Source organism: Micropterus salmoides, unplaced genomic scaffold, assembly GCF_014851395.1.
Source record: "Micropterus salmoides isolate LMB-PRFRI ecotype aquatic unplaced genomic scaffold, ASM1485139v1 Ms_hic_scaffold_10, whole genome shotgun sequence".
Classification (NCBI taxonomy): Eukaryota; Metazoa; Chordata; class Actinopteri; order Centrarchiformes; family Centrarchidae; genus Micropterus; species Micropterus salmoides.
Genome location: NW_024040041.1, coordinates 1895433 through 1956380, shown reverse-complemented (window position 1 = coordinate 1956380; position 60948 = coordinate 1895433). Strand labels below are relative to the sequence as shown.

Sequence of the window (60948 nt, the reverse complement as noted above, 5' to 3'; positions counted from 1 at the left end):
ATGTTGAGGCTTTACCTTTGCACAACAGATTATGTGCATTCTGTCTCGGATTCCTCAGATGACAGCGAGATCTACGAAAAGGTAATATGTAGAGCAGAAAAAATTTACATTTACTGATGCCAGCTTTTCGAATGTGTAGCTGATTTTCATAAATTACAATGACTATTTGACAAAACAAGTATTTTTTTAATTCAGCTTAAGCTCTTAAAATTCTCAAGGACATTTCTTACTTTTTATAGATAATATGATAATGCACACATTTTAGGGGACTTCAACTTTGAAATTTAAAAAACATGACTACAGTATAAAGTCGCTTCAGTTTTCCACACTTTATTGTGTTATACAGTAGATTAATTAAAAAGTTATAAATATTATTTGATTTTGAATTGATTCACACACATGTCATTATGGGTTATTGAGTGTAGATTGATGGGGGGGAAATGCTTGTCAAGCAACTGTGTAACAGCAGAGCATGGAGGCACAGTGCATCACTCCATGCCAGATGATGACACTGAATACTTCAACGTGATGCAGGAACTCCCAGTTACTATGACAAACTTCAACAGAGATTTGGCTGAACCCGAGGACTCAGATGTGGTCCATATTGGACCACAGTCTGAAGATGGTGTTGATGACCTTCCTACAACTCTTCCATGGACAGAAGACCATTCTGATGAGACTGGTGCACAACCCTCAGAAGTAAGTGTGGTAATACATATTTAAAGTCTAACCTTATTGGTAGCATCATATAGGTTCATGTTTTTGTATTGTTTTCATACCCCTTTTATATTCATGTAATATTTCCGCAAAGCCACCAAATAAGCTCTCATGTTATGTCCGTATTCATATTTCTTTGCTGGACTTTGACATGACATATCTTGATATACATAGATCCAAACATTGACACAATGAATGTTTGTACATTTGACATTGGTATAATCCTGCAGTATTCAAAAACAAACACATTAAAACTGTCCCTGACAAGTATTGGTCAAGATATCATGGTCTTGTTGTTCAGCACCATAAACATTTGCCTGCCATTAATCCACAGTATTTCACAATGAAATCATGCCAGCAGTGATAGAATGGTGGTTGAGCTTAAACTTAGGGGGTGCCTAGATAGGTGCATGTAACTGACGTGTGTTGTAACACACCCTACCACATGTGTAGTGAAATGAACTGTCCAAACTACTCGCCACACTGCCTCTTTAATATGGTCAATACGGGAGTCCATCACGACAGTCTTTACATTTCACCATAAAGCCACCAATACTTAAAAGTAATGTCTTTCCTTGCGTGGTGGTCAAAAGCTGTTTACCCCTTCTGCCTGGAAACACCTGAAACCTGACATATATGCTCTAAGGCAACAACACAAAGCTGAAACCATGTGTAAGTACTGGTGAAGTACATTACATTGACCTGAAAAGGCCACATTCAGATAGTTATGTCTACTTTTAAATGATTTTTTAATATACTGCGGTCCCAATTATATTTAAGCCTTAATATGTAAAGTGTTTCGATTAAATTTGTTTTGCATGTTTTAATGTTGAAGATACCAGAAATGATATTGCCGTTTCTCAGCGAGCCTTCAACTGCTGGAGCCATTTCTCTCCCACCCTCTTCACTTGAGAGACCACAACATCCCAAAGAGACAAGATATGCACACGTTCGCTGAGTTATGATTGTGGAAGATCTTATGAATGTTTTCATGGACACAAAAGTGATGAATATGGATTTAAAGATGGAGTTCAAAAATGAGATGGCTGTTGACAGCAGTGGGGTTTCAAGAGAGGTATACACTACTTTCTGGGAGCAATTCCTAGAACAATGTGAAGGGGAAGCGGAGCGAGTGCCAAGACTCAGACCTGACTTTTCAGAAGCCCAGTGGCAAGCACTCGGAAGGATTTGGGCAAAGGGACTTATGGACCATGGTGTGATTCCTGTGAGACTGTCAAAGGCTTTTATTTTGGCCTGTATCCTTGGTGTTGATTCAGTAGATAATGCAGTGCTGATGTCATCTTTCTCTAATTACTTATCTGATGGTGAGCGACTTACTGTTGAAAAGGCATTTCAGGGCACACTTGAGGAGAGTGAAAAAGAGGATTTGCTTGATTTGTTCTCACGAATGGGTTCACATTGCCTCCCATCTGAGCAAAACACAAAGGTAGCCATTGAAACTATGGCCCATAAAGCTATGGTGCAAGAACCCAAATACAAAATGGACTTCTTTTCAAGCAGCCTGGCAGATGTGCAGTTGAACCTACCTCATAAAGCTAATGTGCTTTATTTGTATGAGTCAAAAAAACCAACCAACAAAAAGGTGACTGAGATGCTGCAAACAGAATCTGCGGTTCTGTCTCAGAAAGAACAGGCTACATTTAATCACTTGCAGAGATACATCAGGAATGCAGACCAACGCAAGTTGGAAAGGTTTTTGTACAGGGTCTTCTGTTCTTTGCACAGAACAAATTAAAGTAACATTCAATGCTGAAACAGGTTTTGGCAGAAGGCCTGTTGCACATACCTGTGGAGCAATAATTGATGTTCCTTACACATACAGCTCCTACCCAGAATTTAGAACAGAGTTTGATAATGTTTGTTCTTCTAACTTCCTCACAATGGACATAATATAAGGTGAGGTGTCTAACAATGCTAAATGCATAAAGAATGCTAAAGAAGCTTTAGAATCTCCACACTACCTCCTATTGTCATTACGCTATGTTGTTATACAGGTGTCATATTCATATGCATCTGATTAACTTGTGTAATCTATATTTTTGTAAAAATGTATGAAAAGATAATGTGCAAAATCAGAGTTTGTCACATACAGCTGTGAACCAACAGAGTAAAAATCAGATAATCCCCTCTTCTTTACAGACAGAGATTTATAGAGTTTCAGCTGTCTGCTTATTCATATGTGTTTGCTGGACCATGACAGATATGTCTTCATATACAGAGACCCAAAGATTGACACAATGAATGTTTTAGAATTTCTCATTGTGGAATGGTTAAAATGCAGCAGTATTTAAATGCAAACACATTGTACACTGTTGCAACCACTTTTTGATATGTTCATGTCTCTGCTATTTGTGTTCAGGAAGAAGAGACAAATTTCTGGTCACCTGAAAAATTATTGTTACACTTGCAGCAGTGTTACAGTTTATACTGGCTGCCACTGTACATTTTCTTCCCGGATTTGATGTCAGATGTGTGCCACAATATAAAGGCTCAGTTCATGACTGGTTTATTGAGTCAAACTGATGTCACAAGAGTAAATCCAATATATGCAGAATATACACACAATAAATTGAAGTTAAACTTATGAAATGCTTGTTTTTGTATTCATTCATATATATTTACAATTCACCAAAAATTAGCTGTTCATTATTCTTTGATATTGATATAACAGTAGGGGCCTCATCGGGGACAGTGGTTTGGTCAGACAACAGTTTAAATCCTTCACTTAAAAAAACTAATGCATTTACACTATGAAAGTGAAAACATATTGAAACCCTGAGAAGAACCATGACTTGGTTGTTTGGTTAGGATGGCCTAAAAGGTAACCATTTCTTTACATTTAGCTGCACTAACAGTAATCTGAAGTTTGTGAAGACAACAGTCACACATGAAGCTTAGACATGCAGACAAGACATGCATTGTAAGGACATGCAGAGGAGTATACAATAGCATTACTTGCAACACCATTTTTTTATGCTTAATAAATAAATAATGTATTCTAGATTAGTAAATATGGGTGTCTTAAATCTGATGAACCCAACATTGTTTGGTACAGCTTGCACAAAGACAATAATCCTATTGATTTCTGCATAAGTAGGCCAACAGACATCACAACATAATTTTGTAGAATAAGGTAAGCCTCAAAATAAACATCCAATGTCCACCTCTAAACCAGGACATTCCAGCAAATAACCAAAAAAAGACCCCTACACATTAATGCAACACTGTGTATGAGAAAAACAATGAAATAAAAAAGATGGACAGATGGTAATATTATAACAAAATGATATTTTCGCTATGTTTTATTTAAATGGGCAGTACTTATTTAATGACAATTCACAAGACTTTTATGTTAACTATAACATAATATCAAATTACATAGATCATAAAACTGAGGGCAGGGTGTAAATATTACATCCTGGTATACAGGTCTCTGTTGTAGTGTGTTCCATCATCTAATGATAGCAGGTTTGGGCTTTATAATGAAAGGCAAGTTGATCACAGAGAAGCGAGAATAACATCTCTCAAATGTAAGTCTATGGCCTCATATGGGTCTCTTGGATAAACCAGGTGTGATTCTGCCATGATGATGTTGCATATGTCATACACGTCTTGATCGCATGGAACACTTTGACGAAAAGTGCATGCAGCTCTGCACATTTGCAGATCTCCATCATCCACAATAGAGAGGTAGTCCCTGGTTCCACAGAGCTCTGGCAGTGCGTACATGATGCCGGGCTTCCAACTTGGCTCATTGGTGTTTTTTGATGGCCTGATCATGTGTAAAGACCACACCTCTGCTGTCTCATCCAAGTCATCCTAGAATAGAAAAAGATTTTTAGCCTTCTTACAGTTAGCAAGTTATGCCTCAAAATTACTAATTATTATTAATTACTAATTAGTCATTCTGCAATACAGGTTTTGTAGTTCTTGTACTTTAAATAGTCTTTGTCTTACTTATAGGTAAATGATCTACTTCATTCACACTGGCAATTAATGTATAACCAATCCATTTATAAAAACGTACATTTAAATTGCACGTTTAGCCATCTCCTATGCTTTTATGGCAATTGAGGGGCAATGGAAATAAAGAATAGTGTAAACAGGAAGACAACATTTTGTAAATATATATTTTTGGATAAGGGGTGTCAGGTTTGTAAAAAAAGTAGTTACATACAGTAGCTTAAAAAGATAAGACATGTATCAGCCTATCACATCATCTCACCTGAATTAGCCCCATGCAGGAAAACTGCACAAGGCTTTTGTCCAGAAAGCCTCCATCAAATATTCCGTTATCTTTGAGGTCTGTCAGTAGGGCTATCCAGAACTCAGCACACTGCTTTCATAGAGATCCCCACCAGGATTCTATTCTTTGGTTAGCTGTGCTTGCTCCCTCCAAATAACTGTCAATTATTTGAGGGTGGTTGGAACGCAGAAGACGCTGAAATTCCCACACATGTCCATTTTCCGTGCCAAGGTCTCCTCTCACAACTTGTGGACATCCTTTAAGGCGCTCGACTGCTTCAACATAATACCCTCCAATTACCTTTGGATCACTGTTTGTGGTGTAGGCGTTGAGCCAGATGATTTTTCTAGAAAAGCAAACATATTGCGAGGGAACGCAAAAGTATTGCGAGGGAATGCAAAAGTATTGCGAGGGAACGCAAAAGTATTGCGAGGGAATGCAAAATATATTGCGAGGGAACGCAAAAGTATTGCGAGGGAATGCAAAATATATTGCGAGGGAACGCAAAAGTATTGCGAGGGAATGCAAAAGTATTGCGAGGGAACGCAAAAGTATTGCGAGGGAATGCAAAATATATTGCGAGGGAACGCAAAAGTATTGCGAGGGAATGCAAAATGTATTGCGAGGGAACGCAAAAGTATTGCGAGGGAATGCAAAATATATTGCGAGGTAACGCAAAAGTATTGCGAGGGAATGCAAAAGTATTGCAAAGGAATGCAAAACATATTGCGAGGCAAAGTAGTCCTCAAAAAAAAATTCATAGTCCTCAAAAAAATATTCCTCACTGAGCCCTGGGAGCCACCGTAGACAATAAATAAATAAGGTAATTATTACAAAGGTGAATAAATAAAGAAGCTAATTAAAATAGATATATACATTTATGTCTCCTTGTATAATTTAATTGCTGCCTACATTTATTTATTTCTGAATTTGTCAGGATCAGTCCTCCATACAGTAGAGCAGCAACTGTTAGAATATTAATAGGGTGGTGGAATCTTATTTTTCACTTTTAAAAAATGCCACAGCCTCCTGTTAATATGATTTTCTTGAGACCCTCCTTAGTTACAAGTCTAACACCCTCCCCTCAACAGACCAAAATAAGTAATTATACTGATGCATTTTCATTGATAGATCTTGTTTTGCCACTAACTAAATGAGGTAAAAGCAAAAAAAACTTCAGATGGTTTACCCTGATTTATTGATAGTCCCAATGCTCGCTGTATAAGTAGAATTAGCACTTGCCAAATGTCAGGCAAGCACAATGAGACTATTTATAACCCACACTGCTTTTACAATACATGTCACAAGTCAAGGCTGAAATGAAATATAAATCTGAGTAAAAAAAACAAAACAATAGACTCCAAAAGACAAACATGCCTCCAACTGATCCATGCTGCTCCATGTGTAATAATAATAATAATAATAATAATAATAATAGACAACTACAGTATTTGTGAGCCCATTCATCACAACAATTTTATTAAATGATAATATGTCAATGTTGTGTTTACAGCTTGTTCCACTGGCAACAAGTGGCCCAAAAATTTAAAGACGACCATGTGCAAATGAATGTTAAATGAGTCTGTACAGCTGTGCGAGGTTATCACGTAATTTACTATTGAACAATCAGAGCCCTCTTCTTTGTACAATGTCACAGATTTAATTCAATCAGGGCATGTAAAGTGCACATACACATTCGACTGACATAGACAATTTATCAAAACTAGAAAGCTCTTTTTGTGGTGTTTGTTATCAAACTCATTCTACAACAGCTCTTTATTTTGGGTTGAAAATAGCTCGTAGAAGAAAGGCAATACAGTCCCCAAACACTGAAGCCATGGCTACACATTCACAAAAGGTTTGGAAACATGCACTCATGCTTTACAAATATTGTATGTCATGCTTGCAAGGACCCAGTGGCAACAAGCAATCATCATTTCAAGTATGCTTGAAAGGGAGCAAAACAAAAAATCTGCAGGGAATTAGGCATTCATAATATAAGTCTTTGCCTACTATGCAAATAATGACATTCAAAGTCTGTGGGAGTGTATCACCACTCCCTTTACGTGCTGCCGCTGCTTCTGAACTGCACCAACAAACTACTATAGAAAGGTTGTGTGCGGTTCAGTTGTACCTAAATATAATTTTTAAAAATCATGCACAGATACACAATCATTTGTTTTCCTCTTTTCTTTAAAACTTGCTTTTGTCCATATTCCATTTCTTCATGCAGCTAAGGTTTATGTTTTTGGCTGAAGCTCCAGTGCAGGGAATAAGGTATATAAAAATAGTTCAATATGCAACACTGGGAGATATTAGTTACTTTCTTTCAGCAGCTGGAGGTAAATATGAGTTGGAGGCTCATGGATATCAGTGGTAAACTGAAATTGGACAGATAAAATATTGTTAAACTGTGATGATGTTCATGATATCAGTAGCTGAGGAGGCTGCCAGACAGACAACCCACACAGCTCATTATTTTTAATTTGCAAGAATAACATTGAAACTCAACCTCACACCTGTCATTTCAAATGACTAGAACACAGAAACAAAACACCAGTGTAGCTGTTCAAATCCCAAACTGCCCTCAGACTACTGGTACCATTTCACAGTCCTTGTTTTCTTACTGTTTGAACTGAGATGCTGAGGGTTCAAAAGAGCCATGAGCAGCACCGGCAGACCAAACAAACACGGTACATACCACACTGCATGTCTTCAGCACATTCGAAGTTAGTCAAGAAAAGTAGTAGAAGCACTTGTATTTAGGGATACCACCATGCAGCTACTGTCAGATTCTTTGTTGAAGCACCTCTGTTGATATAAATGTTCTGTCCATTCTGGTTTGGTAATACTGTGTTTCTACAACAGTGTGCACAGCAGAAAACTAAATTAAAAAAGAAAAAGGAGGATGCTTTTTGCAATATACAGAGGTTATATTCAGCCTAAAAAGGCAATACAAATTGACTAAGATTTCCTGTGGAGAACCTTTTACTGATTTTGGAACTGATTTTAGTGATAAAATACTTTTTAAATTCTTTGAGTGTTCTACACATTCAAAGTGTAGACTTTGAAAGACTACCAACAAGGCAAAACCACAGCTACTGCCAACAATGTCCATGTTACCACAATCCACTACTTCTGTAGTCTCATCACATGAAATAATATATTAACAGTATTTGAACCTACAGGTCCAAATACAGGAAAGAGTTAGCAATATGACATCATTAATAGGTTTAGCTAATATTATAAATCATTGTTTTCTGGCCCAGACTGGACAAATGCTCACTGCTTAGTAAAATGCAGTAAAATGCTTGGGTTACCATGGTTACATGGCGAGAAGTGGAGGCAATTTGAAAAAAATAATCAATTGAAACCGTTCATGCAGCAGTCCCAAATAGCTATTTTCACAAAAGTGGCAGCTCTCCACATTACATTACATATATTCAGCTTTTATCCAAAGGGACTTACAATAGGTGAGTTTTAATCATGTGGATACCATCCGAACATAGTGAGAATCATTAAAGTACATCAACGTCATCAAATATGCTGAACTGCCTAAAGTGCTACATTTGGAAAAGGCTGTGTTTAGACCGACATCAGCACTGCCTGAAAAAACACAACCCCCTCATTCATTTCAACGACACCACCGCACTGATACAGTGGAGCTCCTCATGCAGAGGGCTCCAGCAAAAACAAGCTAGCTAGTTAGATCTGTAACGCCATCCAGCAACTCACTGAGTCGGCCAATTCTTGGTAGATTTCTTTGTAACGTGAACAGTGTAATTGTACTGTTTGGTATTTCAGAAGTCCTACTGATAAAGCCTGACATCATACATAGTATTTCAGATTGTTATGTGACCCCAACTTACATTACAGTTTTTTTGGATTGCTTACACACTAAAATTAAAAGTAGTACACTATTAGCAAAACCTTACACTCAAGAAGCAAAACATCAGCCCATATTTGCACAACTATAAGTACACTGTCAACCTCACACTTGTTGCAAAACTCTACACACAGTGATTTGCAAAACACTAAACACACTTATCATACATTACACACACAAATCTATCATGAAGTCACTTCCTTGCAATACCAAAGCACTGACTGTCAAATTACCGCACCGTCCAACCAATTGGTTCAACACAGTCATCAGGTGTGCAAACACTTGTTTGCTTAATTGTAGACACACCAATCAGGTGTATAAGCACTATAAAAAGCAGCAGGTGAGTTCATTGGTCTTCAAGCACAATGGAAAGAGTCAGAGACAAGAAGACAGAAGAAGTCAAGAGACAAGACAAGGAGGTGCTCAAAGAGGACCGAATCTGACAAATGAGATCCGCACAACACTGGTCGACCACGTTGTCAACAACGGCCTGACGCTGAGGGAGGCTGGACTGCAAGTACAGCCAAATCTAAGCCAATACACAGTGGCAAGTGTGATAAGAACATTTCGACATGAAAATAGCTTTTGTAAAAATATCATCATATCAAAAACATCTGCACGGTTTCAGTAACTGCTTACAGTACAGTATTCTATGCACTATCAGCACTTCTGTTACCTTTTCCTGTGAAATTACTGTACTATTGTATACTGTTTTTATTTTTCTACATAGGATTGAGGGTCAGGAACGACAAGGGGGAAGGCCTCCTATGTTCACAGAACAGCAAGAGAGGGAGATAGTAAACATGGTTTTGGCCAACAATGCTATAACACTCAATCAGCTCCAAGCTAACATTGTCAATAAGTTTCAACGATATCCATCAGGTCTCAACATCAACACTGGCACGCATCCTAAAAAAAAACCATATTCAAATGAAGCAAATTTATCGAGTGCCTTTCGAGTGCAATTCCGAAAGGGTGAAACGAATGCGGAATGAATATGCAGAGGTATGTATTCACTTTAGCAGTGTGATCTTGCATACAGTCTCGTAATCTTTTACTGTACTGTAATATGTATACTAGATCTACACTGAACTACACAATTTTGCCTGACACTGTTCTTCAGAGAGTTTTACAAATGGATGGAGAGGAGATCCAGCATGAGTTCATTTACGTAGATGAGGCTGGGTTCAACCTGACGAGAACACGAAGGAGGGGAAGAAACATCATTGGCCACAGGGCAACGTGGGGTTAATATAACACTCTGTGCAGCCATTACACAGAATGGGGACCTCCACCGCCATGCCCATATGGGCCCTTACAACACAGCACTCATACTTACATTCTTGGACCGATTGCACAACATAACAGCAGCAAATCAAATCGATCATATGCAATACATTGTTGTCTGGGACAAAGTGTCTTTCCACCGCTCTGCTCTGGTTCAGAACTGGTTTCAGCAACATCCACATTTCACCGTCCTATATCTTCCACCATACTCTCCATTCCTCAACCCTATAGAAGAGTTTTTCTCGGCATGGCAGTGGAAGGTAAAGGATCTCCGTCTCCAGGCTGAGGTACCCCTCATCCAAGCCGTGGAGGAGGCCTGTGACCAGATGGAGATAGCGGCAATGCAAGGATGGATTCGTCATTCAAGACGTTTCTTGAAACATTGCCTGCGATGTTGATTTTTTTACAGTAAACTTACAGTACACTACGTAAAGTGACATTTTGTTACAGTATTATGAATCTCCATGTCAACATTTTGGGCGTTGAGAAATAAATGAGTTTCTTCAGTCTGCAACATTGGTCTTGTGTAGTGTTTGGTGAGTTTACATTATATTTGTACTTTGTTGATGGTAGCCTACTCTAATCATAGGGCAGTAGAAGTGCTAAAAGTGTTTTAGGTTTATCACAGCAGAGTGTAACTCGTGCAAACAGAGTATAGTAATGTGAAACGTGTGGTGAAAAGTGTGGTTTTTAAACAGAAGTGTATAGTTTTTACAAGAGTGTTTAATTATGCAAAGCATCTGTAGTGTTTTGCTATTTGGGTGTGTGGTTGTGCTAATTGTGTCTAGTGTTTTGAAAACACGGGCCCTGTTTTGAAAATCGTGCTTAAGCAATCCAAAAAAACTGTAAAATGTATTTATGACTGTGTGCTGAGGACCAAGTTGAGACATTAGTTAAAATCCAAATACACTGGGACTAACTGCATTTCTTGTGTGTATGTGGCATAATGGTGTCAAAGTGGACAAACATTAACATCATTCTCCAAATTCCACAACAAGTCAACAGGAAGTGCAGCATACTGTACAGCAGTATCATCCCCATCTGTTAAATGGCGTCTTTTCTCTTCTGTCCTCATTCTAGACTTCTTTCTTTCCCTGCTGATGTCTTAGGAGCTGTATCATCACTTCACCTCTGCTTCTTCAGACATGCATAATAAAGTCTTTGCTTTCTCTGTCCTTTTTGTTGTTAATCTCTCTTCTTGGTCTCAGTCTAGTAACCCACCCCGAGGACTTTTTTCATGTGCTCATACACCACGTAGGACATACTGACAGCTGGAATGACTTTTAGGAAGTTGGGGGTGATGCCGCGATAAAGGCCCGGTACACCTTCATGAGATATGATGTATTTGAATTGGCCCACCATGGTCAGCTTGGGTTTACCCTCAGTGATGGCTGAAAGAAGAGGAACAATGTAGGTTACAGAGGCTCTTTTAAGAAGATCTATTGCTGGATCATTGTTCATGCTCACAATGTTTAGAATATGTCTGAAGCTACAGTTTTTCTCACCTTGTGCCTGCATACGTGTCCGAATGAGAGCGAGGGGGTAGGACGCCAGCTGGCCGCAGGTGCTGGAGATTGTGCCACAGCCGAGCAGGACCAAAACTCCTGGATCTGCTGAATGTGCACAGTTCCTCTGGAGCCAGGCGTTCTTCAGAGTCTTAAACATGCACAGTTAGAAAGAGTTTAGAAAATAAATGAGAAGAGTGGAGGAAAGTAGGGTTACAAGAGGTAAGAAGAAAAAAAAAAGGAAAGTGGACAGATCGTCGTTTATTTAAAAGTGTCAGAACTGGAAAGATTTACAGCTAATCTGTGAGCTTCCAACGAATCTGTCATTGCTGGAATGTTACTCATCAGTCACAGTACACATTATATCTGGCAGAGTGATTAGCACAGTCAGCTTCAAGGTGACAGCAGTGCCAGCCAACTGCCACATAAACTTCCATTTAAACTGAGACCACAATTTTCATGAGAGAGGCGGCTCTAACCTGCTGTAATTCACATATTTTTGACACCACGCACACAAATCTCACACAGCTTCTTCAGCAGGGTCTCCTCTCTCTTACAGTAACTTAGGCGATAGGAGTTGCAGTCTTTGAACTATTCATATTCCTTCCTACACTTTTTTATATTCATTCATACTTTCAGCTAGAAATACCATTCAAACTTTTAAACATTGTGGTATTATTCAACTTTCAAATCTCATTCAAACTTTTAATAAAATCTACTTTCTTTGAAGCTTAGTTAAAATGGAAGTCAATTAGTAAACCCCACTCTCACTCATCCTCAACCTCAACACAAACAATCATTCATTTACAGTTTTCACAATAAATGCCCCAATGTATGTTAACAGGAAACCGGTGGACCTAGTTTTCAAAATAAAAGCCAATGATCACTGTATGTTAACAGGAAACTAGTGATTGACCTAGTTTTTCAAAATTCAAAAAGTCCCAGACAGTAACTGCATCTTAACTGGAAAATTAGGTTGAGGTGGTTGTAATGGGATGGCCAAGGATAAAGGCTGGATTTTCAAAATAAGTAATTCATTTCCAATTTCTGCATTTTAAGCAATGCTCTGCAATTTATTCTTCTGAATGTTTTTCAGTTGATTACTACTTCTGCATATTTCAAGCTACAGAAACATTCAAACGTTAAAACTTGTTTTTTGAGGACATTTATGCTTCCAATCAACTTTTTAAATACTTTTTATGCTAAAATATTATTATAATATTTTTTGTATTACAACAGAAGTTAAAACCTTTGACAATATTATAGTTTAACTTCCAGCTTTTCTAGAAATGTGTTTCAGCGCTTAGCTTCCAATTTTCTAGCTGTTAGATTTCTAGCTAAACTAAAACTAAACTAAATTGCTAAACTGCAAGTTTAGGTGCATTACCACTACCCTCTAGATTGAAGTAGAGCCGACCCTGATAGCCAGGACAACCAGGACAGATTTGGCCAACAGAGATGCATATCTTTGGATAAGTGTAAATTAACTGTCTGAAATTCTGTCTGGGTTTTATTCAGATATGAGAAACATGAACTGGCAAACTTTTCCATAGAGCTCATTGTTGTTCAAAAAGCGATTCAAAAGACATCAGTGTTCCTTCATGACAAACACACACACTGTAGTTTAACTAAATTACCTACTACCCAATTACCTAAAAATGTTATTTTTCCTGGTTCAATTCACAGACCGTCAATAGTTATCTTGTATGATTTCCACTACAGCTCACTTACATAATTGTGGAAGAGTGGCTGAACATGTAAAAACACATGTACACACCTCATACACAGCCAAGTCAATACCAGCATAGGGGATGATGCCCAGTGTATTTGGCAGGTAGCCCCTGTAGAAGGCCCGAATTCCCTCCGTCTTCAGGATCTTTCTGGCACAATCAGCCATACCGGAGTATTGTCCTGTCTTCCTCAATGTAAGACGAGTCTTCAGCACCTACCCAACAGAGGGGGACAGGCAAAAGTTGAAGAAGGTAGAAGAATTCAGTGAATAGTTAAGAGTGAGGGCAGATAGGAAAAATCTATTATTCTTCAGTTGGACAAAGGAGATAGAAGTAGCTTTTGTATTATTTTAAATACAAAGAACTAGCATCAAGAGGCCATTTTCCATCCATCCATTTTCTGCTGCTTATCTGGGGCTGGGTCATGGTAATCATTGCTCTAGTTAGCTATGTCTTCCAGCTTCTTCCACATCTTTCTGGGATGTTGTGTAACCCCTACATTGTGTTACGGGTACCCCAGGGTCTTCTTCCAGTTGGACATCCTCAGAAAAACTGCAGATGCCTCAACTCTAAACATCAAGTTCTACTCTGAGCTCCTGTCAGATGTCCAGGCTCCTCACCCTCTCCCTGAAGGTGAGCCCAGCCACACAGCAAAAGAGACTCATTTTGGCCCCTTGTATCTGCAATCTCATTCTTTTGGTCACTAACGGGAGCCGATGAGCATTGGTGATGGAATGTAAATCTACTGGTAAATTAAGAAGTTCACCTTCTGCTATCAATGCCCTTTTATGTTTACCTTAGACATTTTGTTTTCTTTTGTTGATTCTTATGATGGGTTCTGTTTCATCTAGAGCTGAGCTCAGGGCACTGCTACCAAAGCTCCACCATGTAAGACATCAATGTCCCGATCATTCACACATTCCTGATAGGGTTAACTAAGGTTTGTGCAGGGACTATGCTTGTTTTAGTCTTCCGACCACTCAAAGCGCTTTACACTACATGTCACATTCACCCATTCACACACATTCATACACTGATAACAGTGGCTGCCATGCAAGTGCCAACTGCACATCGGAAAGGAGCTAATCATTCGCACACATTCATACACTGATGGCCTTCAGGAGCACATTGGGTTCAGGATCTTGCCCAAGGACACTAGAGGAGCCAGGGATCGGAAGTGGACTGCCTGCTCTACCTCATGAACCACTGGGAAGAGATAACCATGTAAATAAAATGACCAAATCAGAAAGCTATCCTATTCACAAGCCCTGCACAGTAAGTGGACACCTGATTGGCCCCAATGCTAAACTTAAAGCAGCTCAGGACATCTTTAATGAGAAGTGGTGCATGGGTGCCAGCCTTGGTTAATGAGTCTTAGAGCTGAAGAATGAAACGATGCTTGGATTTTCTCAGAAACAGGTACTTGTTTTTTATAGTGCTCTTTTAGAGGAACTTGTCTGCACCAGAACTTGGTTTGCATTCATTTCAAACTGAATAAAATAAAAACTGTGTTTAGCACCAGGAACAGTGAAAAGAAATTTAATGTGAACCTTGCAATCACACAAATTTCCAACTGACCTCCATGGGATAGATGATGGTCTGGGCAATAGCTCCTGCCAGAGAGCCAGCAATGAACCTCTCTTGTACCCTTAAACTGCCCCCCTCTTTACTGCCTCGGATCAGCCACTTGATCTGGCGTAAGAGAAGGAACAGGAAGAAGCGAAGGCATAAAGCATTGATGAAGATGTTGAGAAGGCACAGAAGAGTGGAAGTAATATGATGCAGCTTGAGAGAAAAGAAGTGCAAATGTATACACAGAATTGAGAATGATGCAGAATTTATTCACTTTATTTGACGCTCCAACATGACTCTTTATGGCATGGTGTTGCCCTCAGGCAACAAACCAGTACTTTGGCCCGCTTTTGTAAGTAAAATATCATATTACAAGTCTGATGATAAGTCTGTGACCAACGAAATTTGAGATTGGCGTGGGTTTGACCTTTCACCGTGGGGTGGAACAGTCCTTTTTGGAACCATTGCCGACTTGGACACACTGTTAGCACAAGGTAAGATAAATTTCACTTTTTATTATGTTTAAATTTAAATAACTTTGTATAAATAATATATGTGATGTGCATGAATATGTGAAGAAGCATATTTGATTGAGTATCCAAATAAGTTTAAGTCAAGGGCAAGATCTGATTGAGTAAAGACACTTTTAGTCTTTATTTATATAGTAAAACGGTATTTTTTCATTCGTTGCCTCAGGGCAACATTGTGCAGTTAGACCACTTTTGTTTGAACAATAACATTATCACCATAATATTTTATTTTGCTTTACTATCTACTATTACAGGAAATGTATGCACAAACATTTTACTGGTGTAAGAAACATCGGGCAGTTAAGCTTCTTCCTTCCGACAGTGAGGGCAGTGAGCTTGAGGAGAGTGACAGTGAGGAAGAGTGGACCCCAGAATCAGGTTTGAGGGAGACTTAGGCGATCAGGGTTCAGTTAGTAGAGTAACATACTGTATGTAATGAACGTGTGTGTGTGTGTGTGTGTGTGTGGACATCAGTGGGTGAAGAGAGGAATGTGACCTGCGCTTCCTGGTTGTTTTTTTACTATCTGGTGACAATGAGTCCGTGGATGTAGAGGGAAATGAAGATGATGATGATGTTTCTGAGGAAGATGTTCCACGTGTACCCCGGTGGAGAGCACACACTGCAGCTAATTCCTAACCCACTGATTGACAAACCATTTGCTGATGATTGTTAAAATAAAACGTGATGAAATTGTTGTTGTTGAAATAAAACTTCTTCTAATGTATTGCTTGTTTGTTCCTCATTACACTTATTATATAATATAGAAAACCTTAGCGTTTTACTACCTTCATAGCATCTTGTTCCCCTGAGGCAACAAACCAAAATCTGGTAGTTGGGGTGGGGGGGCACATTTTCTGACTGATATATTATCAGGGACCCCCAAGCTCCCAAAAACTAAGGTGAAATATTTTTTTCCTCCTAAAATAAAAATTCATGCCATAGAGGGTTAAGCAAACACTTAGCAAGCTTGCAGAGAGATCGTCTCTTTGCCACTGACTGATCGGAGTGCACTGACCTGTTCATAGGCCATAAACTTAATGGCAGATTCAGGTGCAATCTTGAGGACATTAATGCCATTTCCCCTCCAGAGTGAGATGACGCCTCCCTCCTGGACCATCCCTCTCAGTCCAGACCACAGATTAATCCCCCGAGACGTAGAGCCGTGTACCTGGACACACAAACTCTGCCAGGTCAGTCATCTTATTACAACCTGTATGAAGTTTGAAATGGTACTGTAGGCTAGTGTGCACATAGAGACACACTGGATATTCATCTGGGTGTAAACCTTTAATCAGTGATCAGTAATGTTTAACTGGCAGAAAATGACCATAATAAATCAGTAGGAAGTTTCCAAGTGCTGCTGATCAATGCCAGTCAGTCCTTTGTTACATAAGTAGCTGCTGACATTTCAAGCTTTCAACACAGGCTGAGCCAACCTTGCTTTGAGTTTTTTGCTAAAAAAGGCAACCCACCTGTTTTGTTTCATTTTTGTAAGTCAGTGAATATCATTGCGTGTGTGAGCTCCAGACTCTGAAAGATAGCCATATGTGGATGTTTCTCCAACATTATATTCACTAACAGCTGATATCTGACAGCTTACAGTGAAACGACCAACCTGCAGGAAGACTTTCAGGCGGTCCAGAGGAGCAGTTCCTGTCCGGGACACAGCTCCTGCCATAGCTCCAGCAACCAGCTGCCTCCACACCAGACCTGTCCGCCGCTCCTGCTCTGAAAACTCATCTGGTACCGTCAGATGTTCCCCAATGTCAAACATCTATAACAACATAGGAAAATATAGTTATATATAGCACGCTGCAGTTTGCAGGTTCATACCCTTTTGCAGGTTCATACCCTTTTGCGCTAAGCAAAATAGGTTTACATTGTTATAAGACATATCCTGCAAGACACGCAATTTTTGTAAGTGGGCGATTTGAAAGAAACTTTCAGGGTATGTTTAAGGTAATTATGTGGACATATCCTTGATGTTTTGTGATGATTGCACAAACAATTTCTGATTTGTAGTCAGATTTTTGCATTTGTAGCGCATCTGTGCATACAGTTCACATCCAACACTAAAGTGTGTTCCAAGCACTGTAGCAGTGAGTGTTTTGTGTAGCATGAAGAGGTTGAGGTCGGGTGAAGAAACAGTAACATGGTTAACAATACATTTCAACCATGATTACATCCAGTGTGTTAAATTTCCAGGGTTAAATAAATGTGTCCAAAATGTGCATTGATATTTCAAAGTTCATTTATGCCTAGCGTATCGTGTTAGCTAGGAAATGGTTGAATGCTAATGTTAGCTGTTGTCTAAAGGTAGTTACTGGGTCATAAAATATGTTGTTTTAACTTGAAATATTTTTTGGAAAACAACGGTGCTGAAGGCAAGAAGTAGCAGACAGCAAGCCCCCACGTGAGCACCAAGAAGAAGACCTCATAAGTCCCCAAAGAACTGAGCCAAGCACAGCATAGAGCAAGGAACCAGCCTTAAGGGGACACATGGCGCAAATTGGACGTGGACTTGACCAAGATACTGGATGGGTCATTGTGAGGAGGAGCAGAGTCCAAGCTTAACCTGTTTGATGACATCCTATACCAGAAGTGCAGAGACAGGTTTGGCGAAGTCACCATCAACCTGCTCTGAGACTGAAGGGAAAGAAAGAAAAGGAGATCAGCCAGCTGGTGCAAAGGCAACGGCAACTCCGCAAAAAGTGGAGGAAGGCAACTCGGGCAGAGAAAGAGGACGTGAAAGCCCCGTAGGAGGAGGTCAGCTTGCCAGCCTTCCCATAGCTGAACGCACCCTTTCAACATGCCAGCCAGCTGCTGGAGGAAAAAAGAGTGGGAGGCTGGAAATCACCAGGGACTAGCTGGAACAACACATCAGGAGGCAGTACAGCGATCCAACAGGGAACGTCCCATTAGGAACACCAGGGCATGTGCCTCGGACATCCAAGTTCAACGCCATGCCCCCCAAGCGCAGTGAAGTCAGCGGTCTTCATCCCCAAGGAAGAGATCTTCTTCTCGGTACTGGCATGAAGGATGACCGGACCGAGAAAACACCAAATTCTGTCTGAGCAACCCGTCAAACGCCTAAGGCGACAGTACACAGCAGAGCTCTCTGACTAACAGATGGGGAAAACTGTGGTGAAGCAGCTCTCAGAAGGCCTGGCAAGGATCGACTAAAGCCAGCTCCCGGGGAAGTACATGGTGTGGTGCTACCAGTTCACACTCTACAGGAGGCTGAAAATGAGAAAAATTCTCTCATCCATGGCAAGTAAGATGGACAGAGTATATGTGTAATGTATTGTGTTTTCTTATTGGGTTGTATTTTGATGTTTTTCCATTTGTGTTGTGTTGCGATCTATTTGCATGTGGTCTCTTGAGTTGCAGTACGTTGGCTACAGATGGCGCCGCGATCAGGTCCGGAGCAAGTTGGCTGACGTGCTCGAGGGACAGACGCAGAAAAGCAGAGGATGCTAACCGCCGGTGGAACACCACATCCAGTTTGTCAGGCAGGTAGGAGGAAGTAGTAGAAGCACCAGGCTAAGAGAAACACTAAAGCTCTTTTCCCCCGATCAGGAGTGTGAATATGAGAGTTGATCTCTGCAGGCAGCTCCAGTTCCCTGGCGAGATCACATCACTCCGGCCTGACATTGTAGTGTGGTCCACTAAGGCAAGAGCTGTACTCCTCATTAAGCTTACAGTACCATGGGAGGAGGGGCTACCTTCAAACAAAAAAAATCCAAGTACTCAGAACTGGCTGCTGAGTGCAGGGAGGCCGGCTGGTGGACCAACATCTACCCAATGGAGGTCAGATGCTGAGGCTTTGTGGGGCTGTCAACCACATGCCTGCTGAGGGACGCAGGAGTGACAGGAGGAAAGCTGTGGAAGGCAACAAAAGAACTGGCAGAGGAGGTGGAGAAGGGAAGCTTTTGGCTGTGGCAGAGGAGGAAGGACAAGTGGTGGGGAAAGAACATCTGAGCCAGACTCCAGCTGCAGAAGGTGGCAGGGAGACGTTCAAACTATTACAAGTCAGTGTTACATCAAAATGATTTGTTTATTTTATGATACAAAGTTGTTATTTGAAGATAAAATTTCTACATAATGTGGCTTTAATACACACTTACTTTCACATGAGGATTTTGTAAATTAATATTAGTTTTTTTTACAGCAAATAGATATTTTTTCATGAATTTAAAGAAAAGATTGGATGTATTCCACACCACTAACACAATCTATCTTGATAGTAAAATTCTGGATGATCACACTGACTACGTGTGTTCTCTCTTATCTGTCCCTTCCTGTTTTGTTTTGTTACGCTACATATGTCCTGCTCCTGTTCTCAGAGGTGTAAAGAATGTAAATACTGTTAGAATGTTTTCACTGTGGAACCTGGTGACTCACATGGGAGTGTTTCCAGTAGTGGATGATCTCCTCCATGTTGTGAAAAGGGTTGAACAGGAAGTGATCACGCCATTCAATCCAGTCAATGGTCATAGTGCCATCCTTGTCCATACTGACAGAGACAGACCCACCAGAAAATTAGAACACATACTGTATAGATTATGGCATCTGCTAACAGTGCTGTAAACAGGTGCTGCAAATTCTCACTAAATAAATCTCCAATGTTCACGAACAAAACAAACCTTTGATGTCATGGTAGATGTAGTGTGGTAAATTTCAGAATTGAATCTCGAAAACTCAATTATTATTATTTTTTACAGTATGTTGAATAATATACTCATGTCTATCTTGTTCTATTTCATTCTTTTCTAATGCAATATATTTTTGTATTTCATTGTACTTTTTGTATGCACTTTGGCACTTTGAACATTAATCCCTGATATACTCCAACTACTCCACAGGATGTTCACACTACCTTTGTCAAACCAGAGGCCCTTTTCTTTTGTTGTTTGTCATCAGTGTAAACCTGCATCAGGGTACTGGGCCTGCAGTGCAGACAGGGGTCCATCCTTGTTACCCTAATGTTCAAGGTCTATTTATCTGACTTCCGTTGTGTGTCCAACTCCAACTTCATGATAAAACAATAGGCTTACAAATGTATGTGTTTTTCTCTTATTAAAGACACTTTTCACTTATTCTGACTAATTACATGACTTCTCAGGTTGTAGTTGGCTCATACTGAAATCATGTGAGGTCACCAAAAGATTTAATCTTTTATATGTTATATGGATGCATGAAGAAATATGTTTTCTTTAATTTGCCAAAAAGTCATTCAAAGACATTATTTATGTTTAGGAACTCCAGAGAGGTCAAACTCCCTGTTGAATGCATTATTTAATCATGTTTTACAGCTGGAGTCTGGACTTCCGAAACATGTCATCATTCAAAACCATATTTATAATGAATTATCATCAAATTTGGAAAAGTATGAAACTGATAATAAATATAAAAAACTAACACACACAGACAGACACACACACTGTACCTCTGCAGTATTCTGGAGGCCTGCTCCATGGTAACCTTCACTCCAAGCTTGTACAGTGAGTGCTGGATCTCTCCCACATCAATTTGACCTACAAAACAGAACAGAAAGCGCTCACACCTCCTTAAACAGCAGTCTGTTTGTTTAGCCAACAGAAAGATAATATCAAATGTATTTTATGTGTGTGTCTGTGTGTTGGGGGGGGGGGTTGTTTAGCGTGCCCACACCATCGTTGTTGCGGTCAAGACTGTGGAACATGAGCCGCAGCCTTTTCTCATGCGCCCGCAGGTACTGAGAGAACTCCTGGAAGTCCAGCAAACCGTCATGGTTGATGTCGCTCTCGAGGACTATCTGCGGACAGAGGGAGCCTGTCAGTCATTCAGCAGGGAGTACAGGCGTGTGAAAATGGGATGGAGCAGGTAGAGATGCTGGAGTATCTGAAGTATGAGCCAGTCCTCATCTCACGGTGTTTGACACATAAGGTACCCTTCAGTGTCTGTATGAGACCCTGGACTTTCAAGTAACTCCAATCCTTATTTCAACGAAGAACACAAACTTTTCCTAAACCCAACCAAGTAGTTTTGTGCCTAAACCTAAACAAAACCGTCTTCTTCTAAACCTAAAGGCGTTTCATACAGACGCTGAAGACCACACATTTATTAAAAATAGGGTTTTATTTTAGAAGTATGGCCTGTTTTTTTTTTTTTTTTACTGTTTTTCTTGTTGCTGCAACCTTTCTCAGTGCACTTGATTGTGGTGTACACCGGATGAAAGACTTGGAACTACACGCTAAAAATTGATGTCACTGCTTTTAATGCTTTTTTAAATTCCTTTGGTTGTTGCGGGTGTGTCTGGTGTTCTAATCTGTAACTCTGTAACTCTGCTATGTCAACATGCTGCTATTTTGTCCAGGAAAAAAGGTTTTCAAATCTCCCTGCGATGGACTGGCGACCTGTCCAGGGTGTAACCCACCTTTCGCCCAATGTCAGTTGGGATTGGCTCCACCCCCCTGCGACACTGTACGCAGTATAAGCGGTTGACGGTGTAATATGGGTGCTGAAGGGTACTTTGTGCGTCAAAGAGTCTGTATTTGACGCCCTGAGATGAGAATGTGTTTGCGTAGGTGCTTTAAGTCTTCATCACCCACAAAATGTAACAGATCAGTGTAATCTTTGCATGGTTATTTTATACATTTTAGATTGATTGATCTTTTATCTGTGTAATTGCCTTTTTTTTTTAAGTGTACAGAGTGTTTTTACACTCAAAATAAACTTAGTTAGTGAATCAGTAATTTCTAAATTTACAGTATCATGCATTCTTACACTTAATTTGCACTTAATTTGAATGCGTTGACTGAAAATCAAGCAGCTGGATACTTTCTCAAGTTTTTCTAGCACTAGTTCACTTAGTTCTTTGAGAAAATGTAAAATGTATCGGAAATGATGAGGAATTTATTTGGAGACTTAGACCCTGTAAAATAAAGCATTACCAAAACCCAAAGATGTATGGGATTCGACCCCTTTCAGGACCCATGGTATGAACCAGGGAACAACTTTACAGGTGAGACTCAATAATCTAACCAACCTCAGGCTCTGCATTAATCACATCAAAAGCTATTGTTTGATGGACATTTCAATACGCAGTAAAAGAAACCTGTAGAGCAATGTAAGTCAAAGGTCTGCGTGCAGGTGCCTCTGCAACAAACATTCTCTTGCAATAACACATGGTGAACTGACACCTGATGATAGGGCCTTCAGAGCTGAAATTACAAGTACTAGAGTTCTGGTGGCCTCGTGTTTAAGATGCATGCCAAATTACTGCAGCATTCCTGGTTCAGTTCTGGTTTGTGCACGGCATCCCCTCTCTCTTCCTCCATAATTTCTGTCTGCACCTCTACTGTAGCCTATACAATGAAGACAATATACCGACAAAAGGGGAACAATGTGTGCAATTTAACAAACTATAATAATACCAACATTCTTCTTAGAGACTGACAACTGATGAAACATAGTTCTGTAATGGGTTGAGTTATCGGTCACATTTATTTCTCTATTTGTTACCATGATACCTAAAAACCTGTCAGCAGACTTCAGTGATCTCTGGCAGATGGATGGCCTACACAGCAAGGAACAACTGATTAGGTTTTGGTGCAGATCCAGAATTTCTTTGTAATTTGTAGCAATCTGTCACAAGTGCCTCCATTTATTAGATCTATTTTAAATGGAGTCTTAAGCCTCTTAATCCTAAGATGTATACTGTAAATGTCCTGAAGCTGGAGTGCACCTTTACTTTGAAGTGAGAGGACTGTGTTCAGCTGATTACCCTGTGCCACTGTGCATGTTTTTGTATTTCTTAACTTGTGAGCAGCAGGTAGACTGTTACGCTTTGGGAATGAGGACACTACTGTGAAATTAATTAAGTTTGGCTGGCCCTCATTTTTCCAGGGGGTTCATGCATAATTATCCCCTCACTATATTCACCAACACAGTTTAAGGTTTTCTGCAGACCCAGCACCTCTGATGAGAAGCAAAGTGGTGGCAGATCAGAAAATACTTTCTCATTACAATATTTTACTGTTTAGGTTGGAGAATTTGTTGAATATAGCCTGGTTAGATCTCTGAATTGGTGCCAAACTTCTAATAATTTTAAGAATGTTCTACAGTGCCGACCTAGGAGTAAAAAGGTTAGTAACTCAGTGTGAAGAATAACACAACATATCATCATATAGCAACTTACTCCCAGTGACAGTGAAGGAGGAGCTCTCAAGTCATTGTGATTGATCATGTATGCTCAGAGCAACAGCCAATCAGAGTCAAGGATATTGTTGATTTTTTTTTTATTCTTACATTTTACTTGTGTGGAATCCTTCACTAGCAATTAACACGTGAACTGAGCAACAATATAGAAATATATTTAATATAATAAGAATGAAAACAAAGTGAGCAGGAAAGAAATCCTGCAGCTAGTAGATGAGGTTCATCGGATGAATCGTATAATGAAAATGTAGTACCACAGCAACAAGTACTGACTGTTGAAGGTGTATGGAAAGTGACATCAAACAAAATAAGTGTTAACTCTATGCTAGTTGTTTGCACCATTGGGAAATGCAAAAAGGTGGAGACACATCAGTCAACTGTTTAAATCAAATGGAAATAACAGGCTAAACTGACCTGGTTCTGTATTATTTATATTGCCTGATACAATGTACACTCACAATTAGGGCTGGGCAATAAAACAATAATGATAATTATCACAATATAATTTTCCTCAATAACATTATAAATAAATGTTCAATTAATGCATGATTTAATTCGTTTGAATGACTTAATTTTTCTATTAAGATATTTATTTTGTTAGGAAAAAGGACTGAAATATTTGACTTAATTTTACTCATGCATAATTGTTGACAAAATATTTTATCACAATTGTTTTCAATGTTCAGTTCTCCTCCTCCTATCTCTAAACAAACCTTTCTGTCAAAAACCCTTGAAAAGATAGTTTGCAGACAATTAATGGTCTTCTTGGATGAGCACAATATTCTTGAAGTATTCCAATCTGGTTTTGAAACCCTACATAGCACAGAATCAGCCCTTCTAAAAGTTTTTAATGATATCCTTTTAGCTACTGACTTAGGGAATTGTGTTATTCTTGTGCTTCTTGATCTGACTGCTGCCTTTGACACAGCGGACCATGAAATCCTGATCTCTCGTTTGGAGTGGTGGGTTGGCATCAAGGACATTGCACTGAAATTGTTCAGGTCCTACTTGGAAGGTAGAACTTTCTGTGTCAGCTGTGGAGAGTCTGTGTCCTCTTCTGCGCCTCTCTCTTGTGGGGTCCCACAGGGCTCAATATTAGGCCCTCTACTCTCTTTATTTGCTCCCGCTTGGTTCCATACTTAGCAAGCATGGTATGTCATTCCACTGTTATGCAGACGATAGTCAGATCTATGTGCCTCTTAAAAAGAATGAAACTGTTGGACCGTTACTTAAGTGTCTTGACGACATAAAGGCTTGGATGGCTCTTAACTTTTTAAGTCTTAATGAAAGTAAAACAGAAGTGATGTATTTTGGTGGCACTACTGGGACCCCCGGTGTCGGTCTGGGTTCCTTGAGTCAGTACATCAAGCCAACAATCACTAACCTAGGGGTTAAAATTGCTTAAGCTCGACAGACAGATAAGGACAGTCGTAAAAACTTTTTCAATTGAAGCAACTGGCCAAAATAAAGCCATTTCTTTCTAGGCAGCACTTTGAGACAGTAATCCACGCTCGGTTGGATTACTGTAATGCACTGTACTTGGTAGTCAGTGGGTCCTCTATTGCTCATCTCCAGATGGTACAAAACGCTGCAGCGCGTCTTTTAACTGGAACGCATAAATATGAGCACATTTCCTCCATTTTAGCTTCACTCCACTGGCTGCCTGTACATGATAGGATCCATTTTAAGATTATTTTATTTACTTTTAAGTGTCTTAATGGTCTTGTCCCACCCTGCATCTCTGAGCTGCTACACCCCTACAGACCCACCCGTTCTCTCAGGTCAGCCGATCAGCTGCTCCTAAGTGTGACCAAAACTAAGCGCAAGCTCAAAGGGGACCGAGCTTTTGCTGTAGCAGCTCCTAAACTGTGGAACGATCTATCTCTGCACATTAGACAGGCATCTTCACTGTTGGTTTTTAAGTCTCTTCTTAAAACTCATCTCTTTTCCCTGGCCTTTGAAAACTGAAGATGACATTTTTTGTTTTAGTTGTATTGATTTTTGTTTGTTTTATTGTATGGTTGTTATTGTTTTTATTTGTATTTTATAAGTCGTGTGAGCTTTGTTTTTAGTGTCTTTTATGTATTCATTTATTGTTTTACTGTACAGCACTTTGTGCCCACTTGGATTGTAAAGTGCTCTATAAATAAATTTTGATTGAATCATTGATTGAATGTTCTACCTCAGATTTGTGAAGTGATCCACTGTTTGGCCTCAAGTGTTTGTTCTGACCATAAAGAAAAGTTTAAACCCACAATTAACCATCTGGTTTCTTCAACTTTCACTCAGGAGCAAAAATCTGCCTTTAGACTTGAAATAAATAATGATTTGACATTTATTGTGATAATCATCGATAGCAAATGATATAAATTTTAACATTTTTGGCCATATCGCCCAGCCTTACTCACTCATGTCTGCTTTTGTACTGCAGTCACTTAGAAACTACTCCTAACCAATGTGCAGCTTTTACTCTTCAGTGTGTGAGTAGGAGTAAAAGTGAAGGGTTTATATATTTGTTTTAATTCAATCTAAAGTTAACTTTTAGTGAGTTAAAGTGCGTTAACAATCAGAGAACTGTACAGCAGCATAGGTGGGACGTCATCTTCCTGTGTCAGAACCAGAAAAACAGTGACACTGCCACATAAAGGAAAGAAAAACAGTAATATCATAATAATAATATAATAATATCCTACAACGCTGTCTGTCTCACAGCTTCTTACTTCACGTTTGTTGTTGTTGTTTCACTAACAACAACAACAACACCAGTTGTGCTGCATAAAAGAATATTTACTCAGATTGGTGAGAGGTTTCAGGAAGGACAGGAGGAGGGTTAATGAGAGGGATGAGCGGGAGTTCAAGGTATTTTCTTGCTATCTATTATGATTTCCTCTCTGTCTCTGTTCCCGCTTCCAGCTCAATCAGCTTACTCCCAGCGTTCACTCTGAGCCAATCAGATTTTATGAGCCAGTCATCTCGTTGCTGTTCCTTTCTCTGCTCTTCAGTGTTGTATGGCAAGTTCCACACCACTTTCTTTGTGTTCCATTTACAGACCCAGGGCTGAAAACCGGATATAACCGCAGAGCTAGAAATTCATGGGGACATACTCGCTGAATTTAACAAAAAGTGTATTGTACAACAATCACTTACTGTCCCTTTAAGTCTCTCCTGGTTGAAACAGAAGCGGCTCAACATCTAGGCTATTCATTCAATGCATACACATAGTTGGTGGCCTGGATTCAAGAGTTACTGCTACATTAAAAACAGGATATTTACAGAAGAGATATCCGCACAACCAGGGTTCCTACAATAAAGAAAATTCAAATGTACAAATTACCTCTAAATGTCCTTACTGTATTACATAACAGCTGAGCTCAAAATGTAATGTAACAAAAAATGTTTGTACCTTTATGATTCCAAGATGAACGGAAGATGATAACATTTTTTCATTTCTTGTGTTTTCTGTGATCCCATGAGAAATTAAAATTGAGTTGTGAGACATGGCAGATTCCACAAAGTCGTGATTTGACGCTAGCATTCATGGAATCTGCTGCATTTAACTTGTGTTGGGGCATGGAGTTCACAGCAAGCTTTGGCATTCAGGAGGTTGAATTTGTGAAACTATTGTTGCTAGGCTCCTGACAACAAAGTGGATCACTCTATTTCTAATACCTGTTCATGAATTGTACCTCAGGTACCTTGCTTCATTTTAAAACAGTAATTGTTGGATTCTCAGTAGGTCTACATGGCGGAAAAGCAGTGGCTTTATATATTTTTTCCATGTGACTTTTTGAAATCCCAGACACTTGATACACACTGCTGCAATAGTTTTGATCTAAGGTTCAGACTGCAACCTCAAGCTTCTAAACATCAGCTGTGGCTCTTCTAAATTTAACTTGAGGCATAGTGCTGACAGTAAAAGAGATATACTGTACATAACCCCAAGACAAATACCAGGTATTGATTTCCACAGTAGTACTAGACACTTTTGCCACTAGAGAGATGATGATGAATATGAGTAATGAACATCAGGCTGCTCTCCTCTTCATCATCCTCCATACATTAGCCTATTAACAGAGAGGTTGGAGCTGGTTGGAGCTGTATATTATGTTATGTTGTATATTATGTTGAAGCTACATTCTCTGCCACCTCTCTTTAGGCTACATATATATATATTTATATGTAGTTTACATGTTATATTGTAGGCTAGTCCAGTATTAGTTTAGTCAGTAAAGCAGATGGCTGGACAGAGCAGAGGTCCAGCCTGTGTGTGCACCTGTCCCAGCATCAGCCTGGCCCCCTCACCTCCTCTGCCTCTCCCTGGTGTAACCCTCGAGCTGCCAGTCCGGTCCTCAGTTCGTTGATGTCAACCCTCCCATCTTTATTCAAGTCCAGCTGCTTGAACAGCTCCGCGTATCTCCTCTCTCTGTCCGCGTCCAGAGACGCTCCGCTTTCCCCGTCTCCTACGTCTCCTCCGCGGTGAGTCTGGGCGCAGGACCGCTCCACGTCTTCGCCCATGTGAAAGAGAGAAAGCCGGTGTTCTGTACTGGTCGACTGCTAATTTGGCAGCCGAGAATAACACTGTCACAACAGAAATGAGTGTCCTCGTTTACCCAGAGACCGGGTCGCTTCCTCGCACCGTAAGGAGCGCAGGGACGGCAGAAAGGAGAAGAGCGAGCGAGGCTGCGCTGTGGATGTGGCTTAGACGAGCTCTCGTCAGATTAATCCCCGCGTCGGTTACACAGCTTGTTCACAGGCGCCAATCCGTGGACTCACTCAGACGAATTAAAGTTTGTGTCAGAGACGGTCACACCGTCCGTCCACCGGAGAGGCACGGTCTCTAGCTCACCTCAAAATCGACTGCAGCATCTCTTTTTACGTTAAAGCGTGTGGGCGCCGACAGGGACTTAATGGTGCATTCAAGTGCACCCCGTAAACTGAGAAATCTAATCTCGAATGGCCTCGAAGATCGTTTGAAACGGGAAAGCTTCTATTTTTATTCCTCTTATTTTACTTTGTTAAAATACATATAGCCTACCTGTCAGTACCTACTTTCTTGTTCTTTCACTACAGCGTTTTAAAATAATCACATTGCAAAGCAAAACCAACCGCCCATTCATTTTCAAGCTGTTTTACTGCAGCATTTTAAAATAATTAAGTCCTATCCAATGGCATGTAGGTCTATTTCATAAAAAAAATCTAATTAAATTGTTATTAGCAAATTGTTACTGCGTGCCTTTGCTTAATGACGCGATACCACACGCACGCCACCTTCGGCGCGCACGCGCACAACAGTAAGGTGTGAGGGCAGGGACGTGCACAGGAATTTTGAAGGGCAGTTGCTCTGACCTGAAAAAAGGCACTAAACACAGTATCCAAAATGTATTAACAATATAAATGTCACCAAAATACATATGAGAAAAAGAGTTCCTTATATTATTGTTTATTGTTTTTTTTAATCATTATTATTTTTTATTTGAAAATAAATAATCTAGATTGAATTGACAGATGGGGAAAACTCGCTTCTAATAAAATATTAAATAAAAAAAACCGCTTAGATTTCGGAAAAAAATACAATCCTTTTTTAACCTTTTGGCTTCCCGTACATTCAGTTGCGCTTCTAGCTTGTATTCACTTCTGTTGGTACGTATCACGTATGGTAACTGGGCAAAACTACGCATGATTTGTTGTAGTATGATTGCATAAAGGAAGGAAACAGGAATTCCGGTAGGGAACAGAATCGACTGACGTGCAGGCAGCGCTGCAGCAGTGCAGCCACTTAAACAGAGTTTGCCCTTCCCCTACTGACTTTCACTTTCGGTGCCCGAATGGAAGTGAATGAGGCTTTGCGATCGCGATTATTTTTTTATTTTTTTATTTTTTCTCGGAAGGGCGAGTCGGAAGGGCAACTTGAGTCAGGAAAGGCAAACGGGCAGTTGCCCGGGCAACCAGAGCAACCCCCCTGTGCACGTCCCTGTGTGAGGGGCTACTTATCACTTTACTTGGGGCTGCACAAAAGAGTAACTAACAAGTACAGAGTATTTAGTAACTGGGCTACTCACAATTTTGTGTAGGCCTTATTGTAAAGTGTTACAGATTGTTAACCATATTCTTTAATAAGTAGGCCTAGTCATAGAAAATGATATATGTTAATGATGTATGTTAATAAAAAACATATAGGCCTACTGTATTTTACATTATAAATATTTTTACATTACATCAATAATAATGATTTAATAATTTTATAATGATTATAATAATGATGATATTCTTTAGATTGGCGACCTGTCCAAGGTGTACCCCGCCTTTCGCCCTGTACACAGGATAAGGGTTGATGATGGATGGATGGATGGATGGATAATAAGCACTTTTCAATAAATATGTTACAAAGTGCTTTCACAAGAGCAAAGACAAGAAAAAAACTATAAAACAGACACATGGAAAAAGCAGGAAAACACTTAAAATACTGTTAAAAGAAAAATAAATAAATAAAATCAACTAAAAAGATATCTCCTGGTTAAATAAAGGTCAAATAAATAAATAAAATAAAATCAGGAAAGTCTGTCCTATAAAACTAGGTTTTAAGAAGGGACTTAAAAGAGTTCAGTGTCTCAGCCACCCTGATTTCCTCATGCAGGCTGTCCCAGAGCCTCGGGGCCCTTAACCATAAACACTCCTTTAGTTTTCAGTCAAGACCCTGGAACAGACAATTGACCTCTGCCTGAGGATCTCAGGGTGTATGGTGGAGCATATGGGACTAAAAGGTCAGAGATATAAAAGGGTGAGAGGCCATGAAGAGCTTTAAAAGTAATCAATAAAATTTTGAAGTCTATTCTTAAACATAGTGAGAGCCAGTGTAAGGAGGCTGAAACAGGGGTCATGTGATCATATTTCTTTGTCAAAGTTAACATTGATCGTATTTTGATATATTTAATAGTAATAGAACACTGAATGGTCCCATTCTGCATTATGAGTACTTTTGATACTTAAAGATAAATGTTGTTATTTGTTGAAAGCCTATTTAGGTGCTTTTATTTTAAACACAGCTCTTTTACTTGTAGTATTTTTATCATGTGGTATTGCTACTTCAGTAACATTTTACAGAGTTTTATTTTCTTTGTAGTAGTAAAAATAGCACATACATATAATAATAATACAAATAATTTAACTTAAGTGAAAGATCTGAATACTTCATCCACCACTGACGTTGATGTTGTGTTCATATCACTGTGTGAGTGAAATGAACCATTGATAGCTTATTGGCTATTAATAGCAGTAATAATGGGGATTGTGAGCTGTGACGTGCAGCAAAGGATAGTGAAGTGCCTGGTCAGCATTCACAGGATAGGACTGAGAGAGAGCGAGAGAGATGGAGAGATTAAACAGGTCAGTATCATCAGTGTTTTACCCTCAGTAGTCATTGCATTTTTTTTTTTTTTTTTTACAACACTCCAGCTGTTTTTAGATATTTAGGTTCATCAGTAGGAGATGGGGAGGTGTGGACAGACACCAACTAGAGATTTTTTAGAGGAATTCATTTATGGTGGTAAATATACTTACTTGTACAAAATACAGGAATTAAGAAGAAAAAAGTGTGTAATTTACACCAGGCTGAAATGCACTGTTTCACTGACCTCTGGTGGCTGAAAGCTTCTGTCTGAGAAGTGTGCTCTGTTGAGAACTTCAACCACTGGAGGTCAGCAGTGCTGAAGGTTTTCAGTTGGTGCTGCTGTAAGACACTTCATACTGTATGGATGTCAGTCGGATGTCTTTCTGAGTGACTACGGTGCAGCTCATGTTTTGTAGTGAGTGTGTTAATCTCGTATATGAATTGAAAACATCTACACTTGGTTTTTCATATGGTCTTCTCTATTTTTGTGGCCGCATCTTTAATGACTCCTGGGCGGACTGTGATAACTGTGATCTTAGAATTCACAACCCTCTAATCACTGCCACCAGGAAAATAAATGAATGAATAATAAAAACAGGTGACAGGTTATGGGAATGGTAAAAAAAAAAATACTCATGACTAAAATACTAAGTGAAATTGTGATTTATTAAGTCAAAATTATGAGATACCAAGTGAGAACTGACAGGGAAGGATGCAAGGAATATATGCAAGCAGTGATGAATTAGGAAACCCCTCTGGTGAAATGAGACATAATCTGAATGAAATTATTGATGATTCAGGATGACCTGTCAGTGGGCTTTAAATGCTGTGTTGTTTTTGCACATATTGTATAATGTGATGTACTGTCCACACAATAAAATGAGATCCTGGGGTCCCTTACTTCTAGTTTTTGTCATGAAGAGGGGGCTTGTGTCAAAATCTTTCAAGAGTTTTATTTTATCCATTTTGTGCTCTGCCTATATGTTACATATTCCTGAATGAATGTGTATGTGATTAAATAACAGCACTGTAAATCTGGAAAATTAGTCTTGACTTATCATAGAAAAACAGCACATAAGAATGAAGAGGAAGGTTCATGGTTTTATGGGGGCCCAGCAATTCATGTCACAGTGGACATATACCTCTGTGCTGAGATACAAAACTGCACCAGGTAGAGACACAGACGTGGAGGGAAGTGATTATTAAGGGTGGAATTATGGAGGTATGGAAAAGAAAGAAAAGGGGAAATAGTCATCTTAGAAGTTTGAATAAGAGTCAGATAAAACTGTCAAAAGAGCAAAGGCATATGCAAGCCTGACGGCTGCACAGCAGGGCAATGATTGGAAAGTAATTGTCACAGCCAGAGCTGTGGCGCTGAACAGTTTTCTGTTTCTCCTTTTGTTTGTTTGTAGGTGGTGGCTCGTCAGCAGCAGAGTACCTTGCCCCACTTTTGAGCTTTGCCTATCTAGTTTGACTTGTGAGTTTCATGTTGATTTGCTCCCTGTGATTTTCTTTTGTGCGTCATGATCTCTGCCGTCTGCAGCCAAGTTACCACAATACTGCGGTTCCAAGCCTTTGTCATAGCCTGCCTGTCTCTTGCTCACATACAAGTTACTAGCCCTGGACTTTACTTTACTGGTTGTTAATAAAATACTTAACTTCACATGGGTGGGACCAGGGTTTGATTCCCACTGCGATACGTGTGACCAATGTGTCCCCGGGCAAGACACTTAACCCCTAGTTGCTCCAGAGGCGTATGTCCTATGACATATATAGCAATTGTAAGTGCAATTATGATGTGAAAACCAGTGGAGTCCCTGGTATCTGGACACTTGGCATGGGCCCATAATATACAATGTTTTGATAAAATATTGTCAAACCTTTTTAAAATATTGAAGTGCTGATGATCACACCTGCTGCCTACTGTCAGTCAGGAAGTTTGTGATCCACTTACAGGTGAAGGCTGTGAGAGCTGAGATGTGTTGACTGCATCATCCACTGGCCTGTCAGCCTGGTAGGCTAACGGCAGGGGGTCCAGCAAGGGGCCTGTAATATCCTCAGGTGGTCCAACACCAGTCTTTCAAATGACTTTGTGACTACAGATGTCAGGCAACTGGCCTGTAGTCAATTAATTCTGCAATGGAGGGTTTTTAGGAGACCCGGATAATTATGGAGCAATTGAAGCATGAGGGATCTTCTCACAGCACCACTGATCTGTCCTTTGCACTCTGATCACTGCATTTGTCAATATGTCTATATTGTTTTGTTCATAGTGTGTATATTAGTGTTGTCTACTCTGTAGTTTGTGTCTGATTTTATTTTATTATTATTATATTATTATTTTATTATTGTATAAGTAAGCACATGTGAGCAATGTACAATCCTGAGTCAAATTCCTCGTATGTGTACACATACCTGGCAATAAAGCTGATTATGATTCTGATTGCAGATCTTTGCTAAGCTGGTCTCCGCAAGTTTTCCGGCAGGAAGACACTGTCACATTCAGGTATCTTGGTAAACGAGAGAGCAGATACATTGGCAAAAGAAGAAGTAGGCTAAAAAGGAGTTGTTGAAATCAACATTAAATGATCAAAATCAGAGGAAAAGTAGGTGAAGAAAACAGTAACACTATTTATCATCGAGAAACAATCTGTGCCTTGAGGCTGAAACGTTTAAACATTCTTATAGGAAATTTAGGCTACACATTAAAGACAAGAAATTACGAGACAGTTAAGGAAAACAGAGCGGGTAGGGAAAGATGTAATATGTATGTAAAGTATAGTAGAATGCGGAGACAGTGTTCGGATTATTTCGTTTTGAAGGCCGACTGGAATGGCTGTAAAATGAATGGACACTAAGGGAGAAACCTGAAGGTGGCAGTAATGCAACATCGTGGATGCTAACTGCCGGAAGAAGAAGAAGAAGAAGACTGACACGGTCTGCTGCAGACCCCAAGGCTCGGTGTGGGGTTGTACGTCAACATATTTCGGATACATTTGCCCCTAATAGTAAAGACACCGAAGTCAAAATTAATAACATGCCTTTACCTGTGCAAGTGTTTAACTTTCAGGTAAGTCTTAACCATTGCCGCTTTGTCATTTCCAACCAGTCAGGATTGTTGGAAACTGAACATGATGTATCTTTAGTAAGTTAACAGTCAGCTAGCATTTAGCCAACGTTAGCTATAGCATCTATGAACATTTACGAATCATGTTGGATTAAAACTTTTACATTTTAAGGATTAAGTTTTAAATTCGGTTGGTATTTTTTTGTTAAAGGCACTAACGTCAGTGCATCACATTGAAGAAAACGATGGAATAACGTTAACGTTAGCTAACATTGAATTACCATAACGTTACATATTTATCGAAATAATTACCGTTAAATTACTGCTTGGTGCGTTGGATTATGCCGAACTGAGGAATGCCCTTCAAACAATTCATATAACTTTTTGACTTCGTGAATGTTTGCCAGTAAGCCAAACCGTTTGGAATTGAGGGTTTGTTATAATGGAGTTTGGAACTGAATGCTAACGTTACCAACTGACTGAAGGCCTCCGTTGGCCAACAACCTTAACAGTGACGATACCAGTATTGTCGTACCGGTACACTGGCAGAACAACTAATTACGCCATTCCAGTAGATCGCTGTTATTGGGGTAACGTTACATACATCTTAAATCTGATTTTTTACCAAAGCAAAACACAAGAGACTGAAAAACAGTGTGTGTTTATCATTGTAGCCTGTAGCTAACAAAGCTAGCATTGCCATGAAAAACTTCCTGTTATCCGCAGTTTCTCACTTTGACAAGCAGCTAACGGTAGCATCGCATGCTGACACACACTAACATATACTATACAAGTTCTGTAAGAATTTTCCTTTCTCAAAGCGTTAATTTAACGTCAACTAACAATGTCTGAACGTCATCACCCGGTATGGTAACGAAACGTTTGTTTTGTCTGTGGCGACGCCAAACTACCTTTAACATTTAGTGACAGTTATGGTAATTTTGCTTTGCTTTTTGTCTACCATAACAGTTACATCCCGTTTAGATTAAGACCTAAGATCTGTTAGTAATTGCTGTCCTCATTTGAAATCAGCTTGTAATGTTATCCATTGTGAATGACAATAAATTGTAACATCGCCAATAAACAATACACTGGCAACTACTATTAGCATTGCAAACCAAACCTTGAAGCTGTTTTTGAATTGCATTTAGGGCTGAACAGTTATTCAGTAACAGTAGAACACTGTAACTTGCATTCTGATTCATTTAGTTTTTTGTTTAAACCCCAGTAAACATACTGTGCCTTGTTCAGTGTCATGCTATTTAAAGGTACAGTGTGTCATCCTGGTCACATAGTCCACTGTGTTCCACCTGCTTCTTTAACATGTTTAACGTGACGATAACCGGTCTCCACACACCCAACCTAGCAGAACATTAAGGTTATTGCACACATTGCAACCTCAATATCACAGGACATCACACACGCATTCAGTCACCACCTCACCCTGCTGCCCTCTGGGTGCAGGCGCAGAGCACCGAGGTGCAGGACGGCTTGCTTTGGGAAAAGCCTGATCCCCCGCAGCCATAGTCACCTTAAATAACAGGCCTAGCTGAACTGGCCTAAGAGAGTACTGTTTGTCATTGTGTTAGGGTTGGGCCGATTGACATCACAATGGTGAGCTGGCATGGTGATTGCCATCTTTGTGATTATGTGACTCTAACGGGGGGGCTGTAGATCCACGACTGTACCTTCAGTTTGATTGACAGGCGCACTTCTTCCTGCTCCTGCTCTCATGTTTACTTCAGGATGAATGTTTTAAACAACATTACTGGCCCATATCTTACAAACTGTACATTTTAACAGTTCATTCTGAGGACAGCTCATGAGTCTGAGACGAAGTAGCTTTTTGAGGTAACAAGCACCAGAAGGTCAGCCTGATGGACAGCACACAGATTGTTGCGGTTGTCAGAGTTCACTGGTTGACAGTCTTAAATCTTTTAAAGTAATCCAGCATCACAGCAGAAAGTACAGTACAGACCCTGGAAACTCACAAACAGCGAGGATCAGTCTCTCTTCCAGTGGTTTGAGCTGCGCATACGTCCAGAAAGTTAAAGTCAATTCAACAGCTTCACAGGAATATCGCCCGCTTGTCGCTATGCCTGTCGCAATGCCCCCGCCTTCCTTCCTACACGCTCGCCTCTCATTGAAAATGAATTCTGAGGTGCGTAAATCGCTTCCTGTGTGAAAAGGCCTTTATTTTGATGTTATTCAGCTTTAATATGGATCATGTGTTGTTTTGTGATTTCTCCTGTGCCTGGTGTGTTTTCTTTCAGGGATCTGTGGAGCCAATGCAGATTGACGCAGATCCCCAGGATGACCAGCAGAACGCTCCGGACACCAACTACATAGTGGAGAACCCGACACTGGTACTGACCTGACAGACTTGAGTGTTTCTCACAGAATTAGATTCTGTTTGTGGTGGTAGCTGACGGGTAGTGGGGTGAGGGTTGTCTGTTCCGTTGTTTCCCAAAGCTCTTCTGAATTCAGAATGACAAAAAAAGTGGCTACATATTAAGTTCAGGGGCAATTGAAAAAGTATCATTGTCCGCCATATAAATGTACTGCTGGAACATTTCTCCAATCAGACAAACAGACAAGTCTCATTATAATGTCAGCCAAACATTTCAGTGGAGCAGTTTTGATGTTGGTTTAATAAGGTCTCCCCCCTGTGTGTAGGACCTGGAGCAGTATGCGACCAGCTACAGTGGGTTAATGCGCATTGAGAGGCTTCAGTTCATCGCTGAGCATTGCCCTCAGCTCCGAGTGGAAGCCCTGAAGATGGCCCTCACCTTCGTCCAGAGGACCTTCAATGTCGACACTTATGAAGAGATCCACCGCAAACTCACAGAGGCCACACGGTATCCTAGTTAATGAAATATCACTACATTGCTGTAGTGTGTGTATACATACTGTACATTCAATAATGTGATGGAAAACGCATTGCTTTTTCACTCTCGTTAATAACCATTAGATCTTTAATCTAATGTCATTTGTGTTTGTTTTTACCTTAAGGGAGGTGCATGGTGTGCCGGACACAGTACCTGAAGGTGGGGTTGTTCCTCCTCCCCTGGACTCAGCCTGGGCCGAGTCCACTAGGAAAAAGGCTCTTCTCAAACTGGAGAAGCTGGATACTGATCTCAAGAACTACAAGGGAAACTCCATAAAAGAGAGCATCAGGTATGATGGGACACAGCATGGCTATCTCAGCGTGTCCACGGGGTCTTAAAAAGTCTTAAAAGGTAATAAATCAATTTTGCAAAAATTAAGGCCATTAAAAAGTCTTAATCGCCATTTAACAAGGTATTTAATTTTGAAGATATTTTTTTCAATGTGAAAATCCTGTCTGTCCAAAAGTTTGCTGAAAGTGTAGGTGAATGTATTTATTTATAATGCATAGCCAAAAATACTCGACCAGCAGAGAGTAGCGACTGTGTGATTTGTTTCTGTAACGTTAGGCGCAGGGATCTACCGTGCACCTATTTCACTCTTAAACGCTCCAAAAAATAGATACGTGCGAACCGGAAAATGATTTAATAGTACAATCGACCGTAATCTCCCACCCCGCCGGACCCTCAATGCTAATCGTCCAAAACATAGTTGGAGTGGTGATCAGGAATAACGGAATTAATGCGGTTGGCCGGTCGCTCTGCGGCCGCTTGAAGAGCGAGATGCGCCGGCAGCAGCTGAATCGGTAAGACAGAAGACAACAGGGAAAATTCAAGGAGCATGTGGGTTTGGCTAACGTTAGCTGGCTATTTAACTGAAGCTCTGCTTTTTATTGAAACAAATTCAACTTTTCATAAAGCCAATGCTCTCGTCAGTGTCACTTTTTGTGAACAGACCAATCGCAGCCTGGATGGAGCGGGATTTAAAAAAAGTTTGATGTGCTGCAACAAACTTTATAAATGTTGAACTCAATGTTGTGCATAAACGGTTATGATTATTAACGAGTTAGTATCCTAAAATCAAGGTTGGAGATGTAGCCTAGAGCATTTTTCTTCAAAGTTAATGAATAAAAAAACAACCCCAAACTGAAACATCTGTAATTTGAATTAATATTACACTAGTGGTAAGTTATATACTGTTCTATGAAATTATATTGAACATAATGAATATATTAATATCAAACTTACAGTTTACTATTAAGTTAACGATGTACTTTTAACTTAATGTTATATTATTATACTAATACAGTCATTTAGACTCATTCCTCCTCCAGGTTGTGCCTGTGCTACATCACCTACACTAGTTACGTTATTCATCACTCAGTTTATTCTCTTCATCTTTGTTCCCTCCTGGCCTATTTGAATTGTGTTGTATTGATCAAGTGGACGGTGAAAGTTATCACACACATCATTGCAGGCAAGCTCACATTATCTAGTTTAAACCAACTAAAACACAAAATGACACTGTGGTTCACATGATTCGCTGTAATATTGCATACATAAACGGCATAGTTTATGTAAGACAGCTGCTTTTCACAGGAAATCTGACCAGTCCTTCACATAGAAAACTGTTGGCCTATACAGGCTGTTATAGGCAATTGAGAAAGTTGGTGAATGCCTGTAGGTGGCATTACAACCTGAAGACATATAGGCAATAAATATGTTATAAATATATTTAAATTGCTTTTAAAAACTCAAAAATGTCCCTTTTAAAGGTGTGTGGCTGATTTAATCAGTTACAGCTCAAAGTGGCGCGGCAGTCTTATGTTGAAAAAGGTCTTAAAAAGGTATTGAATTTTACTTCAGGATTCCTGTATATACCCTGCTATCTGAAAACAAAATTCTTTGGGTTCTCTGTAAGAACACTAATACTAATAAACTCATATAAAAGCAAATTACCATTTTAACACCACACAGGAAATAGCTAGCAGCAAGGAGTACAGTAGAATTGCAGATAAAAAAATCAAATTTGTAGCTACAAAAAAAAACAGTATTCTGGCCTTACAGCCGAGCCATTAAAGACACCAGCAAAGACGGAAAGGTTCATAGTAGTTAGGGGTTTTGCCAGCTTGGTCATTAGAACCTGGCTGATTAGAAGTATTAGTAATTTTTAGAAGTAATCCTTTGTTCCTGTCCCTACATTTCTTCCTTCTGTTCTGTCCTCCCTCCCCAGGAGAGGCCATGATGACTTGGGGGACCATTACCTGGACTGCGGTGACCTCAGTAATGCCCTTAAGTGCTACTCCCGAGCCAGAGACTACTGCACCAGTGCTAAGCATGTTATTAACATGTGTCTGAATGTCATCAAGGTACAGCAGGATGGGACCACGGTGTGCTGCGTTCATGTCATATGGCAGTAACCAGTTTAACACCAGTGGCTGGAGTGAAGAAGACTCGTTATGCTTCAGTGCTTTCATTTCTATATGAATTTATTCAGTGAACACAGATTTTTGTGTGTGCTTATACTTTATATCAGCATGCGTCACGTGTTTCTAACAAATTGTACCATAAACCAAAAAATAAAATTGAAAAACTGTAGTGTTTCCCAAAAATATGCAATTTCATCGAAATATTATTGGAGTGACAATATAGCTGAGTAATTGTTCAGCCCTAGTAGACGCCACTGGCAGGAGTTTCAACAGTTTGAGTTCTGCAAAGAATACAAAGGAGTAAATCTCCTCCTCTGTGCCCACAGGTTAGTGTTTACCTCCAGAACTGGTCCCATGTACTGAGCTATGTCAACAAAGCAGAGTCCACGCCAGAGATAGCAGAGGTGAGCGCCACCCTCTCACACTCTTCCTCCAGTGTCTGGACTGTGTCAGATATGAGGTTTATGAAGCGCCCATTAACATTCCAGCCTTCCTTTGTTTTTCACTGCTCTTTACTGAGATGACAAATGCCTTCAGCTGATTCCGTTTCTCTTTCTTTTTGTTTAGCAAAGAGGAGAGCGAGATAGCCAAAATCAAGCAGTCCTCACCAAATTAAAGTGTGCTGCAGGTAAGACCGTCTAATGCTCTGTGGTGGATTGAAGCTGGGTTTGGGAGATCGCCTGAAAGCAGCTGTCTTCTGGTGTGGAGAAATATGAACTGATTTCTTATACTGCTCTGACATCAGCCAGTGCCTGCTGCCACAATGACCAAACTCTCTCACCTTGTTTATTGGTGTTTCAGGCCTGGCAGAGTTGGCCTCTCGCAAATACAAACCAGCTGCCAAGTGCTTCCTGCAGGCTTCTTTTGACCACTGTGACTGTCCAGAGGTGAGTGATGTCAGCCAGTGGTACCATGGTACTACAATGTGATCCACCAAAGTAACCCTAAAGGATAGAGTTTAAGTCGATCTAAAAACTATACTATAAAAACTATGGCTGCAAAAAGAACTGTTCCTGGGGGACAAAATCCAGTTTTGTGAAAAATGCATTCTAAGTCCAGCAGAAGCTAATGCGGGGTTTCGGTCTCTGATGGCCAAATCAAGATACAAAAATCCCTGCCTATGACTCTGACTGCTGAAGCCTCAAACGATCACAATAATGATGTTATCAATTTATTGTACCACATATGGACATGTCCGCATTCATTTTTGCTGGCCTGTAGTGTTTACATGCATGTTTGTTCACATAATCGTTGTCGTCGTCTGCTCTCACATTCAGTGATGATGCTAGATCTAGAGACTTTTCAGACCCTCTCAATAGTGATGCATGATATGGATTTTTTTCAAGTGGAAAGTAAAATCAATAAGGTCTGAGCTTATAGATACTGCTATGGAGTCTAGCAGGACCTATAATGTAACGTTATGTCTCGAGAGAAAAGTAATTTAAATCATCGGACTGGATTTAACTTGAAAGGCGATGAATTAAAAAAAATAATACTGTGATTTAGTGATGGGCACCTAAACACGGTATTAAACGGGCCCGAAGATTGTAGTGTTTATTATCAGGCTGCAGCCTCTGCTGCTGTCTGTGTCGACTCCTACACACACACTAACTACTCGAGCTGATGACCGTTACGCTCGTTACTGTAAGTACGTGCAATAAAACCTTCGTGAATACATCTGTTCAACAAGCAGAAACACGTAGAAAGCCTTATTTTAATCTGCTCTGTCCACAGTCTCTCATGCTCTGTTTTAGAGAAACACAGCTAACGTTAGCTTTGTAATTAGCCAAATGTTCAAACGGGCTAACTTGAAAGCTGTCTGTGGTCCAACTCAGGGCTCCATGTTAACCTTTTTCCTGAGGAGCACATGTGCTCCTACATGAAAACATTTAGGAGCACACAAAAAAATGTAGGAGCGCAGTGAAGAATGTAACAGAGTTTAACAAACTATTTATTATACACATATTTATACTACGTGTTTGCTCCTTCTCCTTGTGTTCAAATATGGAATGAAACCATTGGAGGACAGGAAGTGAAGTCCCTTGTATCTGTACATCTCGGCATCAGCCTTAATATTTTGTTAAAGCTTTTTAAAATATTGATCAGTTTCATCGCAAAAAACTTTACTGTCATTGGTGCTTGTGTAGTTTTTAAACCAGGGGGGCGGATTCACAATACACCAGCAGTACCCACACAACCCACAGCTAATGTAAACAAGACTACTGAACAGTGTTACTATAACTTCAGTAAATCAGAACAAGGGGAACGTGTTAGGTGCAATTTATACTTCTGCATCGCACTATGCCGTAGCCTGACGTGCACCTCCTACTCTCAGGAGGAGGCTAGAAGGAGCACATACTGCTACATTGGCAGTAGTCTCATGTTTTCAGTCATTAAATACTTGTGCAAGAAAAATACTTGTGCAAGAAAAATGGCTTTATGCAAATGAATAGTCTTAAAGTGACCATATTGTTGGTTGCAATAATTGCTGGGATAATATACAGTCCACCAAAAGTAGTCATGGTGACAGGCCAACTCACACTACCTTAGGTTGGCCTTTTAAAAAGAGTCCTCACAGAATGAGGTCACTCCAATATAGACAGGAGAAACAATTACGGTGACCATCAATCCAAAAGTTCCAAAATACTTTGTGCACTGATTTTAATATGTGAACCTATTTTTAAAGGATTGATAAGAGGTATTTGTTCACAGAACTGAACACAAAGCTCCAGCGTTTAAGATTTTGTGTGCTGTTTAAAAAAAGGAGGAGGATGCCTGAAGCCTGTAATGTACTGCACATGTATGTGTGAGAATTTTCTGGAAAGAATTCAGTGGGAAATACTGTTTAACTAAACTCCACCTTGTGCATTTATGTGAAATCTTACCGCCCTTTGGATTCACAACCTTCCAAATTGTATTGTGTAGCTTTATATAACAATTTTCATGCCAAAATACAATATAAAAGTTTTCCCTCACATTGAAAGCCAGGGTAATATACTGTCAGAAACTGGATTAGTAATGTGTGTTTGTGGGTGTGTCCCCCCTGCAGCTCCTCTCACCCAGTAATGTAGCTGTGTATGGAGGCTTGTGTGCTTTGGCCACATTTGACAGACAGGAGCTCCAGCGTAACGTCATCTCCAGCAGGTAGGAGGTAGTTCTTTAGTAATGCTGACTGAAAAATATCTTTGTACAATTAATGAATGTGAATCTTTTTTTTTTCTGTCCTCAGCTCCTTTAAGTTATTTCTAGAGTTGGAACCTCAAATCCGTGACATCATCTTTAAGTTCTACGAGTCCAAGTATGCGTCTTGTCTCAAGCTACTGGATGAAATGAAGGTTAGAGCAGAAAGTGTTGAGTTAATCTAAGGCTGCACACCGTATAGTCATGTTAGAACAGCTGTCAGCAGCTTATGGCAGTATATTACACGATCATTTTAAGTTTATGTGCTGGGATGAGTGACAGTGGTGTGTTTTCTCCAGGATAACCTTCTGTTGGACATGTACCTGGCCCCGCACGTCAAGACACTGTACAGCCAGATCAGGAACAGAGCCCTCATCCAGGTGAGTCATGCACCTATTTTCAATGTATGCATAAAAAACATCAGGGGGGGGGGGGGGAAACGCAAAGTATTATAATATTAATAAAACAGCCTTTTTCCCCCTATATACATAGAACTGACGTGACTGCACTGGTTTAATGGCACCCACCTGTAGAATCAGCTCCACCGTTAGATATGTGACATAACCATGGTGGATCTTTTGATGACTTTATGGAAATTCTTTTAAAAATGTGTTTCATTTGGATAGAAACCTGGATACTGCATACACCATTTCTAACTCTGAAATAGACAGTGATCACTTTAGAATATGATAAAGTCAATCACATCCACACTTCTTTAAATCAGTATTCTTACATTTAATATTGTAAATTTGTTCCCTCTATTCAATTTTCATAAGTCAGAGTGAAATTAGTCTTTAAAAAGTAGGTTTTGATGAATACGGAGCTACTGTCTGATACGGATGAAACAATTACCGGTTTAATGATAAACCGCGCTGCAGAGATCAGTCACTCTGAAGTCCGGTCGTATTTTAGTTTTTATGAGAGCGCTGAGGGAAAGTTGACTGCAGAAAATAACCTTATAGTGAACGCAGGGTGAGCTAACTTTTAGCTTTGGTTTGTCTCTCTGACTTGCTAACAGCTTGTAAACTGAAGCTCTCAGTGTTGCTGCTCTTGTAAAAACGCTACACGTTGTTGTTCTGCTGCTGTGTGCGTCGTGTGTCTGCAGATTCTATTCGTCCACTGCACATGAGAACACGTTATGCTGTTCAGTCAACCAACCAGCAGATCTTGTTCATTTTAAATCCAGCAGTTATCAAATTAGTTGTAAAAGTGTCAGAACAGGAGAAACGCTGCAGACTCCTCTGTAACTGCAATCTACAACTGACAGAAATACAATCACTGTCTTCTAAAGACTTATTGTTTTCATGCAAGTGTGCACGGGGTCATTGCATTACCTATAAAATATAAATAAGCGTGACAATTTTGGTCACTATAATCGTGATATAAAATTTTCATATTGTTTCATCCCTTCTGTCTGATAGCATGACAGACATGTGACAGGTGTGTGTGTGTGTGTGTGTGTGTGTGTGTGTGTGTGTTCAGTATTTCAGCCCCTACGTGTCAGCAGACATGACTAAAATGGCTCAGGCCTTCAACACCACAGTAGCAGCTCTGGAAGATGAGCTCACCCAGCTCATACTGGAGGGGCTCATCAACGCAAGGATCGACTCCCACAGCAAGGTGAAACACATGCAAGAACATTCTGAAATAAAGTGCTTTCTCATTGGACTCCTTCTAAACCAGTACTCCTACATGTTGATAGATTCTGTATGCGAGGGACGTGGACCAGAGGAGCACCACGTTTGAGAAGTCGCTCCATATGGGCAAGGAGTTCCAGAGACGAGCTAAAGCCATGATCCTGCGAGCTGCTGTGCTCCGCAACCAGATCCACGTTAAGGTAGAACACAATACAGCACCTCCTGTGTGAAGGAGAGGCTGCCAGTCTTCTCCACCTGGTGTCACTGGTGAATAGTGATTATAGCAAAAAACAAAGACTCAAAATTTGACAACTATATTGATGGTTTAAAATCATAGCGTAGCAGCTTTGAAACTGACAGACATGTAACAGTGCCTCACTCGTGTTGTGCCCACTCCTCAGTCTCCACCCAGAGAAGGCAGCCAGGGTGAACTCACACCAGCCAACAGCCAAACCAGGATGAGCACCAACATGTGACTGCTGACAACAGCCACAGACTAGAGGGGAAGGATCACCCAATCATTGATCAACTCCAACCCCCAACCACGCCACCTTCCGTTTCTCTGAGGCAACATAAAATATTAAGACTTTATTTCTCTGAAATGCTCTGTTATCCCCGCCAGATGATATGGGGTCCTTTTTGTTAGTCAGATCTGGAGATTTGGACAACAAGAAAATGTGTGTTGGTGAAAGCTCAGCATTTGAGCTGTACGTTAACTGGTCGGAGATGCACTTTGCGCTGCTTACATATTGTGGAGTCCTCATTAACAAAAACAATGTTTTAAAATAAAAACACCTAACAAAACACACTCAGGTGGTTGGTTTCATGTATTAGCTGTTTCTGTAGCATAGTCATCAGTAGCTGGAACACTTACGACAATTAAGGGATAGGATGGCACTCCTGTGCGCCCGTGTGGTTGCGTAAACTGAAAGGGGCTGTTATAGCCAAGACAGTAGAGAAGTGAACTGGCAGAAGAGCAAACTGTAGTGGTAGACCAACAGGAAGAAAATGTGTTCTCATGACCATGTCTGTTTCTTTCAGCTGCAGCGGCTGTGTCGTGTTTCCACATTAAAAGCCACAGGCACTGAGTGGTCATTCAGCTCACTTTAAGAGCTTGTCGTCACTTCAGTAATCATATTCATTCATTTAACGCACTAAAAAAAAACATTTACTGAAAACTCACATTAGCTGCGCTCGGATAGCAGAAGGTAGGCGCTACATGACCAGTCTTTATAAAGTTGTAACAAACTACTTCATATCAAATGTAACTTGAGCACCAAAATATCTGCTAATAATATTCAGCCTCACATAAAAAAAAAATGAAACCATTTCTTTTAACGGCTGCGGGAAACATCCTGCTCTGCAGTCCAGTGGTATTTCTGAATGCCGCCCTCAGCAGCTACGGATACGGATGCTGAACGGAAAAACCTGAAAGCTGAAACTAGTTTCCAACAAAGAAGGTGTAGGATGGAGCTACAACCACTGATTGTGTATGTGTACTTAAGGTAAAAGATCAAAGTACAGTTCATCACTGCCCCCTGTATGTAAGGCATTCAGAATAACTGAAATCAATAAATGTGCACAAACTGATCAAACAAAACAAGACATCATTATGGAATATTTTAATTGGAACCTTTTTCCAGTGTATCCACTCTAAACACACTGAGCCAGGCAGTGCAGTAACAAATTCACACTTAAAGGCAAGCTCGAGGTGGAGTTTTCTTAATAGGCCTATGGGTATTGTAGTACTTTTTAAATGTATTTATTTTTTTTATTTTTTTTCAGAAAGTCATTAGGCTCCCATCAATAAAAGATTAACGTTAAATGGTTGGTTGGGAGTCTGTGTGACTGAGGATAGTACAGCCTGCTCCAGCTGAATGTGGCAGCAAAAAGGGCAGTGACTGGGTGGAATGGGGGTGAAGTGCTTTGAGGAGAAGCAGCTGACATCAGTAGGCGTGGTCGGCGACAAACAGAGACTCCTGAGCTGCTGCGCTCCTGTCTCCAGAGGACACATACTTCCCCAGAGCTGCCTGGCTGTTATTCTGTGGAGAAACACAAAGATCTTTACATTACATTTATTCATTTAGCTGACGCTTTTATCCAAAGCGACTTACAATTGCTACGTATGTCAGAGGTCGCACGCCTCTGGAGCAACTAGGGGTATCAGTGCCTTATCACCACCCACAAAGCAAAAAAGGGTTTGTATTTTTGATTATTTGTAAAACATCGCCATTTTTATGACCCGATTAGGTTACAACTGATCTTCCTTTTCAACAAGTTCAAGGTAAAGTCTGTTTGTGTTAATGATATGTTATATCACTGATGGAGCAGTTGTAATAACACAAATATACACACAAACACACATGCTCGTATACATGCATACAATACATACACCATATTATGCAACTTAAAGTAAGAATATGAATAAAAACTCAAAATAATTAAACCCACAGTAAAATAGATAAGAAATTAATACTTACAATTTTACAAGGAAAAATAAATGGGGGTGGGTGAAAGGTTATGAGCAAAATTGTAACTATAAATATGTACTTATGTACAGACTCTCACAGGATGAAGTCAGACAAAAACCCTCTTTCATTCACAACAACACTAAGTGATACTTTAGTGCATCCACTCATGTAAAAGTGCAATTTTCTGGTAATAATCTGGTACTAATTGATATTTTATGTTATTAAACTCTATTTATCTGTCAGCTAGATAGACAGCTTTTATTGAAATGTGCCTTCACAGAGTGTGCAGTATGTGTGCCTCCAGAACAAACACACATTTACACACAACTACATACAGACATTTGTACAGGTGAGAAAACAGGAAGCACTAGAGTTGTATGGACTGAACTGTGCTTTTGTAAAGCAGTACTAGAAGGTGGGGAGCAGTTTGTGGATGTCAGTGGTGTGTGGGTCTAAACTGACTAGGGCTGTACATGACAATTATTTTTCAAGTCGATTAATCTAACGATAAATTTTGTGTCTTCTAAAGAAAAAAAGTTGCCTATTACTCGATTAACATACCAGTTTATCCTAAATAAATATCCAAAATATGTCTACTCAATAAATCAATATTTTATTCAATCATCCTGATGAAGCACATCAGAAAACAAGTCCCTCACGTCTTACTAATAGCTTATTACTATCTGTAAAGCATTAACACATTATTTATTCACTTTTAGTTACCACTTATAAACAGCACACAAAGAAAGCTGCATATTAGAAAGTGGTATAAAATTACAAGTAAATGCATAATAAATTAGTACTTTTATTTTAGTTAGAAGGTAAGGATGTGAATAGTTCTTCTACCACAAGAGATCAGACACAAAGTGAGATTTTCCCCAGCTGGAATAGAGCTGTGAATCTTTCCCCTTCCCCCGTCAGGACTCTGCCTGTCTCCCCTCCTCTCTGCTTACCAGGGCTCTCTTGACGTACGCCTCCTGGCAGGCCTTGCCGTTCTCCTTCTTGCCTCCCCAGGCCTTCAGTGCTGATGCCTGCAGGGCCCGGCCGTAGGAGAAGGTGAGGGCCCAGGGACGGTGCAGGGGACACTGGTTGATGGCATTCAGGTTGATGGAGGCCTCCTCCTCACTCTGACCACCCGACAGGAAGGTCACACCTGGAGAAGGAGAATGCTCAGGAGGAAGGCCAGGGGGAAATGGGGTACACTTGTTATGCAAATACCTATATGTCCACCTCACCTGGCACAGCAGGGGGAACAGTGCGGCGCAGGGCGGTGACAGTTGCCATGGCAATCTCCTGAGAGCTGTACTTTTTAGGGCAGGAGTGTCCGGCGGTCACCATGTTGGGTTTGAGCAGCGTGCCCTCCAGATAGATGTGGTGATCAGACAGAGCCTTGTAGACAGCTGCCAACACCTGAGAGAGCGGACACACAAATGAACAAATCAGATTCTCTCTGAATGTGTTTAATAGCAATTTATCAAACAACTGTTGAAGAAGCAGAAAGTAAACTTAATTAGGACGTCTTTGACTTCCAGCAACTCCCTTCTTCTACTTGTTTTGACTGGACCTGAACACTCTGCTGTGAAGCTAGCACTACTGGGAGAGAGGACTTCCTGTGATTTCCCACAACATAAAAGCCATTTTATTTCTGGTGAAAACGCAGCGTCACAAGAGAAAACATGATCAATCATCTGATTGATAAATCCGTCATTGTCAGAGAAAAGCTCTGTGAACTTATCCACCAAGTTAACACAGAGGCTGCAAACAATCTCCTGACACCCCTAATAGCATTCTTGGTGATATGACTCACTGTCCACTGGCAGCACCACTGAGAGACTTCCATCCAAAGCGACTTACATATGCTATTTATATCAGGGGTCGCACGCCTCAGTTTCTTGCTCAGGGACACGTGGTGGATGGGTCACAGTGGGGAGTTGAACCTGGGTCTCCCACACCCCCATCCCCATTATCAAGTACTATATTGGAAACCTTGCGTAAAATGCCACCTGTTGAAGCCATAGTAGTTGATTGGTATCATTACTTTTATTGTTGTTATAGATCAGCAGTGATATATTTTCTTTTCTTCTTATTGATTGAAATAACTGTTACTGTTATAAATAGGAAATGGTATCAAATCCGTCCTTATCCTAATTAGGTCATCCTCTCTAGTGGTATTTTCAGAGGCTGACAGCTTTGCAGGTGTTTTTGTAGCTGTATGAGGGAGGAGGAGTGAAATAGTGTAGTGACCACTGTGAGTTGTGGAAAACAAACTGAAGTTAAAGTTTCAGTAAGTAAAGAACAGAGAATAATTTTGTTAACCTTCGGTCAATAAATCTTGAACTGAATTGAAAGATCTCTGTGAGTGCTTTTTCCTTTAGTGGTGAGTCACAAACCTCCAAAAAGACAACAAAAAGAAATAGAAAACAAGTAAGGAGTCGACTTAAGCAAGTCAAGAGTCTAAAGAAGCAAACAGAGGGAAAGAAAGGCTGCACCTCCAGCCAACCACACTGACTACATCTGATATAAGCAGCCGGAGGCTCCATGAGGAAAATCGGCCACAAAAGTGTTTAATTGATATGATGGGATCGGTGACGAGTGATGTAAATTGCAAATAAAACTGTACAGAGAAATGTTAAATGATAGCAGAAGATGAAACAACTGGAAAGACAAGCTTGTGGTGATAAACTTGCAACAGTGATGAACATTCCTGAGCCGCAGCTGAAGGTGAGCGGCTGTTAAAATCACGCTTGGACTTGCACGTGCAGGCACATAAGGATAAAAGAGGCGTGCTCTTCTCTTCTTTTGGTGTGTTGCTTGTGTGTTTGGCTGCAAGCAAAACCATACAAATAGTCCTTTTTTCCCTGATCTGCTGACAAAAAGTATTGAATGCAGTTCACTGGTTTGACTAGACGTTTCGATAGTACTCGATACTGGGCTATTTTGGTGGATACCTTAAAGGTATCAAGTAGCAACACCCATCCCTAATAGAAAAAGAACTAACTCTCTCAAACACACCGGGAAAGACTCACTTTCACAACAAACCTGCTGGACTCTGTCCTCACAGATTCCCAACAAAGCACCCTCCTTAAAGGCTTTGCTTTTCCTGTCAGTGTGGACACAAAAAGGACACTGGTGATGGGCTCAGTTTACACAGATGGGGTTCTGATCCTACAGTTCACATATACACCATCTGCTGCAGAAAAAGGGCTTTACTTCCTGTTTGGCAGCAACACCAGTGGCCTGTACTACAAAGTGAGGTAACTGGCTTATCCAGGTAACTCCAGGAGTAACTTTGTGACGTCTGGTGTAACTTCCAGATTAACCCGTACTATGAGAGGTAGATAGGTGTTACCCAAGGTCTGTTGCCACGGCAATTTACGCTGCATCTCTGAACTGCTCTGAGCAGGTTATCTTCATGGTTAACTTGAGGTTACGCTGTATACGCGGACTACACACCACATCTGCACTCATCCTGACTTGTTCCACTGCGGTTGCAGCTGAAATTACATCATTCTGAACACAACAGCGTTACGTTCATACAGCGAGCCATGCCGCCTTTGTGATTTTTAGGAGGAGATCTTAATTAATAATACTGTGGAGGTGGTGACAAAGTAGATGATTGAGTCAAAAAACATGCAGATTCTTTAAAATCTGAACTACAAGAGTGCAGAATGAGACTGATATCAGACTGACGGGAGAAACCCTGTGCTTTCTCACAAATGGTTTTGTCTTGTAACATGGAAACACACCTGAAACAGCTTTATTTAGTTAAAACTAAACTGAACTTGTTGTGTTCTTAGGCTGCTGTGAAACTCACTATTCACTCCAGCTGTTTGTTTAAATGCCTTTTGGATGCCTTTGTTGACGTCCACACCAAAAGAAGTAGGAAACAACTCAATTCAAGGTGAAAATATGCAGCACAGATGTTACCGGGCTGCACACACTGCTTTTTGCTGAGAACATAACAAACTCAGGGGGATCCACAATTACAGGCTAGTATTTATGTAAATGGTTCGTCTCAGTCAATTCATTCATCTGTTCCACATTCATTCACCCTCCCACCTCCTCTCCTACTTGGTGTGTTCCCACCATCACTCACCTTCTCAGTCACATACTGGCAGCGCTGCAGGTCGTGGTCACCGTCTGGGAGAATTTCAGGCTCTACGATGGGCACAATGCCATGCTGGGGGGGGACAGCAGGTGATGGCATTAAGTAGCGGATGGGTAAGAACATAGCAACCAGCATTATGACAACAGATAAAAGCACTTCCTCTCTGGGGTTTGTGAGTTGTGCAACTGTTGCACAGTTAGAACAGTGTACTGAGTGGTGCAGTGGCTGTTGGTGTTACATCACTGCATTGTGAAGACAGGCTTCTTTAACTGAGCTGCAGAGCCTGGAATGTCGTGTTTGAGAGTGTGTCTAACCATCTGGCAGATGCTGGCGTAGCGGGCCAGCACATTGGCGTTTTCCTTGATTGCCAGCTCAGACGGGGTGGTGGGGGTGATCTTTAACACACATCGCCACTTGGCAAAGTCAGCACCGTCCTTCTTGTATTGAGCACAGCGCTCATACAGCCCGTCCAGACCTGCCAGAAACACAGCACAGACGGTGGCTTTGAGTGATGAAAGGAGGCGGGGACTGTGTTAATGAGGCCAGAGGCAAGAAAAGGAGGCTCATACACTGGTTCATGTATTTTCTATGTATCTGCGTGCAGTTTAGCTCACTCACTACACATTTTCTTATAAGAGTAGAGAAATACACCTGTGTGAGTGTTATCAGTTTGTAATTTCAAATTAAAAATGTTAAAAGCACTTCCAATATCCTACTGATCATAAATATCCAGGTATGTGTTAATAGGAAGTGAATTGGATGTTTTATATGCAATTTCATTGTTAGCTGTCAAATTACAAATGTAATCATACTATGGCCACTGCAAATTCTCAATTCTGATTGGCTGGTAGGTGTGGATGAACTATTAGTAACTGAAACTGTAGGACAGGACAAACACTAGCTCTGCAGTGAGAACCATCCACCCATCAGCTACACCCACTCAATCCTGCAGCTGGGAATCAGTGGCTTGAGTTTATTTCTACTAAACTGCACATCCTAGGATTGACGCTGTCTTAGCAAGCCCTGTCATTGTGCTTCTTAGTTTGAACAATGGAGACGCTGCCATTTTACTACTTGACCTACAATAATTACTTATCAATGAAAACATTTACTGCAGTTGATTAAACATGGTGGAACAGAAAAGATGAGAGAGTGAGTAAATGCAGAAACTTTAAGAATTTGGTTCACAGATATTTTTTTGTCTATGTTCTAATTTGATTTATATTTGTATTACCACTACTACTACCCCCAACTGGTCAAGCATACTTTTGCAAAATGCTGAACTATTCCTTTGTTCTTTTTATTTGTACAAAGTAGGTATTAAGATGTACGTATATGCTATAAGCTTCAGAGTGTGTCCTCAGGTTTTTTGGAAATGTGTTAATTTTGGAAGCTTTTCTGTAACCTGGTGTTGGTCAGTGTTAATCTACAGCTGATGACAGTAAACCCATCAGTGATCAGTGTCCTTGTCAGTATTTGCTTAGGCCACAAATGTCCAGAACACGTCTTTCCCAAATCTTTGTTTCCTGTCCTCAGTATAGTAAAGAGCACCTCTGTACCTTGAGTGGTGGTCTCTCCGTCGGTGCCGGCGAGGGGAACCACACCCTTGTCCACCTTGATGCCCACCACCATGCCCTTCTCTTTGACCAGCTGGGGGAAGGGCTTGCCGTCGTCCGTCTTTTGGTAGAGTGTCTCGTGGAAGAAGATGACGCCACCGATGCAGGGGTTGACCCGTTCGTCGGCAGTGAAGAGAAGCTGGCGGTAAAGCCTCCTGTTCTCCTCCGTGTTCTCTGCGTTGATGCTCTGGAAGCGCTTGGCCATGCTGCCTGGAGGTGCCAGCAGAAGGGGAGGCAACAGATGGAGTTAGAGACAAGGCAGATGTTTAATGGAGATCCTGAAACTTACAGGTCAGGGGGAGTCTAACAAAATCATGCCACTCCTTGGGGATCCAGAGGCCAGGCTTGGGACTAATGTTTTAAACAGTAATAACCTGTAAAACCTGAATATATAAAAATAAAAACAGTCAGTATCTGGTAGATCCATTCAAGGAAAACCCACAGATTAGAGGAAAGCTTTTGCCAGAGAAGTTGGGACTGTAACGGCAGCATCTTATTTGATTGTGTGATTGCCATGTGTTCCTTAACTCTGGCTGTAGTCATTTGTGTTATGTAGCTGGAATGTCAATCAAACATGACACAGCTAGGTCTCAGATGTCCTGAATAAATGTTGTGATGATCATGATGAATGATGAATGATCACTTAGATGTTTTCACTGTTTCTGCAGGTTGTCAAACCTTACCTCTGAATCTTTAAACTCTCATTCTTCACAAGTTTTTCAATTGCTGCTATTTTTTTCTGTGGCGTTTCTGTTATTTTGTCCACAGTCTATATACTGCATGTGCCAAAGAATGTTTGTTGTACCAACACTGTAGCACATGACAGAGGAGGTCCCCTGGTAGTAGAAGGAGGTACAGGCAGATACCAATATCTCAGGATTTCAAAAAATCCAATAACAATATCTTCTGCTAATACTGATTTATAAACACATTATCAAACATGTTTGGTAAGTATCCTTAAATATGGTTATTAAAGAGCTGTGAGTGTGATGTGTAGTGAGAGGGGAGTTTTACTGTGCTTTTTGTCAGAACTGTTTCTAAATGACCTCAAACATATTTTGGGCATTTCTGTACGACATTTTTTTTTATGTCGATGTTCATTTCTTCATCATGCAATACATCTGTGATGAATTCAAGTCTGATGTATCAGTCAGGCTCTAGTATATATGTGCATGTTAGTGGGTACAAAAATGGAAAAGTGAATAAACTGTAGGTGCTTTAATTTTTTTAGCAGACTGTAATGTGAGTTAGTTATTTGATAATAATAATGTCTTCAATAGCAAGGTTAGGAAACTGTAATTGTCTTTAATGTGATTACTGTGTCACTGAACTGGATTGGCCATTGTGGTCAACAGGATAAGCGTGACCCTGTTACATGCCCTTCATTCCTGCCTCCTCAACCAGTCTGTGTCTGCGGGCCTACCTGTAGACTCATCAGCCGCCAGGATGCCTTTTCCAGCAGCTACGATCCTCTGAGCGATGCCACTGAGCTCCTTCTTCTGCTCAGTACTCAGGAAGGGATACGCATGAGTCATGATGACTGGAGACAAGAAAAGAAAGAGAGACCAATATTGACTGTTTTCTTACTAATTCAGTAAACTGTTGTACGTCCCAAACTTTTCTCTCCAATGTCTAAAAGCTATTTACTAACAGTGTTCTCCACTCCATCAGGAGGATGAATAATGAAGGAAAAAGTTGAACTGATCGGTTCATTCATTACTTTCTGTCATTCTTATCCCCTCACCCTATAACACATACACATTTAAATAAAATAATCCTAATAAAATACAATAAGGAAGTTATTCTTAAAAACTAGGCAGGAAAATTGTTCATTTTACTGAACTGAATACAATTTTGTACCATTGCATATTAAAATGCAATGGTGGAATGTAATTACATTTTCTCCAATAATGCACAATGTTGCAGTACTTGTACCTTAGTTACTACATTTCAGAGAGATATGATCTGCCAGCTAAAGCTAGGCTACTTTCAGATTAAGATGTAAGATGAAAAACAAATCATTTGTAAAAAGGGTAGAGTGGCCATCCACTTATCAGAAGGTTGATGGTTCCCAGGCTCCCCAGTATGCATGTCGAAGTGTCCTTGAGCAAGACACTGAATGGCTCCTGATGCCTGTTCAGTCAGTGTGTGAATGTTAATGAATGAGTTTATTTCTTGTGGGTAGAAGGGAGCATGCAACGTCCTTGGCTAGAACTGAACTGGTTGTGTGGTAGGCTATAACCCTGACCTTCAGGACGCCCTTCAGGACGCCCCATAGTAAGATTTTATATTTAATAAAATCACAATTTGTTAACCTTATAAAATACAGCATGTTATTAAAGCTTACACCAGAGGACCCAAACGTTTTAGCTTGTGAGCAGCATGTGGTTGTGGCCCCCGGTCTGGTTTCAGGTGTCCATCAGGTGTTCACAACTCCACCACAGAGACAAACTACTCTGAACTTTCATTTCACTTATTGTTCTAGCATGAAAGTGGCTAAACCAACCAATACTTCACACAACAAAAGAAAAAGTTTAGAGAAAGGTCCCAGAAGGAAGAACATGTTTATGCGATTTAAAGAACAGCGACCAATTGCACCGCTGGCAGAAACTGCGTCACTGGTCCGGCCTCGGAGGAGGAACTACCAAACTCTGATAGACAGTCTGACATTCACTCCACAGCATTCCTGAACTTTTAGGAGTTGTTACAAATGTTACGACGATGTTTTCCTTCCTATACTAGGCTATGTCCGTATTAAAGCTGTATTAACACAGTGGCAGCTGCTTATGACACTTCCGCGTCCTTGTCAGTGCCGATGGCTTTGACTCACAGGGAGTTCCCCAGTACAAATCGCCTCCAGACAAAGTTCAGGAAGAACCACTTCATTTTCATTAAACGACTTTATTGTGGCAAGAAAATATTGTATGGCTTTAGGAAAACGTTATCATTTCGAATACTAAGACAACAAGGTCTATTTTAACAAGTGTTTGGGGGAAAAAACGCCTAATAAACACGTGACAAGCTCGACTAACAAACTGTATGGAGTGAATATGAATAAAATGTCATTTTCACAACTAATATAAGAAAACTCACCAGGTAGTAGCGACGTGCGGACAGAAGGCAGCAGACAGATGTAGGAAGCTCTTGTCCTGAGAGGGGAGAGATGGAGAAGGAGGCACAGCAGAGGGACGGGGCCTGTGCGAGGTTCTGTCCAATCACAGCTCAGCAGTACTGACGCAACGCTTCATCCAGTAGGAGGATGGTGTTCCGGCTCTAGCGGATTGAACTGATGCTGAAAATTGGGCGTTTTAAAACCTCATCGTTGTCTTCCAGGCTAGGTCCGCTGCACGTTGATTAACGTTAGTTGATCAAAATCCTGCCATACAGCTGTATAGAAGTCTTCTAGTTGCGTCACAAATATTCTAGGAGCTCATTTTAAATTTTATAATTTGGATCTTCTGGGCCAGTAACCCACAATGATGACTGAATGGTAAGCGGTAAACCCATGTCATCCCATAAAACATAACAAAACAATGGGGAACATTACAGATACTGTAAAATAAACTATTAATTCAAATATTAAACACTCTGAAGGCATGCAGACGTGTAGAAATGAGTCAGATGTTCTCAGCTGTTGTTGCCCTTTGAGAGGAGGGTTTCCATCATGGCTGGAGAGGTGTTACATCACCTCAATGGTCTCATTAAGCTCAGAGGGCTGAGAAAAGCAGAAGGCTGTCGTAACACTTACAAACAAGACTAACAAGATTACACTTTTTGGTTTAAGCACTGCTTGTGCGTTCAGTTCTGTTACGCTGAAAGTGCTTGTTGCCTGTAAGACAGAGCTAAGGGTCTAAGTAAGAAAAACAATCTTGGTGTACGTGAGAATCCTCACATGCACAGTGTGTGGGTGATACATGACAAGAGCATCATCCCGCTAAGGAAACCCCACTGCTGCAGGAAGTAGTACAATGTCAGTATTCAGTGATGCATTTCCACCATATACATTTACGTTGACATTTATAGGAAATCTGATATGTTTACCTCAGAGTCATGATTACAAAATGTATGAACCACGAAAATATAACACTCAAAGCATCAAAGCATCTCTCCAACTCTACCATAGATGGCGTCTGTCCTTGAAACATGAATAATGACTTCATTCACTGGCTCATTTTTGCCATATTGCTAATGCATGTGTTCAGCTGCCTCATCTGATAAAATCACTTCAGGTTCATCATATGATAAAGAATCATTGGCTGAATAAGAAATCAGGTACAGTCTGCGATCCTCAGTCATTCAGACAGTTTAACACACCCTCAGTGCTGCTCCATGACACAACTGATGCTTTTTACATTAAAGGTATAGAGGCCAGGGTTTATGGAGCCCCTGAAGTCCTGTGACATTTTTTAAATCTTGTTTAACATAATTGTGCACATAAGTTATTGTTTTGTGCGTACATTTAAAAAAAAAAAATCACCTTGCAGGACTTTAGGGGCTCCTTAAGGGTTAGCGCTCATAATTAGCCCCTTTCCACCAAGGCAGTGCAAAGGCTGGTTCAGAGCTGGTGCCTAATTCAGTAGTTTGTCTCCTCCGTGGAGGACAAATGAAACCATTTTTCGAACAAATAGTGCGAGATCGCAACAGTGAGGTACGACAGAAACGTCAAACAAACGCCAAACTCAAGAATCTGAAAAAGGAGTAGGTCTATGGGGACTAAAGGAAGGACCTTGTGTGAAGCGGCAATGGTTGGCTATGGAGAAATCCTCATTTGAATGTTCTCAAATCGGTCCTTGGTCTACAGCCCAGTTTGCCAACACATATCAATGTTACAAACGTGAAATTTGTAGCTATGCTTGCTTGGATAAATGTTAACTGACCAATGGCTAATGTTAGCATGCAATTTTCCAACATTGCCATTGAAATGAAATCACCTACCAATAGCCCTTCTGATCGGGCTTCACCATAGACTGTGTAGGCTATATGAAGTGGACAGAGTGACCGTGATAACACACGTTAGTTTGTGGACTACAGCTTTGAAGCCTCGAGTTTGGCATTTTGGTCTTTGCCATCTTTGTCACGGTTTGTTGTGTGGAGGCAGGTATTAGGACCCAAATGCAGGACACGAAAGCCGGCAGGTACAGTTCAGATAATTTATTAAGGGCAACAAAAAGCGAGCACACTTCCAAAACAAAGGTTGTCCAACAGAAAACCAAAATCCAAAACGAGCAGGGAAACAACAGGCTGACAACAGGAGAACACACTGCTACACAGGGTGACAATAAACAATGACCTGACAAAGACAATACAGAAACACCAGGTATATATATATATATACACATACACACACACACACACACACACACACACACACACACACACACAGGGACTAATGAGCAGGGCGGGAGCAACACAGGTGACAGACATGAGGCTAACGAGGCACAGGTAGGCAGAGAGAGAGAGAGAGAGAGAGAGAGAGAGAGCGCAGGGAAAACAGAGACAGACATGCAGAGGGATCACTGGGGTAACAGACATGACAAAGGTTACCGAACACAAGACGACAGACAAGACAGACCCCCAAAACCCAACAGACCAAAATAACAGATATTAACGCTGACTAAACACAAAAGTACAAAACACGGCATGGCAGACAGGCAGAGTGTGACAATCTTGGTTTTTGGAAGCAGAAGTGACCATATTTGGACGAGAGGGTGGAAAAGTGTAACTTGAGCCTTCTTCCCTTTTTCAACCTGTCCCTATGAGAAAAAGCAGTACCGGGTGACCTTGTCATCAACATGAAAGGGAATAACTGGGTGTCAACCTCGTCACGGTAATGAAGGAGGACCTGTGCCACCTCCACCTGCAATATCCGGACATGAAGATCATCTTCTCTGGTATCACCCTGAGATAAAGGTGGAAGGCTAGTGCCAATCCAGGGAAGATTGACAAGACCTGTGGGATAGGTATGTTAACAGTGTTATGGCTACTGTATGTTCATTTTTGTGGCTGCTTTGTACATCATCCTTACATAAGGTTTGACACTTCTGGGCTATTTTTGCACAATTTGTTCATTATACCACTAGGGGAAATACATTTTTTAAAGCAGTTTTGCTGAGTTTTTAAAACCAGCCATAATAAAATGTTCATGTCTATTTGTTTGTTTGCCTATGGGCTATGTTTGGGGACAGAGAGTACATGCCTTGGGGGGTATGGCACCGGGTATCAGATCTCATTCAAAAGGTCTGTAAGGGGGGAGCGAGGTGGACTTGGCCTTATTAAACCCTTCCTTTAAATCCAGGTAACACTGGGGGAAGTTAGAGCGATCTGGAAAATCTTTATCTGAAGCATTAACAGAGTTCCCAGAGGGACCTACTGAGAGGCTGTTTGGAAACAGTTCCTTCCCCAAGCCTGAACAGCCCTTAGCAGTCCAGTCAGTGTGGGGATTATGCTGAACCAACCACGGGAAACCTAGGATGAGTGGGTGCTGTGACGACTTACCGGGTGGAAGCTAAGTGTCTGTGAATGTTTATTGTTTATCAGGGAACAAAATAGTCACAGGCCTCCATGGGCGCTGAAAGCAGAAGAGAGTCCATGCTCAGCTCTCTGGCGAGGGTGATTAAAGATTGGCATCAGAACCTGAATCCAGCAGCACCACCTGTGAACGAGAAGGACAAAGAGAAGACAGAATTACTGTTGGCATGGGGCGAGATGGACAATTAGCAATAGTTGTCTGGCTCACCAGGGCCCTCTCTTTCACTGGCAACCCCCCTCTTTGAGCGGGCTGCGGGCGAAGAAGGAACTGAATAGGGAGCAGTAGATACTCCTTCCTTCCCTCATCCTCTTCTGTCTCCCCCTCGGAGTCACCCGACAACGTCCCAACTGGAACTGAAGGGGGTGGCAAAGAATGGTCCGGGGACTAAGCAGCAGCCACAGGGAGCCCACCTGCAGCCAGGAGGGAGACTGCCAAACCAGGACTTCTCTTTCTCTCATTCAGCCAAGAGCTTGTCAATCTTTATGGTGGGTGCATGAGAGCCTCCAAATCCTCTGGAAGATTTAATGGTGCGAGTTGATCCTTTACTGAACCAGAAAGTCCATGGACAAAGGCATCAAACAGCGCAGCCAGTGCAAAACTCCACAGCATGGTCTGCTACTCTTCTTCTGCCCTGATGGAGCCCCAATAACACTCGTGCCACTTCTCTGCCTGGGGAGATGTTTTGAAAAATCTGCGTAAAGGTACGGCAGACAAGTGGAAACGAGTGGCAGGAGAGGAGAGCCTCCGCTCGTCCAGACAGGTGAGAAATTACCTAAGCTATCTTTGCTCTGTCATAAGGGTAAGAAGCTGACTGTAGCTCAAAATGCAGCCTGCATTGGATCATAAAGGGGGGGAGTGACCAAACTCCCCAGAAAAGTGTTTGGGACAAGACAGCTGAGGTGCAGCCACATGCGCATCAACGACAGCGGGAAGAGGGCAGGATCTACAGCAGGTGGAGCTGTCAGGGACTGCGGAGCTTGAATCAGTGATGCCAGCTGAGCAATCTGATCGCACACATTAGACTGGAGGCTCACATGCTGCTCTGCCATACCACGCATCTCCTCTTGGTGGTGGTAAAGTTGCTGAATGCGCAAGGCTTTCTTCAGAGGGTCTTAGTCGGCGGAGTCCATCGTGTGGCTAGTTTGTACTATCAGTGCAAAATACAAAGTCGTAATGGACTCACAAGACATGACTCCAGGTGGTTCATAAATAAACAGATTTATCATCAGATTTATTTATTTAACTCCAAGAATTTCAGGCAACGGTATCTAAAATCACATGGCAGAAGTCAAGTTACAAGGTACAAGGTTGATTTATTTGTCACAATGCAACAGGTTGTAGAGTTAAATTGAGTTTCTTACTCTCTTCTGCTACGTAGCAGACAATATACAGTAATATTAAAGCATTTATAAAAACCCTAAAACAGAAATGAACTCTATTCAATGGAGCAGTGCTGAGGATGAATTAGAGTTTCAGAGTCAGATAGCCTGAGGGAAAAGCTGCTCTGCAGTCTTGTGGTGCGGCAGCAGAAACTTCTATATCTCTTCCCAGAATGCAGCAGGGTGAACAGGCTGTGGCTGGGTGGGTACTGTCCTTTAGTATCCTTTGGGCTCTGCGTAGGGCGCCTCACCTCACCGATATCACTGATGCTCAGGAGATGGGTACCAATGATCTTCTGAGCAGTTTTAATCACCAGCTGCAAGATTATCAGTTTCGATATGAAGTCTCATTGTTTGAAATCCGGCCTATACAGATTGTTCATCCACTTCTGACCACTGCACTCAAACATGCAACTTACTCTTCTGATGTTGATGAGTGTATTACAGTCATTAGTATTCATAATCATACATATTTCAGAAATAAAAAAAACAAAAAAAAACATATTAAAACAAAAATGTAGCTGCATGCACAGCCGCAACTGTTGGACATGGAGGTAAAAGCA

The 60948-nt window shown here is 40.8% G+C and overlaps 3 protein-coding genes across 3 annotated transcripts; 1 reads left to right on the top strand and 2 right to left on the bottom strand.

Moving 5' to 3' along the window:
- Positions 1-6621: 6621 nt before the first annotated feature.
- LOC119918459 (calcium-binding mitochondrial carrier protein SCaMC-3-like) lies at positions 6622-28640 on the bottom strand. Its single transcript, XM_038739214.1, has 10 exons — positions 28000-28640; positions 21169-21292; positions 20945-21032; positions 19900-20011; positions 17111-17269; positions 16511-16663; positions 14971-15084; positions 13440-13607; positions 11663-11813; positions 6622-11548 (listed from the first exon to the last, which is right to left on the bottom strand). The coding sequence occupies exons 1-10, from the start codon at positions 28210-28212 to the stop codon at positions 11367-11369; spliced, it is 1464 nt and encodes a 487-aa protein (XP_038595142.1). The 5' UTR covers positions 28213-28640; the 3' UTR covers positions 6622-11366.
- Positions 28641-33999: 5359 nt separating this feature from the next.
- On the top strand, positions 34000-45090 carry gps1 (G protein pathway suppressor 1). The gene is made up of 14 exons (XM_038739191.1): positions 34000-34154; positions 36425-36517; positions 36828-37009; positions 37164-37328; positions 39270-39405; positions 39792-39869; positions 40033-40093; positions 40267-40352; positions 42515-42609; positions 42695-42800; positions 42945-43025; positions 44128-44265; positions 44348-44482; positions 44684-45090. Exons 1-14 carry the CDS (start codon positions 34122-34124, stop codon positions 44756-44758), a joined length of 1464 nt encoding a protein of 487 aa, XP_038595119.1. The 5' UTR covers positions 34000-34121; the 3' UTR covers positions 44759-45090.
- Positions 45091-45889: 799 nt separating this feature from the next.
- On the bottom strand, positions 45890-55723 carry LOC119918448 (fructose-bisphosphate aldolase A-like). Its single transcript, XM_038739203.1, has 8 exons — positions 55571-55723; positions 53901-54017; positions 52421-52687; positions 51176-51336; positions 50850-50933; positions 47989-48163; positions 47707-47906; positions 45890-46324 (listed from the first exon to the last, which is right to left on the bottom strand). The coding sequence occupies exons 2-8, from the start codon at positions 54010-54012 to the stop codon at positions 46229-46231; spliced, it is 1095 nt and encodes a 364-aa protein (XP_038595131.1). The 5' UTR covers positions 54013-54017; positions 55571-55723; the 3' UTR covers positions 45890-46228.
- Between the last annotated feature and the right edge of the window lie 5225 nt (positions 55724-60948).

Bases quoted from the DNA above. Each gene is read 5' to 3' on its own strand.
- gps1 (XM_038739191.1), top strand. From the start codon at position 34,122: ATGCCTTTACCTGTGCAAGTGTTTAACTTTCAG. The intron at 39,406-39,791 runs GTACAGCAGGAT...CTGTGCCCACAG, and splicing joins TGTGTCTGAATGTCATCAAG to GTTAGTGTTTACCTCCAGAA. The intron at 40,353-42,514 runs GTGAGTGATGTC...TCCCCCCTGCAG, and splicing joins ACCACTGTGACTGTCCAGAG to CTCCTCTCACCCAGTAATGT.
- LOC119918459 (XM_038739214.1), bottom strand. From the start codon at position 28,212: ATGGGCGAAGACGTGGAGCGGTCCTGCGCCCAGACTCACCGCGGAGGA. The intron at 21,293-27,999 runs GTGAGGGGGCCA...CTCTGTCCGCAG, and splicing joins ACCAGGGAGAGGCAGAGGAG to ATAGTCCTCGAGAGCGACAT. The intron at 20,012-20,944 runs GTACAGTGTGTG...TGTCTCTGTCAG, and splicing joins GCCTCCAGAATACTGCAGAG to TATGGACAAGGATGGCACTA.
- LOC119918448 (XM_038739203.1), bottom strand. From the start codon at position 54,012: ATGACTCATGCGTATCCCTTCCTGAGTACTGAGCAGAAGAAGGAGCTC. The intron at 47,907-47,988 runs GTGAGGTGGACA...CTCCTTCTCCAG, and splicing joins TGTTCCCCCTGCTGTGCCAG to GTGTGACCTTCCTGTCGGGT. The intron at 46,325-47,706 runs GTAAGCAGAGAG...GTTTCTCCACAG, and splicing joins CGTACGTCAAGAGAGCCCTG to AATAACAGCCAGGCAGCTCT.